Below are 61,611 nucleotides of genomic sequence, written 5' to 3' on the forward strand. Positions count from 1 at the left end.
TCGTATTCCCATCTGTACACTTTGCACAATGCCTTCAGTGTTTAAATCTCTCTTTTTGTCCAAAAATGTATATTTACTGTCTGCAGAAAGGGTTATACTAGTCTTGTTGAAGATATCTAAGAGGTCATTACCTGCATGAAATCTTAGGGCAATGCAAGTGTTTATCTTCTGCATGGCACACAGATCTTTATTTCTCCTATTCATGGCCATAGCATACATCATAGCAATTGTGGAATTACAAGTATAAGTTCTCTGTTGATCAGCATGTAATGGAGATGCTAATGTCTGAAAAACTCTAAAAACAAATGTAAAACAGTTTTGAAATTCAGGCAGACATTTATGCAAAATATCCTCTGATTTTAAGCAAGATGGATGTTGTAATGTTCTCAGGACAGATGGACCAGGTTGAATGCTGAGAGAGCATAACTTGTCCGCAACGACTTCAGTCTCTAGCAAAATAAGTTTTTGAACTTCAGACAGTAATATTTTATTCTTGAAAATATCATCTGCGGAATAACACTGATCCTGGTGGTTTTTCTTGCAAAAGAGTTCTTGTTTAGCTCTTACTGAGTTTATATGTGCCATATCAACTGGTGATGCAAAACTTCCATAGTTATGATCACATGTCAGATTTCTTTACATCTGATTCACTTTGTACATCAGTATCCAGTTCTAAAAGAAGTTTCTTTTTCTTCTTACAGTTGACTTTCCTGGCAGGTATATTCTCTTTATTGCTGACATCACTGACATTCTCTTTTTTCGAAGAACTAGGAGTCTGAGAAAATGCCATTCGTTTTGTTGAATATGTTGAAGTTGATTTTCTATTAATGGCTTCATTCAATTTATTCTGAAATTCTACTCAATTTTCTAAATGTCTCTTACATGTTAAGCATATCTTACACTCATGAATTGAGAACTGTGCATTGGAATCCATGTTTAAACATTTTCTTATGTCTTTCAAAATTGGGTTATTATCTGGGAGATCTACAGACTGTGGACAAAAGTATCGGAACCATTTACGTTGCGTTAGACAAAAATGCAAGTGTTCGCATTATTTACCGAGGGCGTTTTCAGTGTAAACACGATTTGATGGTACACCTTGGGTATTTTTAAAATGATGACGTTTTCATGTTTATATTAGCTACATATATAATACGGCCATTTTCGGTATCGAATCAAACGGGAGTATATTCCGTATACCATGGACGTCGTAAATCATTCCGATACTTTTGTCCACAGTCTGTGCATTAGTTACTATATTCCTCAACTTACCTGATGGGGAACGTAAAAATATGAAGCACTGCGGTTCTGTTCTGAGAGAATTACTTCCTTCACATCTGAAAATTGTCTTGAGAGGGGTGTTGGTGTTGGCCATCATGTATGAGTCAGTCTGAAATACATGTATATATTCTTGTTAAATTGGTTTGTTTTTCATCAAAATATTAGGATAATGCAGAATTAAAGCAGTTGTAAATCTGCTATTAATGTCTCTTATGCAACTGCATGTATCATAATCATTTTATCTTTTGGAAATTTGCCTTTCACTGTCTACTTCTAATATGTTACAAGCAATAACGAAACTAGTTTTAGAGGAAATTCGAAATGAAATCCCCCAATCGACAGTTCAGATTGAAAATGAAGAGATTGCTAACTTTTTTCATATCAGCAACTTGCTTGTACATTACAAAATTATCAGATGAAAGATGTTAACTATCACTATCATCGTCAAAATTTTGTTTACTGCTTTGTTGTTTCATCGCATTCTTCTCCTTCGCGAGCTTTGGTGAGAATCAATCAAACGCGCCACAAAATCACTCATCCGGAACACCTCGGGCCTTTCTCAGAGTGTCTGTGAATCCGGATGCGGGATCAATCTGCCTCAAACCTCTAGCCAGGTAAATAAAGATACTGTACATAGGTGTAAACGTTTGGAAGGTTTTAAGAGAACTGAACGTATATGATTCTATCAGCAGTTTTTATAAAACTGAGATGTTTTTCATTTACCTGGTTTATTTTTTTGTGGAAACAGTGCGGCATGTACTGTACCGGGGTACCTATAGTGTTGTTCTGTTAACTTTATATTAAGGAAATAATGTGAGTTATTAATAGTTAGGCCAACATTTTTTTTATTTTTAGGTTAACAAACCCGCCGCTCGGTTTTCTGAGTTTTTAGAAAAAAAATAAAATTACAAAAATCTTTTTTTTGGTTCGGGATCGAGAATCGAGATCGATTTCTCAACAACTATAAAATTGTACAATTTCTTCCAACACTACCTTATATGGATAGCATTATTTAACACGTGACAGTATTTCCGTGAAACGGATTCTCAAATCCAATGAATGAGTTGCAATGCATGACGGTCTACAAACAACGTGTTTACGATTCAACAAACGCACGTGGTTTTTGTCTGTTTTATTCACAATATTTAATTGCTTGCTGGTGTTGTTTAGCAGTTTTCCCCCATAGTGGCTCCCCCCCCCCCCGGAAAACCTACTATATAGTAGCCTTCCCCCCCCCCGGGGGGAAAAGCTACTATATAGTAGCTTTTCCCTCATAGTAGGGTTTCTCCCTCACGTTTTTGGTTCAGATTTTATAAAAAATATTTATGGAAATCCAGTAAGGTTTAAAATCAATGTTTCTACACTCCCAGGTTGCATACATGTATACTGCATTCATCTGTACAGGTTAAGTTTCGTTTTGCCTATTTATTATTTTTATAAACAATGCTGCAAGTTGAACATGTGTGTAATGGAATAACACATAGAACTTAATTTAGGTAATTTATTGGAAAAAGTTTTACAAATTAAACACTTATATGCATAATTCTGTGTTCTGAAATTGTATTAAACGAGAATATTTTAAGAATTTCTTGATAAATCTATCAGACTGTTTGTCTGTTTGTGAAAGTTTCATCCAGGCTAAACCTCTGTTGTAGAGAAATTTTGTTTCCGATGTTTTAGAGCCCGATTTTTAAAATCCTATTGTAATAATAATAGTGCATATTCTTTAGGGTCCAATGTCTCATTCTTTAGGGTCCAATGTCTCATAAACTAGAGATGACCATATCACCATATGTTTATAGTGGCAGTGGTTTACCACTTGAAGATGACTCTGAAAATTTCAGCCCTCAGGGTAGGGGCCCTTGATGTTTCAGGGCCCGATGTTTAAAACCCCATTATAATGATTGAATAGTGTTCTATAAGTGGGGACCCGAATAAAAAATTCTAGAGATGACCAATAAACCATATTTTCACAGTGATAGCGGTATACCACTAGTAGATGACACCGAAAATTTAAGCCCCCATGCAGGGTAGGAGCCTTTGTTGTTTTCGAGCCCGATGTTTGAAATCCAATTATAAAGAATATGTATTTTTTAGGGCCCCATATCTCAAAAACTATAGATGACCACATGAACATATTTTTATGGTCATTTAAAAGTAAAAACATCATTTAAAAATACACAATCGCTCATATATTTCTTTATCAAATTGATTGAAAATTACGTTTAATTCATCTGCTTTTTTTTTTACGAACAATTTTTTTTTAAAGTACGCGGGTAAAATTCATTATTAATTCTTCAAAACATTTAATTAATTCATTAGATGACTAATGATATAATAAATAATTAGATAAATAAATCAATGAACTTTTATTCATAAAAGGAGAAACCGAAAATCAAAAATAAATAACCAACCTAAGCGCATATACGACTTTTTTACTTGTTAGTTGATTAGAAGAACAAGCTTATATTTAAAAAAGTCGGCTAATCACAATATATGTGTTGGTTGTTTTTTGTTTTTGTTTTTGTTTTTTTTAATTACCATTGTTTAATTGTTCGAAGAAATAATATGGTACACAAGTAAATCTTTATTGCAAAAATATGAAACAAATAGTATAAATTTTTGAGGTAATTGAATCGTATATCTTGATTTATATGGCATCTTTTACAAAATTGTATATTTTTAAATCACTTTGCAAACTTAAAAGTGGAAAAATTAGCAAATAGTGAGTGACAATATAAACATAAAGTTATAGTTCAGGCTCCATTTCACATTTTCTAAAGTAACCAGCAAAGATACCGACATTGTTCTGGTTGTGAAGACATTTCATTGTTTTTTAAAATGTTTACATCATAATATCTCGCGTTTCGTAGAAATGTGCTTAAAAATATGAATATGCGTAACTTTAAAACGAAATAGTAAACACTAAATTTACACATGCTTTTAATACATAATTAAAATACCCCTTACCCATGATTTAGAACACCATCAATTAAAGTAAAACTAAAACATTTCAATTTCTCATCATATCATTGCATCCTGTCTCCCGTCTGATATTTAGAAGAAGAAATATATAATTGTTTTCAATTCTAACGGTATTAATTCAAAATTGATAGCCTTTTGGACGAAGGGAGTAATACATTTCCACTTTTTAGCTCACCTGAGCTGAAAGCTCAAGTGAGCTATTCTGATCACATTTTGTCTGTCGTCCGTCTGTCCGTCTGTCTGTCTGTCCGTAAACTTTTCACATTTTCAACATCTTCTCAAGAACTACTGGGCCAATTTCAACCAAACTTGGCACATATCATCCTTAGGCAAAGGGGATTCAAAGTTGTGAAAATTAAGGGCCACACTCGTTTTCAAGGGGAGATAATTAGAAATTAATGAAACATTTCGAGAAATTTTCAAAAATCTTCTCAAGAACCAGAAAGCCAGGAAAGCTTAAACTTGTGTGGAAGCATCCTCAGGTAGTGTAGATTCAAAGTTGTGAAATTCATGACCCCCGGGGGTAGGGTGGGGCCACAATCGGGGGTCAAAGTTTTACATAGGAATATATAGAGTAAATCTTTGAAAATCTTCTTCTCAGAAACTAATCAGCCAGGAAAGCTGATACTTGTGTGGAAGCATCCTCAGGTAGTGTAGATTCAAAGTTGTGAAAATCATGACCCCCTGGGGTTGGTTGGGGCCACAATGGGGTGGTCGAAGTTTTACATAGGAATATATAGAGTAAATCTTTAAAAATCTTCTTCTCAGAAACTAATCAGCCAGGAAAGCTGACACTTGTGTGGAAGCATCTTCAGGTAGTGTAGATTCAAAGTTGTGAAATTCATGACCCCCAGGGGTAGGGTGGGGCCACAATAGGGGGGGGGGTCGAAGTTTTACATAGGAATTTATATATAGAATAAATCTTTAAAAATCTTCTTCTCAGAAACTAATCAGCCAGGAAAGCTGAAACTTGTGTGGAAGCATCCTCAGGTAGTGTAGATTCAAAGTTGTGAAATTCATGATCCCTGGGGGTAGGGTGGGGCCACAATGGGGGGTCGAAGTTTTACATAGGAATATATAGAGAAAATCTTTAAAACTCCTCTTCTCAGAAACTAATCTGCCCGGAAAGCTGAAACTTGTGTGGAAGTATCCTCAGGTAGTGTAGATTCAAAGTTGTGAAAATCATGACCCCATGGGGTTGGGTGGGGCCACTATGGGGTGGTCGAAGTTTTAGATAGGAATATATAGTGTAAATCTTTAAAAATCTTCTTCTCAGAAACTAATCAGCCAGGAAAGCTGACACTTTTGTGGAAGCATCCTCAGGTAGTGTAGATACAAAGTTGTGAAAATCATGACCCCTAGGGGTAGGGTGGGGCCACAATTGGGGGTCGAAGTTTTAAATAGGAATTTTAATACAGAGTAAAACTTTAAAATCTTCTTCTCAGAAACTAATCAGCCAGGAAAGCTGAAACTAATGTGGAAGCATCCTCAGGTAGTGCAGATTCAAAGTTGTGTAAATCATGATCCCTGGGGGTAGGGTGGGGCACAATGGAGGGTCAAAGTTTTACATAGGAATATATAGTGTAAATCTTTAAAAATCTTCTTCTCAGAAACTAATCAGCCAGGAAAGCTGAAACTTGTGTGGAAGTATCCCCAGGCAGTGTAGATTCAAAGTTGTGAAAATCATGATCCCTGGGGGTAGGGTGGGGCCACAATGGGGGGACTTTGAATATATTCTAATGTAAAACTTCGACCCCCCATTGTGGCCCCACCCTACCCCCGGGGGTCATGAATTTCACAAATTTGAATCTATACTACCTGAGGATGCTTCCACACAAGTTTCAGCTTTCCTGGCTGTTTAGTTTTTGAGAAGAAGATTTTTAAAGATTTACTCTATATATTCTTATGTAAAACTTCGACCCCCCCCCCTTTGTGGCCCCACCCTAGCCCCGGGGGTCATGAATTTCACAACTTTGAATCTACATTACCTGAGGATGCTTCCACACAAGTTTCAGCTTTCCTGGCTGTTTAGTTTCTGAGAAGAAGATTTTTAAAGATTTACTCTATATATTCCTATGTAAAACTTCGAACCCCCCCCCCCCATTGTGGCCCCACCAGGCCCCGGGGGTCATGAATTTCACCACTTTGAATCTACACTACCTGAGGATGCTTCCACACAAGTTTCAGCTTTCCTGGCTGTTTAGTTTTTGAGAAGAAGATTTTTAAAGATTTACTCTATATATTCCTATGTAAAACTACGACCCCCCATTGTGGCCCCACCCTACCCCCGGGGGTCATGAATTTCACAACTTTGAGTCTACACTACCTGAGGATGCTTCCACACAAGTTTCAGCTTTCCTGGCTGTTTAGTTTTTGAGAAGAAGATTTTTAAAGATTTACTCTATATATTCCTATGTAAAACTTCGACCCCCCATTGTGGCCCCACCCTACCCCCGGGGGTCATAAATTTCACAACTTTGAATCTACACTACCTGAGGATGCTTTCACACAAGTTTGAGCTTTCCTGGCTGTTTAGTTTCTGAGAAGATGATTTTTAAAGATTTACTCTATATATTCCTATGTAAAACTTCGACCCCCCATTGTGGCCCCACCCTACCCCCGGGGGTCATGAATTTCACAACTTTGAATCTACACTACCTGAGGATGCTTCCACACAAGTTTCAGCTTTCCTGGCTTTCTGGTTCTTGAGTAGAAGATTTTTGAAAATATCTTGAAATTTTTCATTAATTTCTAATTATCTCCCCTTGAAAACGGGTGTGGCCCTTAATTTTCACAACTTTGAATCCCCTAAGCCTAAGGATGATTTTTGCCAAGTTTGGTTGAAATTGGCCTAGTAGTTCTTGAGAAGATGTTGAAAATGTGAAAAGTTTACGGACAGACGGACAGACAGACAGACGGACGGACAGACGGACAGACGGACGACAGACAGAATGTGATCAGAATAGCTCACTTGAGCTTTCAGCTCAGGTGAGCTAACCAGCTCTAAAATCCTTATCCTCCTTCAGCATCTGTAACCTATAGCTCAGATTCAGCACCTAAGCCTGTCTGGTGCATCAGTATCATAAGACACACCATCAATGCAAGTTTGGTGAAGTACAGACGAGGAGTAACTTAGATATTGCTATCAAAGAGCACCTGCAACAAAAACTTTAACCTGCTCCAAAAACCTTAACCTCCTCCAGCATCCGAAACCTATAGCTCAGATTCAGCACTCAAGCCTGTCTGGTGCATCAGTATCATAAGACACACCATCTATGCAAGTTTGGTGAAGTACGGACCTGCAGTAACTTAGATATTGCTATCAAAGGGCACCTGCAACAAAAACTTTAACCTGGTCCAACAACCTTAACCTCCTCCTGCATCTGAAATTTAGGACTCAGATTCAGCATCCAAGTCTTTCAGGTCCATAAGTAGGTCCAGATGCATCCTCCATGCAAGTTTGGTGAAGATAGGACAAGTAATAGCTTAGATACAGGACCTGCAACAAAAACTTTAACCAGGTCCGGACGCCGACGCCGACACCGACGCCGACGCCGAGGGTATAGCATAAGCTATGTTATAAACATAAGAATATCCAGCGGGAAAAATGGATTTTATTTATACAGGATCTACATGTATTATTGTACATTATCCAGATTGTTTGTATTATGACTCCATTAAGCTGACTTTATCATACCCATTGTTCCTCAGGTGAGCGATGTGGCCCATGGGCCTCTTGTTAAAGTTTTTGTTGCAGGTGCCCTCTCATGATTATATCTTAGTTACTACGTGTCCTAACTTCACCAGACTTCCATGGATGGTGCGTCTTATGATACTGATGCACCAGACAGTCTTGAATGCTGAATCTGAGCCATAGGTTTCGAATGCTGGAGGAGGTTAAGGTTTTTAGAGCTGGTTAAAGTTTTTAAAACAGGTGCCCTCTAATGATTATATCTTAGTTATTACTTGTCTTAACTTCACCAGACTTTCATGGATGGTGCGTCTTATGATACTGATGCACCTGACAGGCTTGAATGCTGAGTCTGAGCCATAGGTTTCAGATGCTTGATATGGTTAAGTTTTTTGGAACAGGTCACATGTTTAATAGATAATAGTACTATTTCAAACTTGCATAGTTGATTAAACTGTAATATTAATGAATCACAGAGGAAGCTTCAGATGCAGAGCTTGATCTCCATTATCAAGGATGCTAAAAAATGTATCTTAGTTATTACAGGTCCTGACTTCACCAAACTTGAATGAATGGTGTGTCTTATGATACAGATGCACCTGACATGCATGGATGTTGAATCTGAGCCATAGGTTGCGGATGCTAGAGCAGGTTAAGGTTTTAATTGCTAGTGCCCTCTGATGATGATATCTTAGTTATTACTGGTCTGAACTTCACCAAACTTGCATGGATATGTGTCTTATGTATACTGATGCACCTGACAGGCTTGAATGCTGAATCTGAGCCATAGGTTTCGGATGCTGGATGAGGTTTAGTTTTTTTTTGGAACAGGTCACATGTTTTATAGATGATAGCTTGCATAGTTGATTTAACTATATTATAAATGAAACGCAGAGGTTGCTTCAGATGCAGAGCCTGATCTCCAATATCAAGGATGCTAAAGAAATCTCCTACCTTACTCAAACCTGCTCGATAGATAGATGTGTTTGTTGATAAATGATATAACATGATTCCTATGATATAGTATTGTATGGTATGAAACAATATTGTTTAATATGATATAATATAATATAATATGTAATATTAAAAAAAGTTATATGATACAATATGATATTGTATCAATTTTTTTTTATATTTTATGTTATGATATTGTATCATAATATTGTTATGTATAGTATTGTATATTATGATACAATATTGAATAATATTATATTGTATTATTAATTTATTATTTTATCACATGATACTATTGCATAAGATATTTCAAAATATAATATTGTATCCTATGATACAATATTGTATATTCTATAATATTGTATCATACGATATTGTATTATATGATATTAGTTTCTGTTATATAGAATTATATCACATGAAATTGTATATTATGATACTTTGATATTATATAATATCGTATCATACGATATTGTATACTATGATATTGGTTTATAATATGATATATCATCACATCACATGAAATTATACTGTATGACATTGTGTACAATATGTATAATATATTCGCGTCGGGCAATATTTCGTCCCTCGGGGGCTAATATAATCAATGTTGCCCTCAACCCCAGTCAATATTTGTTTTGTTATATGAAGAAACAAACCAAAATTTAAGAAAGTAATTGAAAACAGATCGCCGTAATTTTCTCAGCTCAACAAAGAATTCACGAATTCAATTTTGTGCAAAGTTCATTTCCAAAATATCCTCAGCATAAAACGGTCACTGGTGATATTCCGCCGACCGGAAGAATTAAAATACAGATGTTCTACCTGATTTTACTTCACAGTTATATCCGTTATGATAGCAAACCGTTGCATTGCGCGTCCGTTGTTTACTTGCCTTGACTGACTGTCTATTATGACGTCACATTGTTTTGGAGTCTCGAAGAGTTATTTACGTCATCGTTTACGAATCAACAAATCAGAGGCAATTATTTGAAATAGAGGGAATGTTCTCTAGATATTATTCCTAGCCAGTCAATATCAAAAAAATATTGACCGGTCAATATTTTTCGGACGAGCTAATATTACAGTTATTGACTATTTGTATATATAGAGTTATATTGTGAGAATATACTACTGAATATCACAATATATATTGTTATATTCAGTAGTATTTTCTCACTATTTAACTCTATATTGACGAATAGTCAATAATTGTAATATTAGCTCGTCCGAAAAATATCGACCGGTCAATATTTTTTTGATATTGACCGGCTAGGAATAATATCTAGAGAACATTCCCTGTATTTCAAATAATCGCCTCTGATTTGTTGATTCGTAAACGATGACGTTAATAATTCTTCGCGACTCCAAAACAAGGTGACGTCATAATAGACAGTCAGTCAAGGCAAGTACACAACGGACGCGCAATGCGACGGTTTGCTATCATAACGGATATAAGGATTTGCGAATTACTGTTAAGTAAAATCAGGTAGAACATCTGTATGTTAATTCTTACGGTTGGCGGAATATCACCAGTGGTCGTTTGATGCTGAGGATATTTTGGAAATGAACTTTGCACAAAATTGAATTCGTGAATTCCTTGTTGAGCTGAGAAAATTACGGCGATCTGTTTTCAATTAATTTCTTAAATTTTGGTTTGTTTCTTCATATAACAAAACAAATGTTGACTGTGTTTTCGGGCAACATTGATTATATTAGCCCCCTTGGGACGAGAATATTGCCCTCCGCTTCGCGTCGGGCAATATTTCGTCCCTCGGGGGCTAATATAATCAATGTTGCCCTCAACCCCAGTCAATATTTGTATAATATTGTTTTATATATTATGATATTGTATTATGTGATCAAATAAATTAATGTATAACACAGTACAATGTTATATCATACGTTACAATATCATATCTCATCATTGTTTATTATGGTATTTTATTGTATTATATGATATATGTTGTAAATATGAAAGGATGCAATATTTAATTTTATATTATTGTATTGATTAACATAGGAACATATGATTATCATACAATTTTTTTACAGATTATATACGATATTGTGTCAAAATGTAATCCATGAATATCTAAGATCATAAAGTATGATTTTCATTTAATATGATAAAGGTGGTCTCATAAAGGTGAAGTCTCATAAGGGTGATGTCTCGTCTCGGTGAGCTTTGTAATCTGTGATTACCTATGTTTTAAATTGAAATACCATAAAAACATTTATTGGTTCTACCCTATCACATAAGGCTACACTGCAAATAAATCCTTTCCATTTATAACCGTTATTAAACTTTCCAGTTGAGATCATTCAGTTTAAACGGCAAATTCATTCGATCACAAATTTTTTCAACCAATCAAATTCAATACCAGTATTTTGGTAGGCCTCGTTTTGAGGTCACAAACTTTACCAGACTCTCCCTCGTCGTAGATTTACGGAGACAGCCGAGCGTCTGGTTAAACGAGACTAGACAAGTATTCCTTTTAAAGGAATGATCGGCAATAATGATATATTGATAGCAAGAAGCAATCAACATGATCAGTTTGATGTAAAATAATTTAAAAAGTATTGTATTTTTAAAAAATATAAAATATTTTGAATCTGTACACCATAATTTCACCATGATAAGCCGTCAACAAAGAAGATGGGGGAATAAGATGGCGCAAATGCCCATTCGGTTTAGTAGTGAAATACAATTTTGAATTTATTTTCCCCCTATTAAACCTATTCAAATATATTATAATACAACTTTGCAAAAGCAAAATTTTTAACTTTAGTCAGTTTTTAATATATTTAACAAAAAATAAGAAAACAAATGTTGTCGGAAATGTTGGTGGTATCGAACCGTTAACATAAAAACCCTTGATATATAAGGTTAGCTTATGCCAGGTACTCTAACCACTGAGCCATTTCAGACACAACAAAGTGGGCTTTTTAAATATTATGTGTGACTAAGGCCACGAACTACCGGACTTGTATTATTTTTTCAAAACGTTCAATTGTTGGGATACAAAATGATATTTTTTGAGTATAGTGGGTCATCTCTCCACGTTTTTGTTGATTGAAATCGGTTTATTTTCCAATAGACCTTAATTAGACTATGAGAAAAATATGGAGCACAGACCCACTTTATAAAAGAAAATGCCTTGAAGTTCTAAAAAATGACAGTATTTGCAGGTTTTGATACGTATACGCCTGTTTGAGTCAGCATACTCAAAGTATTGAACATACCTTTAGGCTAAAAATCAATGATTTGTTAAATATATATTGTTTTAAATGATTAAAAAAGAACCCGTCAGATTTATTGATACTTTAATTTTTCAGTAGCCTGTCCGACAGCGTATGGGCATTTTACACGCCTTATCCACCCATCTTCTTAATGTTGAAATAAATTTGAGGAGAGCCGTTCGTAAACTCCTTGTCTAGTTTAATATCTTTAACGTAATTATTAATTGTTAACGTATCTTCTTCTTCAGAATACTAAGTAGGGCTTTAAAAGAGCAATTAACACGTATACAAAGAAATTCTTATTTTAAAAATAATTTAATCCGACTGAATAACATTGAATGCCATCATAACTTGCTATTGAGTTCGCATTATAACGTAACCTTGTTTATAAATCAAGCCGTCTTCCTAGCTACTATGATGCAACATCAATAGATCGAGGTCAGTTCATGGAGCATCTTCTTATGATTGAGGTCAGTTCATCGAAGTCAACTGCATTACTGAATGAACCTTTCGATCGAAATTCTTACGCGTGAGACAAAATGTGCATTCTTGAATTAACAGGTCGAACTGTATTTTATGTATGTTTGCATCTCTTAAGGTAAATGAATTGAAATAAAACTGAGTAAAGTGTTATATAAATACTAAACCAAGCTTGAAGTTTTTATAAGAACTACTTATGCAAGCGGAATATGTGTGCGCACGTGGAAGCATTTGCCGGATGCCTCATATGGACACAATAGTGATCAGCCGATCACAAAAATTATGGTCCGGTTTAGTCTGAAATTTGTTCGCGGGGATGGGAAATGCCGAGATCTACAACTTAAAAAGATTAAACCACAGGAGTCGGCGATTTTATCAATATGTTGTAAATAAATGAGAAACAGGCAACATCTTTTAGGCCTACCAGTGAGCTTTGCGAGCGTAGTGATTTTTCTCGATTTTATTAATTCCGCTATCAAACCGACATTACACACCAGACATCAACTCCGTGGTGTTATTTTATCAGTTCCTAACATTTATTTCCCTAAAATTATCCTTCAAAATCATTTTAAATCCATTTAAATCCGCCGAGCCTCATATGGACTTTACCGACCCCACAAATTTATGTACACAGTAACAAACCAAATAAGTGTTTTCTTAAGTTTTATATGTAAATTAACAAAATATCATATAACAATTAAATTCATTTACTAAACATAGCTCAACAATGTTTAACATAAAAATCAATTTTATCAATAGAAAGATTTAGAAAAAAAATATAATTAGAAAATTCTTTTTCCCCCGACAGCAAATTTTTTTTTTTGGTTCGAGATCGAGATCGATATTGTCAACAAGTTGTCAGCAACTATTTCCTATCTAAATGGAAAATGTATTGAACTGAGGTTTGTGTTTATTATGTTATGGTTTAGTCTGAAATTTGATCACGGGGATGGAAAATGCCGAGATCTACAACTTAACAAAATCAAACCACAGGAGTCGGCGATTTTATCAATATGTTGTAAATAAATGAGAAACAGGCATTATGTGTTTCATTATGGCTAGTATGCCTTTTACTCCAACTTCTCAATCTTTCAAGGTAAATTTAGGAACAATTACATTTCCGGCGAGAAAAAGTGTGTGGGGGAGGGGGGGGGGGCTAAACCCCCTATGATGCTATGTGCCTAATGGTTAAGTCTATAACTTTGCAAAACAAGTGGGGGGGCTAGCCCCCCCCCCGGTTCCTACGCCTATGTCTGAATCTTCCGTAAAATAGTATTTTGTTAGAATACTGAAATTGAGATTCTATGTTTCGAGAAATTTCATACATTCTCATATCCATAATTTCTGGTGAGGGTATTGCACCCATGCTTCATCCTATGATTTGCTTGTAGTATTTCCCGTCAAATTCGAAGTAGAATTCCGGTCTGGTCTGTCATTATTTCTCCCATCCCATTACATTTTGTGCTGTGACCAACCCCTGGAACTGACAGGTTAACTCCTGCAAGGGGAAATGCCTGGAGTGATCTTTGAGGGCAAAGATCATTTAAGGTCAGACGCGACCTATCCTCCATTTTTTCTATTTTTTCCTATCTCCACAAAGTGAAGATTTTCCCTTCGTAATTTCATAATTATATTTTTATGTAACATTAAATATGATTCTTTATACCCGCACTTTCTAAAGAAAGTTTGGGTATATTGTTGTTACCCTGTTCCGTCCGTCCGTCCGTCTGTCCGTCCGTCTGTCACGTTTTTTAGCTGACCTGAGCTAAAAGCTCAAATGAGCTATTCTGATCACATTTTGTCCGTCGTCCATCTGTCCGTCCGTCCGTCTGTCCGTCTGTAAACTTTTTACATTTTAAACTTCTTGAATCTTCTCTAAAACCGTTCGGCCGATTTCAACCAAATTTGGCACAAAACATCCTTATGGGAAGGCGATTATAAATTGCAGAAATGAAAGACTGATCTGTATTCAAAGCGGAGAAAACCTCAAACTGTAGAAAAAGGGGGGTGCCTTTTTAAAAATCTTCTTCTCAAGAACTAACGTAGTTTGGCGTAAATCATCCTTATGGGAAGGAAAGTATATATTGCAAAAATTAAGGGCTAATTCTGTTTCAAATTTGAGTAATTTAAGAAAATAATAATAAGACAGAGAAAGTGGGGGTCAATAAGTTTAACTCCGGACTCGATATTTCATATATCGAAAACCAATCTATGTTAGAAGCAGCCATCTTGAAGTTGAACGGAGATGAATTTGGTTGTTGTGCAACAATTTACGTGCAAAGGGAATATTTGAAACATCCAAAATTTATTGGTTCCGTTTATGTGAAGTAAATTGAGGTTAAATATTTCAATGCGTTGACATTTTCATTTGTGACGGTGGTTTTAGCTCGCTTTGATTTTCGTTTAGCATGTTTAGTTAACTTGAGAGGCACCGTCGTCTTTATTTTCGAATTTGAAATTTTTACGTGTAGACCAGTTAATCAGACAGCTGATTGTTTACATGTACCTGCGCAAAATCTGATGCACTAACAACATATAATAGAATACCATTCATTATGTTGGTACATGTGTAATTCGGTAGGATCTCTTCGTAATGGTTGATTAATGCACCATATTTTATTAAGATGCTCAGCAATTTCAATCTAAAGGGAGATTATTCTCGCTGCTAGAAATACATAAGTATATATATAGGATGAAAAATAAATTGAGTTTTTTTCTTTTAGTGCATTTGCTCTGGTTTTAATTGTTTACAAATTTCTATTTACTAATCTGAGAGTCAAGCTTCGAGTTATAAGCAAGATACAAGGCTTTGCGCACAATGCTACTGTATGTTTGTACACAAAGCTGAGGTCATGCTTTAGTTCGTTTATATTTTAAATGCAGCTATGCTGAATAGGAAATACCAAGTTAAAAAATCTTAAAGTTGAATGTAAAAACTCATGTGAACAAAAACATGACTCGAACCAAGCTATAATGTATCTTTCTTATAACTCTACAATTGACGCTGAAATTTTGATTGATCAATAGAAATGTCTTGCTAAAAGGATGATATGCTGTAACTACTTTCCGGTGCCCCTTCTTCAACGATGAATTGCATAAAATCTACACAAATTTTTTATAGTTTTTCGAACACAAGTAAATAAAAACGACGTCTTTTAAACAGTTTCCATAGTCCTGACACATTTTTATTATGAGGATAAAAGCATTATCGGTGTTCTTAAAAAATTATTGCAAATATGAAAATAATGGGTGGGCCTTGGTACAATAGAGCGACATGCCTGCCAATGCCTTAAATTAAACTATAACTCTTCAACAAATGTGACCACATTTTTCAGTTAAGTTTATTCATCAATCAAGTGAGTAAGGATATGAAACGTCATATGAAATGAATTCATGCCTGGTAAACGACAATCGTTTATAATGGAGGAGGCCTTTTAAATTTTTCAATTTTAATTTGAGGAATTGAGCGCATTCATTCTGGTGCATTCAGGTCCACTTTTCTTCTTTCACATATAGGAATTTTAAAAATAAAATACAATAACTACATGTATAGTCTGTCCCAAGTTATTGCTTCCATCACTTGTTGATGATTTTTAATAAAAATACACATACCTGGAAAGAAGTACAGTTGTAATTGATGAAATGGAAAATATCGAAGATATCTTCATTGACAAATTATCCCTTTTCTCTCATAAAAGTTTACAGGACGAAAACAAATTTCTTACAGACTGAGATTTATAATGGGGAATGTTTACATCTTTTCTCCATTCGGAAATACTCGGGACACCTTGCGCAATTTTTTAATGTTATCATCCGGGCTATTTAATGGCTAATGCAATGCAAAATCCCCGTAGACTTTTTTGGGGGATGTGTATTGAAACCCAAAGCGGTGGAGGGGGCGTTTCAAAACAGATAATGTCGACATTTTTCATATTAGTTGATGAACATAGTTTGAGCACAAGGGTACATGTATTTATTATTATCGAAATATCAAGTGAAAAGTGGTGAAAGCAAAAAATCGGGACAGAGTATAGTGAGTAGTGGAGGGAGAAAATGTACCTGTATGCTCTCATGTATTTTATTCGTTTTATGAAGTGATGGGGGGGGGGGGGCTTTAATGAAGGGAACTTGAAGTTAACCTTGAACGCCAACTGAAAATTTAGGTATTTATATTGCATTAATGATCTTATTTTCGGTAAAATTGATATTCCATAAAGGTAAATATGTCAAAGATTAAATATGTGAAAAATAAGTGTAAAATCGGATATTCATTTTTGGTTAGTGTACAGAGTGGCCACATTTCACAATATATCCTATATTTACAATTGCAAATATTTTTCCTTATATGAACCTATAGAAAAGCGAAAACGTTCAATTCTGTATATTTACATTTGAAAATATGCTTCCTTATATGAACCTATAGAAAATCGAAAACGTTCAATTCTGCATGAACGTTTTCATGACGTCACAATGATAACTGCACGCGCTTATCGCTTGACGGTTGCAATATTGTAAAGGTAAAAAACACCGTCATATTAATGATTCTGAATGGTTTACCATTCTCAAACGTAAATATAAGTATTAAACAGCAATGTTAAAAAGTTCACCGGGATATGAATTTGGTTGGTACGTGGTCAAATCTTTCGAAAAGCCCTTCGGGCTTCACAGGATTTGATCACGTGACCAACCAACTTCATATCCCGGTGAACTTTTCAAATTGCTGTTTATTTCTTAAATATTTCCTATACTGCAGTAGAAAAGCAAACACGTTCAATTCTGTATGAACTTTTTCATGACGTCACAATGATCATAGCACATGCTTATCGCTTGTCGCTTGGATTATTGTAAACTTAAAATTTTTAACAGTTCTGAACGATTTGTCTTTTTTCAAATATATGTAATGAACAGCAATGTTAAAAAGTTCACCGGGACATGAAGTGAGTTAGTACGTGATCAAATCTACTGAAAAGCCCTACAGGCCTCACATGATTTGATCACGTGACCAACCCACTTCATATCCCGGTAAACTTTTTAAATTGCTGTTTATTTCTTAAACGAACGTTTTCGTGATATCACAATGATCAAATCACGTGCTTATCGCTTGTTGCTTGAATTATTGTAAATTAAAATTTCGGTAATTTTAACACTTCTGAATAATTTGTCTTTTCAAACGTAAATATAAGTAATAAACATGCAGCAATGTTTAAAAGTTCACCGGGATACGTGATCAAATCTACTGAGAAGTCCTTCGGGCTTCACAGGATTTGATCACGTGACCAACCAACTTCATATCCCGGTGAACTTTTTAAATTGCCGTTTATTTTTTTATTGAACGCCCATATAAAGCCAGTGTTGCTCAGGTGAGCGATGTGGCCCATTGGGCCTCTTGTACTTTCTCAAACTGCTCTTAAATCTTATAAACCAGCAAACTGAACTCTTGGAGTTTGATTTGGGGTATCATGTTGTTTTATAAAAAGGTTTCAAAAATTCTCTATTAGTCCTGGGGGTCAAATTAAATTGGTAAAAAATGAGGTTTTTTCACAAAAAACCTTCTTCCTCGAATTCTTCCTACTTTTTCAACAGTAGACAAATCATCGCTTGGAATATGTTTGAGGGTATCCTATAGATGCGCAATAAGGTTTAAGGCAATACGTAAACATCAAAATGAAGTCCAAATTCAATTAAAAATTATCAGAGATACCGGTAAAATTGCAGGGCCTTCTATCAGTTTTTACGAAAAGAACCTTTAATATGCATTAGAACAAGAATGGTACATGAAAAAGTCAAAAGGAAAACATCCTTGTTTGCCAGCAACATATAAGGTCTTTTAATTCGAAACACATTTTGCTGATAGATCTTATTCTTAATATGGATGGTATGGAATAAGATTGGAAAGAGTTCATTTGTAGGTTAGGATATTAGAATAACTGTTACTGTTTTGTTGAAAACAATCTGTATAGAAAAAGGTATAATGACAATTAATCAGATGAATGGAAGTGAATACATGTATACACACATTTTTGGTCTAACCTTAAATTACTTGCTTGTTTATGTGATTATATTTTAGATTTCTCAAAAGGAATTCTATGAGGACTTGTTATTATCCCAAGACAATGAAGAACAATCTCATTTACCATGTTTACAACATAACATTACTGCTTGGCATAGTAATATATTTCCCACTGGTAGGTACCATACAAATCAATTTATCATTAAATATGGGTTTTTTCTGACTGCATGTAAGAGGGTCATTTATTGATTCATGAACAAAGCCGAAGTTAATTATACCTCAACAGATTTATTTATAAAAATACATCTTTAAAAAAAAAAATAAAACACATGGTAATACTTAATGCAAAGGATACATTGCAAAAATTATGGGCTAATTCTGTTTCAAATTGAATTAATTTACGAAAATAAAAATAAAGACTGAGATAATCGTGATTAATCAGTTCATAACTTCGTGTTCGGTATTCCATATCGAAAACGAAAGTTCTTTTTTTGAAGCAGCCATGTTTGAATGTTTACTCATGACAAACGGGTCAAACTGACAAAGATGAATTTGCTTGCTGTGCAACAGTTTACGTGCGAAGGGATACTTGAAACATAGAAAACATATTTGTGCCGATTTCGTGAAGTAAATTGAGGTTAACTCGTTCAATGCATTGACATTTTCACTTGACGGTGGTTTTTGATTGTTGTGATTTTCGTTTCATTTTCGCTAATTATGATTTTTAGCTCACCGAGACGAAGTCAGGGGGAGTTTATGCTATACCCCCGGCATTGGCGTCGGCATCCGGACCTGGTTAAAGTTTTTGATGCAGGTCCTGTATCTAAGTTATTACTTGTCCTTTCTTCACCAAACTTGCATGGATGGTGCATTTTGACCTACATGTACTTATGAACTTGAATGCTGAATCTGAATCCTGAATTTCATATGCCGGATGAGGTTAAGGTTTTTGGTGCAGGTGCCCTTTAATAGCAACATCTAAGTTACAACTGGTCCTAACTTCACCAAACTTGCATGGATGGTGTGTCTTATGATACTGATGCACCAGACAAGCATGAATGCTGAATCTGAGCCAAAGGTTTTGGATGCTGAAGGAAGTTAAAGTTTTTTGAGTTGGTTAAAGTTTTAGAAGTAGTTGCCCTCTGATAATTATATCTTAGTTACTACTGGTCGTTACTTTACCAAACTTGCATGGATGGTGTGTCTTGTGATACTGATGTACCTGACAGGCTTGAATGCTGAATCTGAGCCAAAGGTGTCAGATGCTGGATAAGGTTAAATTTTTTGGAACAGGTCAAATGTTTAATAGATACTTGTACTATTTTAAACTTGCATAGTTGATTAAACTATAATATAAATGAATCGCAGAGGTAGCTTCAGATTCAAAGCCTGATCTCCAGCATCAAGGATGCTAAAAATATATCTTAGTTATTATTGGTCCCAACTTTACCAAACTTGCATGGATGGTGTGTCTTATGATACTGATGCACCTGACAGGCATGGATGCTGAATCTGAGCCAAAGGTTTTGGATGCTGGAGGAGGTTAAAGATTTTAGAGCTGGTTAAAGTTTTAGAAGCAGGTGCCCTCTGATGATTATATCTTAGTTACTACTGGTCCTTACTTTACCAAACTTGCATGGATGGTGTGCCTTGTAATACATTGCATTGATGCACCTGACAGGCTAGAGTGCTGAATCTGAGCCATAGGTTTCAGATGCTGGATGAGGTTTTGTCTTATGGAGGAACAGGTCACATGTTTTTTAGATAATAGCTTGCATAGTTGATTAAACTATAATATAAATGAGTCTTAGAGGTAGCTTCAGATGCAGAGCCTGATCACCATTATCAAGACTGCTAAAATATCTACCCTACTCAAACCTGCTTGATAGATGTGTTTGTTGTTTAATTATATAACATGATTCCTATTGTAAAGTATTGTATGATATGATACACTATTGTTTAATATCATACAATATTATATCATAATATTGTAAAAAGTTATATGATACGATATGATATTGTATCATTTTGTTTTTATGATATTACATTGTTTTATGATATTGTTATGTATAATATTGTATATTATGATACAATGTTGAATAATATGATATTGTATCATTAATATTTTATCACATGATACTATTACTTATTAGGTTAGTTACTGACTCACTACGGAAATATATTGGGTTGATCAATCTCATAGATGGCGAGGCGAAGCCGAGCTGTCTATGAGATTGATCAACACAATATATTTTCGTGGCGAGTCAGTAACTAACCTTATAAGTTTTTTGCTTTCCCGAAGACTATCAAGCGACATAGTTTTTCACAAATAGCGATGATCTTCGCAAAGCCATGTACAAGATGCCTAACATCTCGTCCAATTTAACTCATTACAACTCTTTAAAATTTTCAATCTCACCTTTTAAACACTCCTTAAAAATCTTTGCTTCACCCATGTTTACTTACAATGTTTTGTTGCTATTCAATTTTAAATGTTTTCTCCCTTTCCTCGGCAGAGATTTGACAAAATTCGACGCTGCCATTTTGTTCTGCTCCAGACAAAACAACGTGACGTCAATATTCTAAGTGCAACTACTCTAATTTTAAAGAATTTCAAACGGCAACTACTCAAAATACTTAAAGAACTTACGGCATGCGGTTTATGTATTAAATACTATGAAATGACGACACGAGTAAGCAAAGCGTCGGCCAATGACGGCCATATTGCCTAATATTATTTCTCAACTAACAAATATAGGGACATATGAGGCAATCACGTGCTATGTTTAAACCAATGAAAGTGTGACATTTCAGTCCAAGGGAAAACAATGTAACATATGATATTGCAATATATAATATTGTATCATATGATACGATATTGTATAATATCATATTGGTTTATATAATATATTATTTTATCACATGAAATTGAATTGTATGATATCGTAATATATAATAGTGTATCATATGATAAAAACTATTATTGTTATTATCTAATATTTTACTATATCACATGATATGTGATATGATATATTGTATCATATAATGCTATATTGTATCATATATTATGTTTTATGATATTGTATTATTTGATCATTATTTATTACGGTATTTTATTGTAATATATGATATATTTTGTAAATATGATAGTATGCAATGTTGTATTTATATTATTGTATTTATTAACATTGTATCTTATAATGCCGTTTGAAATGAGCATATGATTATCATACAATTTTTTACCAGATGATATACAATGTTGTGTCAAAATAATATCCATGAATAACCAAAATCATAAAGTATGATTTTCATATAATATGATAAAGGTGGTCTCACAAAGGTGACTTTTTTGTATACTGAACCCGTTTTTTTTTGCTGAATTTGTTTTCTACATGACTTTTCTTTAAAATAAACTACATTGGGGCGGGCCATTTTCAGAGGGTGGGGGTGGCCTTTATAATTTCATTATTATTTTTTTTTAATTTATAAGCCCATCTTTAGCCAAGTTTGTACAGAGACAGTGACAAAAGTATCAGAGTGCCCTAGTAATACCAGTGAATACGAGAAAAGGGCATCAGAAAAATGTTCTAAAGCATGTGGAAACTCTGAGGGAGACATTAGGTACAAATATCATTGTATGTTGGATTCCACTCATAACGAGCTATTGGAAATGTGTGCCATTCCAAAATACCTTTTTGGTAATGAACTTTTCTCTTTTTTTAGCATTAAGTTTAATACGTTTTGTTTCAGATTTTTTATACAAATTATTGTATGCACACTGTGAGAGTATTGATACAAATAGAAATACAGTATTTTAACATTTTATTCATTTGAGAAAATTTCATCGTCTATAAAATTATATTTAAAGAAAATGGAAAAATTTGGCATAAATGATGCTAAAAGATTAAATGTATTATATTTAGAAAAATTGCTTAAGGATCTTAAATATAAAATCTCCAAATTTTGTCTTTTAATTATTTCATCAAATGAATCTGTGCTCCATATTTTTGTTATGGTTTAATATAGTCATGATAACAAAAGACAACAAAATTTTGGAGTGAATTGACGCTAACTAGACCTATGTACTGTAAACGTGGTTATTTACGCGTGGGGGAAATTTACACTTAGTTATGCGATAAGCTTTGAACCGGGTAAAATACCCCGGCACGTATGACTAAAATAGTCCAATTTTAGAGTGGAAAATAATGCAAACGCATATTGTCTGACTGTAGAAAACGTGTACTTAACCACCAGCGTAAATAACCACTTTTACAGTATAAGAAAAATCATTTTGTAACATTTGAATATTTTTGGAAAATAAATAGCAGAAAGATAAATATAAAAGATACCACTGTCATGACTAGTCTAAAAAGTTATTCTTTTGTGATAAAGACTATTGCCCAGCAATTGATCGAAAGGGTCAACGAATCCAGAAAGATGAATCCAGGCCTTGCAGCACTAGTTCTTCCAGGACTTATTACAACTCTGATGAATTGTTTTTTTGTAAGTATTCAACTGTTGAGAAAAAGCATCCATACTGTAGGCATATTATATTATGTAAAACGGTGTTCATGATGATGCATTGTTCATATGTGTAGGTGATCTTACCAATTGCCTGGAATCACCTACCAGTACTACAAGTGACAGCTCTAGTGAAAAACCAGATATGACCAGAACACAGATGTCTAATGGGTAATAATAATTTAGAATATGGTGAAGAGAAAAAAAGTTTATCTTATTTGCCACAACAATATGATGGTATACAAGATATTTCAGATCGAGGTATTTTCTTACGCCTCAGGTTATTTAACATTCCGACTTGGATGACAAGATTTTAACCAAAATTGATAAAGTGTTTCCTGGTTAAATCGAGAAGCATTGTAATATAGTTGATCATTTTCCCGAATTCTCTCTTAGGCCAACATCATCTCAGGCAATTTTGCATTGGTTAACATTTTTTAACATGTTGAATATTGTATCAATTTAATTCAAGTAAAAAAGGGGGGAACTCAATATTCATTATGATTTAACGAAGTTTAACTATTCGTATTGTTGCAATGAACATGAAATACCTGCATGTCATTACATCTGAAATTTTGGGTCTTGAGTAACAGTATTTTCCATGAATTTCTTTTAATCTGATATTGATTATCTTCTTGTTGGCTGTTACAGGGAAATTTCATATCTTCATTTTGTATGGGTGGCTATAGTTGCAATAGGTCTGAATATTGGCCTTATCTTTTGGATATGGAAAAGACAACAAAGCAGGGGTAAGAATTAATTTTGTTTCCTTACTGCAATTATTTTGTAAATGTTTTGACTTATTATATTGTCCAATTATCAATCAGGAGTGCTCATTTTAAATTAAAGCGAGTGTTCTTAAGGCATCTGGGCCTCTTGTTTTATTAGCTCACCTGAGCTGAATGCTCAAGTGAGCTTTTCTGATCACTTTTTGTCTTGCGTCCATCTGTCTGTCTGTAAACTTTTTACATTTTCGACTTCTTCTCCAGAACCCCACTGGGACGATTTCAACTAAACTTGGTACAAAGCATCCTTAGGTAAAGAGGATTCAAGTTTGTTAAAATGAAGGGTCACGCCTTCTTTCAAGGGAAGATAATTAAAAAAACATTGAAAATTTGTTGGTATTTTTCATAAATCTTCTTCTTAAAAACGATTCGACCAGAAAAGCTAAAACTAATGTGGAATAATCCTCAGATAGTGTAGATTTAAGTTTGTTCACATCATGATCCCCAGGGGTAGGGTGGGGCCACAATGGGGGTAGAATTTTTTACATAGAAATATATAGAGTAAACCTTTAAAATTCTTCTTCTCTGAAACTGATCAGCCAGGAAAGCTGAAATTTGTCTGGAAGCAACCTCAGGTAGTGTAGATTCAAGGTTGTTCAAATCATGATCCCCAGGGGTAGGGTGGGGCCACAATGGGTGGTTTAATTTTTACATAGGAATATATTGAGTAAATCCATCCCTCTTGTGGGACCACAATTTGGGTTTTAAAAACTTTCACAGGAATATTAAGAGTAGATCTTTAATCAAAGTACTGAAATACTGACGGGAGTTGATTCTTATAGATTATTTCACATGTCAAACTCAGCAATATCTTATTTGGCATAAAGTAGTTTTTAATATGTGTTTAAATAACGCACATTCTTATCACATGGATTGTGTAATATTCAAAGATAGAATTATTCCATCAAACTTCTTATCAGTTTCTGAGAAGTTGTATGGATCCCAGCAATATTGAACCGTAGTCTCGTTAAACCAGACGCTTGGCTATCTCCGTTTATCTCCGAAAAGCAAGAGAGACTCTCTGCTCGTTGGAGATGCACGAAGACAGCCGGCAGGTTGAATACTCTGGCTTAGGAATAAATACGACCAAAAGAAATATCTTAATTGTTCGTACCATTTAAAATCTGACTTTTTTCAAGGTATTTATAAATATTAAGTTTCCTTGAAAAACAATGCTTCATGACACACATTACATCGAATTTATATACTAGTATTTTTTTCAAGAACTAAGTTTTGTCAGCGGTGATGATTTTTGCTTAGGTTCAAACACTGTTTTATTTCTGGTTTGACTGAGTAACTGCAAATGGGAAGTTGATAAAAATAAACTTCCAAAAATATTCTTCTCAGAGACTAATCAGCCATAAAAGCTGAAACATGTGTGGAAGCATTCTCAGGTAGTATTTATTCAAAGTTGTGAAAATCAAAGTTGTGACTTTAGGAGGTAGGGTGGGGCCACAATGGGGGTTGACATTTTACATAGGAGTAAATTTTGAAAATCTTCATCTCAGAAACTAATCAGCCAGGAAAGCTGAAACTTTTGTGGAAGCATTCGAATGTACTGTTGATTCAAAGTTGTGAAAATCATGATCCCAGGGGGTAGGGTGGGGCCACAATAGGTGGTCGAATTTTTTCAAAGGAATAATTATATAGAATAAATCTTTAAGAATCTTCTTCTCAGAAACCAATCAGCCAGGTGATTCTTTAGAAATTGTTAAGACTTTGGCCCCTAGATGATTCTTGGGCCTCACAAGGGGTTCAGCGTTTGATGTAGATTTATATCCTATATATTAACAATTGTTTAGGAAATTTTTGAGAACTGCAATCCTCATCAGGTAATGTTACAATAAAATCATTCTGTCAGAAATGTGACTTATGATAATAAACATAAGAATAGTTATGGATGGAAATGAATTTTTATTTAAACAGGATCTACATGTTTTATACTACATTGTCCAGATAATTCGTATTATGACTCAATTAAGCTGCTTTTATCATGCCTATTTTTCTTCAGGTGAGCGATGTGGCCCATGGGCCTCTTGTTTCAGAATTGTTAAAAGTGTTGAACCATTTGTAAATGTCTTGAGAATGAACATTTTTTTATGAAGAGAGAGAGGAAAGAGAGAGAGATTGCGGGTTCACTATTTGGAATCAAAGATACCATAAAGTCATTTAATATTTCATGTTAAATCATCTTCGCTAGCCAAGGGTTTTCGGTCCACTTTACTCCCTATAAACCCTTGGCCGATTTCATTACGAAAACTCAGTGACAAGCTCCGTTTTATGATTGGTTGCAGCTGCGAGTAGCCGATCCAATCACAGTGTTGGTAAATATAAACTTTAAAATAAAACACAAGTGTGATCTTTGGTAAAACATTTGGCGCTTTTAACAAGTTGAGACACAAGTTCAGAGTATATTGCCTCTCCAACGATGGTCGAACCAGATCGCTTTAAAAACCTAGTATATATATTTTACTGGGATTGAACATAGTTCTACAAACTTGTCAAGGCTCGCGTGATAGCATGGGAAGTAATCATGGCGAATGTAGAAGTTGCCTATCCCATTAGTATATACGTTCCTGCTGCTGAGTATTACTTTTAAGGGCTCAATGAGCTGTGTTTTATTTAATTTCTGTGGTCCGCAATATTCATGACAACGATACCTGCTTTTATGGCATAAAAGCTTTCATATAAATTGGCAATTTTTTCACTCCCGGAACAGGGCCTTACAAATCGCTACGAATAAAACATGCCGTGCTTTCCGTGGTTATAACTTAATTCGTATGTAATAAGATTGTTAATTATGTTCCGATATTCAGTAGTCAACATGTTTTCAAGTTGTATTAATGCCGTAGTGATTATGTATCCCTTTGTTTAATTCGATTAAAGTGTAAATATGCAATTCAAGTTGCTCGCTAGATAGCGCCACCACATCACAGAGTTTTCGTAATGAAATGCGCCAAGGGTTTGTGGGGAGTGCATAGGCGTTGGAACCGGGCACTTTTTATGCAAAGTTAAACGTAACCATTAGGCACATAGCAGAGTAGAGGGTTCATCCCCCCCCCTCCCCGACGGATTAGGAATTTCATTATCTTGGAATTTTGGAAAAGAAATATTTTGGTAGGTAAGATTTTTTTTTTTATTGGCGTAAAAGGTAAACAACCCCCCCCCCCCCCCCCCCCCCGGTTAGTATTTTGATGATTTTGGGAATAAGGTTTTTTTCTCAATATTTCTAAGGATAATTCTAGCCCCCCCCCCCCTTCAATTTGCTTCCGACGCCAGTGAACTGGACCGAATACCCCTGGCTAGTGAAGATAATGTTAAATGTATAAGCAAAAAAATGTGGATTTAGGGGGTTGGGAAGGGGGTCTAAGACCAAACCCCTCTGGAAAATTCAAATTTCTAAAATTTACATCGAAAACTACCAAAAATATGCTCCTCCCCTTTGGCAAATTCAAATATCTCTGGAAACATAACCATTCCCTGGAGAATATTTCTGACTCCACTCATGAAAAATATATTGGCAATACGTTTTTTAATAATATTTGACTATTTTAAGCCATAAAGTAGCATTTCAATAGTGTTGTGACATTGTCTTGAAAGACTGAATTTATAACAAGCATGCAATCATGTAAAAGTTGTGTTTTATAGATTTGTAATAAACTGTAAATCGATTATATCCATTGAATCAATGATTTTTTTTGGAGGAAATGTATAAAATAAATATCATATACATCTCTTTACACTCATCATTTATTTATTTATTTTTTTTAAAGGAAAGGGGTCAGTAATCTAAATCCTCTTCTGTTTGTTCAAATAAAAGGCCAAAATACACATAAATTGGGAGATAATTAAGGATTATTGAAAGCTGTTGTTATTTGTTGTTGGTATTTTTAGCTCACCTTAGCTGAAAGCTCAAGTGAGCTTTTCTGATCACATTTTGTCCTATTTCCGTCCGTCTGTCTGTCTGTAAACTTTTTACACTTTAAACTTCTCAGGAACTAACGGGCCAATTTCAACCAAACTTGGTACAAAGCAATATTGCGTAAAGGGAATTCGCATATGTTTAAATGAAGGGCCAACCCCTTTTTTTCAACAAAAGATAATTAAAATTATGAAAAAGTTGTTGGTACTTTTCAAAACCTTTGTCTCATGAACCATTTGGCGAGAAGAGCTGACACTTATGTGGAAGCATTCTTAGGTAAGGTAGATTCAAGTTTGTTCAAACCATGATCCCCGGGGTAGGATGGGACCACAATGAAACCGATCAACAAGAAAAGTTGAAAACGTATGGAAGCAATCTCATGTAGAGTAGATTCAAGTTTGTTTCAGATCATGATCCCCAGGGGTAGCGGTAGGCCACAAAGGGGGTCGAATTTTCACATTGTATTATATAAAGTAAATCTCTAAAATCCCAAACCCATCAGTCTGAAAAGCAGTAATTATTTTTAGAAATCTCATGTAGGGTAGATTCAAGTTTGTTCAAATCATGATTCACCGGGTAGAGTGGGGCCACTATGGGGGGGGGGTGTAAATTTTTTACGTAAGAATATATGGAGAACAATATTAAAACTCTTTTTTCTCAAAAACTAATCAATTTTACGATACATAGTTTGAGTGATAGGTGAATGATGTGAATCAAAGTAGGATAGAAATCATGATCTCCAGGGGTAGGGAGGAACCGCAATTGGGGGTCAACATTTTACTTAAGAATATGTAGAGAAAAATCTTTAAAAACCTTCTTCTCAGATTTTACGATATATAGTGTTGCTCAGGTGAACGATGTGGCCCATGAGCCTCTTGTTTAAAATTATTCCTCTAACAAATTATGGGGCCAGAGGCCCAGAGAAGCTGTGACTTGTGTTGAAGCATTCTCAGGTAGTGAAAATTCAAGTTTTTTTTTAAACCATGATCCCTGGTGAGGAAATTGGGCCCAGTGGGGGGGGGGGCAAACTGTATCAGTCTTTTAATTTTGAAATCATGCTTGCATACTCAATTTGGCATCGTTGTTCAGTATTAACATGTATCTGATGATATACTGTATTAAAATCAGGATTCCATTGATTTAATATATATTTGTTTGTTTGTTTGCAGAATCTTCCGATTGTCCTCAAATTCCAACACCTGAGGAGAATAGAGGATCAGTTGGACCTCTGCTTGAAAAAGGTGTATTAATTGTATCAATTTTCTACTACATATTCATGTAGATAGTGTAAAACAATTTATACCAGAATTTAGTTGCCAGTGATTGATGATCAGATATCCATCTAAAACAAACATATTACTGTGTCTTCACTTAACTTTTAACTCCATTTAATTTATGCAGTGAAGATGGGTCCATTAAAGTTTAAATGATCTTACTAATTAATATCACAGTACCGGTATGTATATTATTGCTCCAATCTTTTAATATTTAACGATATTTACAATGCATGTAAAGCTCAAAATACTGTACATGTTTGTTTATATATATATATATACGTTGTACATATTGTATACACAATAATTACATTTACATGTAATACATACACGAAAAGTCAATTTGAAAATTACAAATTTTTTAAATATTACTTTAGAACAAAAGATTTCTTCTGTTTTTCAAAACAAATAGACAAAGTTACTTTGTTATTTTTTCAACTTGGATCTGATTGAGAAATATGGGAATTTGCATATGAAAAAAAGACAACCCTGATATACACACATATATTCACAGTAAAAATCATGCCTCGCGTTTATAGTCTATTTTCTAGAATCTATGTACTTGTAGTCAAATATGAAATGTAGAATTTTTTGATTTTAAACTTTATATTCAATAATTGGTGGATAAAATGAGTTCTATAGATATAAATGTGACAATAGAAAATATAGTTTTTTTCTGCTGTTGCAACATTAACATGCTTAGTAGCGATTTTCCCTAAGGATTAATTGTCGATCAACGTCTGACCTATTAATTGCATTATTAGTGAAACAGACTATACTACATGTATTATATGCAGAATCCTCCTTGAAAATGGCTCGATATACTAAGTTTTTATACACAACAGACACACGTTCTTTTTACCAAAAAGCATAGTATTGCACATGAAACATGGCTTTGATTTTATCAAACAACCCAGTGTTTTATATTTTTAATCACGTGTAGAGTGGTTGAGCACGAACGGTAACTCTGCTCTTACTATCATCGTTTAGTTTAAATAACCGTTAGATGATGAAATAAGACATATATCTTAATAGATATTTGTGTTTTAACATAAATCAAAGTTGAATAATGATACGAAAAACTACCAGTACTTACGTAATATGAGAATATTATCCGAACACTTATGCTTTCGCTCGAAATTTCACAGGAACTAGACAAATCTCGGGGAAGTCTCGTGAACTTTCATTTGAGCGCCTCTTGATTTATTACATACTTAGCATCGTTAAAGGAAACATTTCGAACACATTTGCAGGGGTGGCCATGTGAAAATAATTGTTTAAGTAGTTGCACTGAATAGAGTATAGTTAGTTAGAAATATACTTGGATGAATGTTAGGCAGCTTTGCATAGGTGAGCAATGTGGCCCAGGGGTCTCTTGTAAAGCTTTGTAATTTAAAAGAGATAAAGCCTGTATTTAAAGTAAGGCGATTCATTGTGATTCATTTTTTTTAGAAATATTTGAGAAAGATTTTTCTAATTTTTCTTTGGTATTCTTTCATTGCAAACAGTTTATCAATAATAGTGATCCTTATGATTCATTTCAAACAAAACACTGATGAGAACTTTTATTTTTGAGAAGCCAAAAGTTTTTTCTTTGTTTTTGTTGAAATCGCAGTAGAGAGGTGTTGTTGTTTTTTTTAGAAATGAATAGAAATGCGAAATATTTTGTTTTTGGTAGGGGGGGGGGGCTTCTTATCAGCATTAGATATTATATCCCTGATTCCAATGGGAAAAATAGTACATAATTATGAAATGATAAAAAAGAAAGAACATACCTTTATTGTAAAACAGTATGGAGGGTGTAGAAAGCTGTGGGGGTTACCACTAACCATTACTTAGAATATATACAGGTGAATCTCGATAACTCGAACTTCAGGGGACCATGATCATGATTAAGAATATGTAGAGAAAAATCTTTAAAAACCTCAGATTTTACGATGTATAGTGTTGCTCAGGTGAACGATGTGGCCCATGGGCCTCTTGTTTAAAATTATTCCTCTAACAAATCATGGGGCCAGAGAAGCTGTGACTTGTGTTGAAGCATTCTCAAGTAGTGGAGATTCAAGTTTTTTTTAAACCATGATCCCTGGTGCATCAGTCTTTTAATTTTGAAATCATGCTTGCATACTCAATTTGGCATCTTTGTTCAGTATTTACATGTATCTGATGATATACTGTATTAAAATCAGGATTCCATTGATTTAATATATATTTGTTTGTTTGCAGAATCTTCCGATTGTCCTCAAATTCCAATACCTGAGGAGAATGGAAGATCAGATGGATCTCTGCTTACAAAAGGTGTATAAATTGTATCAATTGTCTACTACATGTTTATGTATATAGTGTAAAACAATTTATACCAGAATTTAGTTGCCAGTGATTGATGATCAGATATCCATCTTAAACAAACATATTTCCGTGTCTTCACTTAACTTTTTACTCCATTTAAGTTATGCAGTGAAGATGGGTCCATTAAATTTAAATGATCTCACTAAGTAATATCACAGTACCGGTATGTATATTATTGCACCAATCTTTTAATATTCAACCATATTAATAATGCATGTAAAGCTCAAAATACTGTTCATGTTTGTATATATACGTTGTACATATTGTATACACAAAAATAGTACATAATTATGAAATGATAAAAAAGAAGGAACGTACCATTATTGTAAAAGTTTATGGAGGGGGGGGGGTGTAGAAAGCTGTGCGGGTTACCACTAACTATTACTTAGAATATATACATGTATACATTTAAGAAAATGAAAAACGTTTCTGTATGATGATCTGTCATTCACTGATGAGCTAATATACTTCTCCACCCTTAAACTTTGATTACTGTAAAATTTTACTTTTATTTGCATGAAATAAAATTCTTTCTTAATACATTTTTCATGTTCATGCGAGGGTTTATACAAAGACATATGTGGCTGTTTATCATATATTTTCATGAAAGTCATATCTTATAGATTATATGTCACTTAATCACAATTATATGTATACTTTGTCACATAATAATCCATTTAGACAATAGTAATGATTGGAATATGAAGTATTGGGACATGTCAGTTGGATAAAAGCATTTCTGTGATGTGTGTGGGTGGGTGGGTGGATGTGTGTGTGTGTGTGTGTGAGGGGGGGGGGGGTAGCTCGGTAAGTTATGCGTTCAAATCTATCTAACGTCTTTCAACTGCTTTAAAACTATTTGACTTGCTGATACGATTAAATATCTGTCAATAAACACGACTTAAGATATTTGCTAATGAAAGTTCATTTTTTTTATTTTAATGTAACAAGTTTCTAAATAAATTATTGTTATCTTCTTTTATATAAGTTGTTCGAAATGCCTTTTTTTAAATTACATAAATCTACGTTGTTTTTAAATGTAACATTGTCCTCATTGCATTCTTGAAGATATTCATTTTTATAGAAATATCATTGTTATATTTTTTATTACTTGCTTTTGTGCTATTTTTGGAGAAATTTTACTTTTATATCAGGTCATGATGGTGTTATTACCGACCGAGAGTGAACCATTTTTAATGTGGTACGAAAATTGTATATGTATGCTGTTATTTGTTTTGTTAGATGTATGAAATATCATTATTCATTAAAACAAAAACTATTGTATATGGGTTTTTGTATGATTCCTTACATTTATTGAGTCGGCTAGCGAAGGGAAAAGACCCTTGCTCGCTCACTGAAATCGGTCGCTCTACAATAAAACATTTAGTGGAAAAAGCGACAGTATTCTCTGGCTGATGTGCATGCGTAGGGAATATTGTCGCATGGTGTTCCAGTTGATTTTAAACTCAAAATATTTTCAATAACTACAATGCTTTACAATTATGCAACCAGTCTTAGAAATGGTATATTATTTATATTATGACCTTAGACTAATACTTGGCTCCCGAAAGGGGTTTGAAGTATATTGATAAAATTTTTAAAACCTGAAATAAAATGATACAATGAGCTGTTGTTCTGGACAGCAGGCTTCATGGGATTTGATCACGTGACTAACTTGTATTTATATCCCGATATACATCCAAAAATGAGCCCTTATTTCTTATATATTTATATAAACTTTTCAAGAGTTTTAAACATAAATTTGAGTAAGTATTCGATTAAATCAAACTTTTTCAAAATCGAAAAAAGTGGTATTACGTCTACATTACATGTATCTTATAAGTGGTAATTTAAGACATATCGTTCGTGTATTTTCGCCGATATGTCGACCTTTAATATATTTCACAGAAGTTAATTAGACAGTCCATTACGCCTGTATTGTCTGTATGATCTATGTTTTTTTCATATTTTACCTTATTAGTGGTGTTATTTGATCGTTGTTGGTTTTTTCTTAAGATTTAAAAAATTAAATGATTTTTTTCTCCTTTCCTTATCAATACCGCTCTAGATCTGAAGAGGATAAAAGCATCGCTACATTTTTTCGGCTTTATTTTGGCTATTGGTACTTTGCGGAACGGAACCAGTTAAGAGGCCCCAAAAGGGGAAACAAGATTTTTTTTAAACGTCATTATTTCAATTTAACTTATCGTAAATGGAAGATTGTTTTACAAATTTTGCTGTTTTAATGAACTGTGTTTTACATAAAATATGCTACTCATTGCTCTATTAGTCAATACACGCTTCTTTCCCGGGAAAACCTAAAGTCACTAGTTGTTTTATGATGTTTGATTGACACTGTAAATATAAAGTTGAGGTTTAAACCAAACTCAATTAATCTGTGTGTGTAACGTCGATGAAAATTACTTAAGTAATTTCTTCTGAATAGATTTCTTCTGATTCCGTTCCGTTCCGCAAAATACCATTACCCGTGTGGATATTGGTATTTAACGGAACGGAACGGAATCTTTCAAACTTTTTAATTAAAGGAAAACATCATAACAACTACTAGCTGTTTGTTTATTTCTATGTTCTTTTGAGATAAATGAAGCAAATCATTTCATCAATTCAAACATCTTGCATATGTGCATGTCACTCCTGTGTTGTGTACAGCTATAGCTTTTATTTCATCTATGATACTACATTACTTACACGGATGATATTACTAGTTTGTTCATCAAGCTAGCAATAACGCAATGTGTATCCCAGATTACGTAGAATTCTAAAATATAACGAGCACATTCGCATGGAAAAAGTTTAATATTCATCACTTACCTTCCGTCTAAACAATTTTCTTCTGGTTCCGTTCCGTTCCGCAAAATACCATTACCCGTGTGGATATTGGTATTTAACGGAACGGAACGGAATCTTTCAAACTTTTTAAATATTGGAAAATATCATAACAAGCACGGCATTTATTCAATATATATGTAACGAACATGTATTTGTTACGGGAGTTTACGGGAGATTTAACGAGTTTGTTTATCAAATTAACAATACACAATGTTTACATCCAGTAGAATTTTATATTATATCAAACATATTCTGAGGGATAACATTATTTCCGAAAATAATTGATGGCTTTATTTGTAATACATTAAAAAAGATATTAAAATAAGAATGTGGATTCCATACTTATTAATAATTTTCTCATGATTCCGTTCCGTTTCGCAAAATACCAATACCCGTGTGGATATTGGTATTTAACGGAACAGAACGGAATCTTTTACATTTTTTAAAGCCATCTCAGGGCTTTGTTCGTACGATCAGTTTTATAATGGAGATTAACTGCCACTGATCATGGCTAGATATACATTTACATGCTTTATATGTTAAAAATATAATATGCACATTTAATGGATTGCATGTCACTGAATTTTCATATCCATGATACAGCAAGAGACAGATTATCATAATGTAGATTAAATGTGCTTAATCATGTGTCTCTGTATTCCGCTTGTAAGTTTGTGTTACTAATCAGTGCAGTCTAATTGCAACTTCTCGGGCCTTCCCGGCAGGCTCGGAAAAAACATGAATGCATTAACATTACCGGATGTTACAATTTTATACAAAATGGAGTTGCTTCCCATTTAAATAAGGATAGATTAAACAGCCTTGTGTGTCGTTTTCCGTGGTATAGTTTAGGATATATCGTTGGCTTTAACGAAGTCTATGTCAGATCTCAACAGATCATAGATTGTGTTGTATTTATATCAAGTTTTATAAAAATGGATGTTGCCATGTACGCCTATCTAATACTTTCAATTGTGTCAATTTCAACTGTTACCCTCCAAAACAGGACTATTTATTTTATTATACTGAATGTTTTAATTTTAGAGAACATTTTACTTCTTCTACATAGAAATGACGAGAATTATACGGCAAACCATACGCGTATGTAACAATTTGTTGTGTTACCCGTTGCCAAGGGAGTTGCTAATGCTGAGGGTAATATAACGGATTATCAACTGCGTCTAAACCAATCAGATATCAGTATTTTTTTTTTATTCGAACTTTCATGTACAAGTTTTTCACATCATCTTATATATTTAGTTTTACAGTGCATACACATCACATATTCACTTCATTTGAGATTTAGAATATAAGTATAATATAGACACAGTCACATACCGAAGATAAAAAAGCACATGTACAGACAAGTGTATACACCGACAGACAGACGTATATATGCACAAACAATCTCGAAAACTTGCTTTCAGAAATTAACATAGAAGTATAATAAAACAAAATATTCGGAAACGTATTTATTGGCCAATAAAACTGCTCACAGATTTCTCTCATCGACGGTAGAAACTAAAATATACATATAAAGACAAATGAATTCAAAGCACAAATCACACACCAACGCTAGATCAACATACAGACTTGAATCACAACAACAACTGATTACCCTTATGGCACGTCATACTATTAATTATTAGGTTAGTTACTGACTCACTACGCCTCGCCATCTATGAGATTGATCAACCCAATATATTTCCGTAGTGAGTCAGTAACTAACCTAATAAGTGTTTTGTTTTCCCAAGGACTATCAAGCGACATGTTTATTCACAAATAGCGATGATCTACGCAAAGCCATGTACAAGATGTCTAACATCTCGTGCAATTTAACTCAATTAAACTCTTCAAAATTTTCAATATCACCTTTCAAATACTCTTTAAAAATCTTTGCTTCATCCATGTTTACTTACATTGTTTTGTTCCTATTCAATTTTAAATGTTTTCTCCCTTTCCTCTGCAGAGATTTGATCAAATATCGACGCTGCCATTTTGTTCTCCTCCAGACAAAACAATGTGACCTCAATATTCTAAGGGTAACTACTCTAATGTTAATGAATTTCAAAGGGCAACTACCCCAAATACATTAAGAACTTACGGCATGCGGTTTATGTATTGAATTCAATGAAATGTCGAAATGAGCAACGAAGCGTCGGCCAATGACGGCCATATTGCCTAATACTAGTATTATTTCTCACCGAACAAATATAGAGATATGTGCACGTGCTATGTTTAACCAATGAAAGTGTGACATTTCAGTCCAAGGGAAAACAATTATATATGTGCGAACTTTAAAACAGAGATTTCATATCATTAACGTATTCTCGTGCAAAATGTGACGTTAAGTAAGCATTAAAGATTTTAATTGACAGATAACTGCAATGCGATAAGAATATGTAATAAACAAAATACAAATAAAAATAACAGGTATTGGTTTCCATAGAAAAACAATTCAATAAACCTTTCACATAGAATTAAGTAATGCAACATATCTTAAATATATTCTATAAATAAATTCATTCATTGAATAGAAACTAATGAGTTAAAACCGTAATCAATTGACTTTATTAAACTGACTACGTAATTATCAAGTTCAAAATGTAATGTTTGTCGACGAAATGGCGCACCATACTTGAAGCACATGGTAAACTAAATCCATCGGTTACAAGAATATGCAAAACTAAGCATGGTTGACAATAAAGACAGAGGTAATTACATCACAAGAAGATTAATAATACATAATTATAACAGTCAAAACACTTACACAGTGGAATTCAAGGCTTACAAAAAACTGTAGTAATCGAGCGTTTAGAAATATGGCGCAGTACTCCACCCATAAACATACAAGTCGTATACAAAATCTTTCGTACAAAATACATGTAGTAATCAAAATAAGATAGGCCTATGCACAAGACATAACAGAAATAAAAGTTAACGTTGTATTCAAGATAAGCACACAAGATATTTATAATTTTTATTAATGAAATGGTTTGTAAGCTTGCTTCTTATATCCCAAAAAAGAAAAAAGAAAAAAAATTCCATTATTTTTTTTTTAAGATTCCGTTCCGTTAAATACCAATATCCACACGGGTAATGGTATTTTGCGGAACGGAACGGAACCAGAGGAAAATTATTTATAAGTATGGTAACAAGATTTGTTAAATCATCATTCATTCAAATTTATTTCAAATAAGACTATTTATATAAAAGTATTTTTATCGATATTATCCCTACGCTGCGAATGATCTTGGTATAATATGAATTCTACTTGATATAAGCATTGTGTTTTTGCTAGCTTAATTAACCAACTAGTTAGTTCTGCCGTGACAATGATATAAAATGGATAAAAAAAAATAAAAACAGAGTTGTTGTTGTATGCAGCACACGCACACAAACGCTGAAATTAATAATCAGCAAATACACAAGATGACTGAATTGATTTGATTGATAGACTCAATCATCTTTAAAGAATCTGATAAAAATTTCAAGGAACGGTGAGTAGTTGTTATGATATTTTCCATTATTCAAAAAGTTTGAATGATTCCGTTCCGTTCCGTTAAATACCAATATCCACACGGGTAATGGTATTTTGCGGAACGGAACGGAACCAGAAGAAAATTGTTCAGACGGAAGGTAAGTGATGAATATTAAACTTTTTCCTTGCGAATGTGCTCGTTATATTTTAGAATTCTACGTAATCTGGGATACACATTGCGTTATTGCTAACTTGATGAACAAACTAGTAATATCATCCGTGTAAGTAATGTAGTATCATAGATGAAATAAAAGTTATAGCTGTACACAACACAGGAGTGATATGCACATATGCAAGATGTTTGAATTGATGAAATGATTTGCTTCATTTATCTCAAAAGAACATAGAAATAAACAAACAGCTAGTAGTTGTTATGATGTTTTCCTTTATTTAAAAAGTTTGAAAGATTCCGTTCCGTTCCGTTAAATACCAATATCCACACGGGTAATGGTATTTTGCGGAACGGAATGGAATCAGAAGAAATCTATTCAGAAGAAAGATTACTTAAGTAAATTTCATCGACGTTACACACACAGATTAATTAAGTTTGGTTTAAACCTCAACTTTATATTTACAGTGTTAATCAAACATCATAAAACAACTAGTGACTTTAGGTTTTCTCGGGAAAGAAGCGTGTATTGACTTATAGAGCAATGAGTAGCATATTTTATGTAATACTCAGTTCATTAAAACAGCAAAATTTGTAAAACAATCTTCCATTTACGATAAGTTAAATTGAAAAAAAAATCTTGTTTCCCCTTTTGGGGCCTCTTAACTGGTTCCGTTCCGTTCCGCAAAGTACCAATAGCCTTTATTTTTGTACACCTCTTCTGCGGACATTCATTGTTATTCATTATCATTTTAAAGGAGTTTTTTTTTTTTTGCAGTTGTTTTATTTGTAATTCAATAAACTTGATTCTTTAAAACAATATCACTAATGGAAAAGCTATGAGTTTCGAGGCAAATTCATTCATTATCCAATTGACAATTTTGACAATTTCTTTATTCTCTGAACTGCATAAATTACAGTGTTGAGAAAAATCACAAAAAAATGAACAATAATATATATAATACATACATTGCATGCATTGGAGTGACAATACAAAAGTAAAAAAAAAAAAGGAAAAAAGTATGATTAGCAATTAACCTAGAGAGCTAACTCTCTCAATTATAACTTTAATGAATTTACACAGATTAATCAACATTTTTTTTATTATTAGTATTAAAGAGTTGTTGAAATTTGTAAACATTTGGTTGTGTGTAGAAGAATGAAGGTATGTATAAAACTCTTATCTTTAATTGTTATATCTGTACAATGAAATAAATAATGAAATTCATCTCCTATCTCAATACAGTTTCTTATGGTACATATACGGTTTTCACGAGGTATATGGTACCATCTACGTCGTTCTATAGGCAAGTTAGCATCACTTGTTCTAAAAGTACAAAAAGATTTCTGATATATGGAAGGAAGATCTAATAAGTATTTTTCCAAGGATAATGTGGTTTTAAAAATTCTATAATTAATACCTTTTGATGAATTATACATTTCACTGTTCCATGACTGCTTGAATTGGTCTAGAAGTATATGAAAAACAGTTTTCTTAAGCCACTGGATATTTACATTTTGTTGATACAAAATAAAAGATAGACCGCAATCATTCAATATTTTAACAATAAATTTAAACCAGGGTCTGTTCATTTTACCCATTGCATATTGTGGTTTTGACGAAACTTTATTATTTTGTGAAAAGACAAGTTTACTCCAAAATGCTATCATACGGACTTTAACATTAATTATTATAGAGTATCGTCCATGTTCCCCATAAACCATATAATTTGGTGTTGAAATCTTTAGGTTTAAGATATGTTTACAAAATTTCAGATGTAACTTTTCAACCAGTGCTGTATTACCAAATCCCCAAACTTCACATTCATATAGTAAAATAGGTTTCACAATTTTTGTCAAATATATCTAATTAACAATCGATTGACATATTGTGTTTTCTACATTTGGCTACACTATACATAGCTCTAGTAGCTTTTTCACAAAGTTCTTTCACATTGAGATTAAATGATCCATTTTTACAAAAATGTACTTCAAGGTATATAAAATTATCTACAATTTCTAAACTAATGTCTCCATACTTAATAAATGAATAATCTACACGTGATCTACCTTTATTAAAAATGACAATTTTTGTTTTATCACTATTAACTTTGAGATTCCGGCTTTTACAATATCTTTGAAAAACATCCATTTGATGTTGAAGATCATCAGGAGATTCTGATAATAATATTGCATCATCTTCATATAGTAATACAAAAAGTCTTAGATATATATGATATTTGTTTTCAAATTGATATGATAGTGATGTCAAACCCTCTACATCATTTGTTGATAAAAATTCTTCTTTATCGTTAAGATAGAGTGCAAATAAAAAAGGTGACAAATTTTCACCTTCTCTAACACCCACTGTACATGGAAACATATCAGAGGTTAAAACCTTGGCAGTTACACAAGATTTAATTCCCTTATACATGTACATATTTGTAATAACATTAAAACACTTGCCATCAATATTGTTCAACAAAATTTCGTTCCATAGACCAACAGGCCAAACAGAATCAAAAGCCTTTCAAAATCTATAAAAGCACAAAATAATTTTATTTTAAATGTCTATGATAATTCTATCAAAGAATATAACGAAAAAATGTTATCAATAGTCGAGTAATCTTTACGAAACCCAGCTTGATTTTCTAAAATAAGTTCTGATTTCACTGTGTCAGGCCCTACTTGTGTATACAAGTTTTTTTTTCAACCAGAGAATCCCTAATAGTGCCTAGAAGCCTAACTATATTAATCTGTAGACAGCTTTATATATACACAGGTGAGAGAATGCACAGCTTGTACTTTTCCTGCCTTTCCTGTTTAACATGAAGTTATGTTGATGTATATTTTTTTACATACAAATGAAATAAAATTAAAAAGCTACACAAGCAAAGTGTTGTTTTATAATATAATTATATATATATCTCAAAAACCTAACAAATAAGTTGCATAAAGCATAGGATTCACATAATTCTGTGACTTGTCTGAGGTTTAAGTAGAGTAGAGTTCATAACCCTCAGTTGCATTACATTATTTTATAAGAAGGGGGAGGGGCGATAAATAACACACGAGGGGTATTTCTACAGAATACAGAAACATGAATTACATAATGAAAAACAGACCAATAAGCAGTAATAACCAATAACATAATATTGAAAGCATAGCAATGATGTATTTTTTCAAGTCAAGTTTGTACACATTGGCCGCACCCGAATAAATGATTCGGAATACCCCCAAAAAACCTACTTTCGCTTTGGATACTATAGATTACTCTCCTGCCGTTGCTCCACATTTTCGCCGTTCAAATAGTAAGTAATTAATGTAAACTATTACATACATACTATGATTTGAAAAATATAGTTTTTTTTTCTAACTTAAAGTTTATTAATCATATACATGTATATATTTTGTATGTCTTTTGATGACGTATTTACCTGGTCAGGTGGTTTCGGATCAATATTAAAAACAAGAAACGGTGTGACAAAACACATCAACAGTTCGTACATTACGACGAAATTTTAACCCGAACCACACAGCAGGAACTGATACCACGCAAATTATTCCATATCAGACCCTGAATTTCAAAGGTTTGTTTATGATTTACTTGACTGTATTTTCAGTGATAAGCTAATTAATTGACATTTGCTTCTTTCGATTTATAAATTCAATTTTTGGGACTTTTTTTTGGGGGGGGGGGGGGGGTATTGATGCATTGATGCATGCATTTGTTGGAACTTTATCATCTATCAATCACCTATCTTTATTTATAAACTAAGGCATTTTGCCAACAACAAAAAAATTACACACTCTTGCGGATCCAAGTACATGTAAGTGGGATTTTGCATCAAAATATATATTTGCAATGAAATAATATTGGATAATTGCGTAAAGAGTGAATTCATTCACTGGGAACTTACTTCGAGTAGACATAAAAATTAAGATTTGACAAATGTTGAATAATTAAAGTAGGGCAATTCGTATGGTGGCATATTTCTGCTCCCCCCTACATGCAATAATTAATAGTTCGATTCTAAATCGTTTGAAAAAAAAAATCACGACCCTTAAATATTTTGGTTGATTATGTATATTAACTAACATTCCGTAAACGAATTTGATGCTGAAGATTAAAGTAGTTTTCACACGAAGGAAAATTTAACCCATAAAAATAATCTAAGCATTATTTAAAATTATTTAAGCATACAAAATCATAAAAATGAAAATAACAAAACTGATCTTTAAAATTATATTTTATTTATACATTTATTTTTTAAATAATGTTGGACCTATTTCTCACTTTCCACAATTTTTAATGCAAAAAATCAAATTCTTTCGATTCACAAATGAAAAAAAAAAATGCAAGCAACAGTCAAAAGAAATAAGCATTCTTTAAAATTTCAGAAGAAACAAACTGAAAATGTGCCTTGTCTATGACAAAACGCCAACAACAACACTTTTTCTCTCAAATGTGTTTCCATAATGTTTATTTACAGATGGATAAAAAGTCTACGCGACAGTTAAAAGAAGTAAGCTCTGTCGTGTTTTCCAAAATAGGACAAGAATGCGCATTGTCAATGCAAAGACGCTATTGATGTCAATATCTATCTATCTATCTATCTATCTATCTATCTATCTATCTATCTATCTATCTATCTATCTATCTATCTATCTATTAAGTATATCAACCACTCTTACCATCTATCCATCATTTTACCACACATTATTGTTTTATTCGAAATCGTTTCAAAATGTCCATTTTTTGACAGATTAAAAGAATATGGATTCAAGGGTTGAGAGAAGTAAGCAATGTTATTTTTTTTATTGACACGAGGATGTGTCTTGTCTATCTATTGATCTCTTTATTTGTCTCTGTTTATTTGTTAGTATCTATCTATCTATCTATCTATCTATCTATCTATCTATCTATCTATCTATCTATCTATCTATCTATCTGTCTATCTATCTATCTGTCTATCTATCTATCATCTTCTCAAAATGTTCATTGCTAACAAATCCTATTTTACAGATAAAACGACTAGGAGACGGAAAGGCAATTGAAGTAAGCATTGTTCAATTAGGCAAATGAAACAAGTCTGTGTCTATATCTATGCATATAGCATACTGATAACAACATGTTATTGAAATGTTTTCTTTTTGAAAACTTTTCAGAAACGTTATTATATTTTTATCTTATAGGAAAAAGAAAATTGGAACGGAAAGTCTGAGGAAGTAAGCATTTTACCAATTTTCATCTATCTATCTATCTATCTATCTATCTATCTATCTATCTATTCGGTCATTGCCCAAAATATAGCCTCATGCATTTATCTGACGTTCGTATGGTTTGTGACCTTATCTTTTTTGCTTCATTTACGTCAGAGCGTCATGGTTTCAACTGCAGATCTGCAGGTATAAGACGAAATTTGTCGAGTAAAGCTAAATTGTTTGTGGCGCAAAATGTGATACCATGTTGCGTGAGAAACAAAATACGCGATAACTGTCTTGAAATAATCTTGAATGTTTGGGCTCGGGTTGAAAACGAAAACGACCAGACGCTTTTAATTTAATTCCTCGTTTGCCCAATTTAAAATTCTTTAATGGGCAAATAGCACAATATATAACATTTTCAGATTTACAGTCCATCGATAAATTGACACTTTTTTCCATCTGTGAAATCAGATTGTTCAAGAATTAAAAACACATTATTTTTATACATATGTACAACATATTGATATTTGTATGAATAAACATGTGTTATATACCAGATAAACGAGTGTATGTAAAATTCATATAAAAGCGAGATTTAGAAATAAAATTTAAGTAAAACAACTAATTTCAGTTTTGTATACAATATATCATGTTCAAAGAGTAAGTACCAGCAATTTGTTCAGACACAAGGGATGGTAGAAGGTTGGTTAGAGGAGGAAACACAAAGAATATTTGGTCATCAAAGTCACATATTGCAAAAGGCATAATACCGTATACAATTCTAAAAATTCTTTATCTGCTCCATCCTGCGTTTCACATGATTTCTTGCAGAAGCTATTATATGAGAATTTCCACTTCATTCCTACTAAACTTGAGTTCTTATTTAAAAGGCGGATAATAAAGTTTAAAACCTTTACATTTCAAATCATTAGCTATATGAATTAAACCTTTGTCAAGCATGACTGCATCAAGTATATGTAGATGTATCAAACCACAATTTCTAGTAATTTCAGCATCAGAAGCTGATCCTGGTCAGAGTTTTGAAATAAAAAATACAACCCTTTATATACTAATTTTAACTTCAACCAATGTTTTGAATGTGTTGTGTGATTCGTAATTAGAAAAAGCCAGGGACTTGTTTTTAAAGAAGATGGATTTTGAATCTAGTTTAACATATGTCCTGATCTTCTAGGTTCTATATGTGCTGAATCAACGAATTTACTTGTAGATACCTACTTATTTATAATAAAACAGTTTCAGCAGTTTAGTCCACTAACTGGGACACCTAAAGATTTTCACATTTTATGTCCATTCATATAAAAATCATCCAGGAGATAGTCTAATAAAGTAAACATTCTTCTAAATGTAAACCAACTCACTGTAATCAATAAATAAAAAGAGGAGGAGGTGGTGAGCCTCATACTGTTAAAGAAGTTACTTATAAACACTTTATACATGTATAATCAATAAATAAGCATTTATGTTTCTCAAACTTCAGAATGATTATTGTTGTCAATTTACGAGTCCATTATATTTTCACAGTGTTAGTTAGCAACTAAATGCTATATGTACACTGTAGAACTCACGAATAGTGAATCGATAACCCTGTTTTGTCTTTATTATTAGTGAAAATGTCTGCATGTTCTGGGCCCCTACAAATTCTCTTGTGTGCATACCTTCATACGAGTATCTTTTTCTGTTTTTGAGGCAAGAAAATGCTCAATAATTTATTTCTTATTTGGAAAGCTGGCCGCCGTCTGAAACTATCTCAGCACAAAAGTACAACTACTTGATTTCCAGTTTTTTTTTACTTATCAAGCGCATCTGCTTACGTCCTGTACTTCAGGAAGATTATGTAAAGTTATATGCTTTCTTAATGGCCCAACCCTACCACTAAAATTGTTGGTGACACAAAAATAGTATTTTCCCATGTTTTTTTTTTTCATTTCTAAACCAAATCAAAAGATTATACACCATCCTATAGAAACGAGTATTCTTGCAAAAAATTAAACGAAAATAAAGAATATGATTTAAGGATATAATTAAATATTAAGAAAACTATATATACACTAGAAAGAATTGCTAACGCACGACTTATTATTTCTTTGGTTGTTATAAATCTGAACGCAACAAAGTTTGTTTAGTATATCATTATAATAGTTTATTATAATATAGAAAATGAAACATCATTTGTTACAAACTTATTGACCAGTTGCTTTGTGTACTGTTTATGAAACATTGGTCCCCCCCCCCTTAGTGTGATTCCCATATCAATATCGATTGTGGCCTCCATTTGCTCGATTAACTGGTAAGCATCTCTGTCTCATAGAATTGATGTTATTATGTAATTTAAAAAATATTTGTGGTACATTGTTCCACTCATTCAAAATTCCCCTTTGTAGTTGCACAAGGTTTTGTTGAGCAGAAAGTCGACGAATTCATCTAAACATCTCGTCCCACAAATTTTCAAATGGGTTAAGATCTAGAAAACACGGCGGTCAGTCTAAAACCCTGATGTTGTTCCTCTGCAGCATCTCTCTTGTCGTCCTTTCAGTATGGCACGGAGCACCATCCTGCATAAACACCATTCCACGATTGGCTTGCAAATGTGGTATCACACAAGGCCTGATGATCAAATCCTGATATCTTTTTTTTTTTTTTTTTTTTTTTATTTGAAGTTGAACAATCAAATGCATTTGTATACAATAAAGTGATAACAGCTTTGAGAACATTTACTTCAAAACAAAATTTTTCCTTGGAAGAGAGAGAGAGAGAAAGAGAGAGAGAGAGAGAGAGAGAGAGAGAATTGGTTGTTGAACATGAGTAAGTAATTGATTTATTTTTTTATATCATCTCTATACAGTCAGAGTCTGCTATAATTGTTCAGTTGATATATGTGTTTTAATATTTATAAGTTATTCATGAATTGATAGTGCTTCATTAAGACATCTTTTCCTATAGATATAGGATTTCATAACCAAGAAGATAGAATAAATGTCTGTAGAAATAGGGTCAGGGTGTAGCCCGAATATAAAAATTAAAGGATCTCTTTGGATTGTAATTCTCTTTGATTGACAGAATTCAAAAAATTGCTGAAAGAGTTCTTGAACATTAGGACACTCACGTAGTACATGAAAAATTGTCTCATCATGTTGTTTACAAAAGTTACACAACTTACTACATTCCTTTCCTATTTTAAATAGATATTTATTAGTTGTTAGAATGTGGTGATTAATTCTAAATTGCAGCCATTGTAATTTGGTACTTTTAATGTTGACAAAAGGTAACTGGTATATGGTTTTCCACTGTAAGTCTGACAACATAAAAAATAATCCCCATTTTGATTCATTGAAAGATGTAACATTTTCCATGTTTAGAATATCATGCATGATCTTGGATCCTTTTCGAGGTGAGCAAAATAATCTAATATGGAAAGGTATAAAAGGTCTTGGGTTAACATCTTCTTTTGAGATTCCATGATAATGTAAACTAGTTAAAATATATTTCTGTAAACCAAGATAAGTAAGGAAGTTTGACTTGACATCAAACTTACTTTGAAGGTCCTGTAAACTTAAAAAGGACCCATTTTCATCCAGCAAATCATTGATATAAACAATATTCTTATTGAACCAATCAATAAAGAAAATTGATTTCCCCCCATTGTAATGTTCTTATTGTACCATATGGGTTGTGTAATAAATTCATGCCATGTAAGTAATTTGTAAATCATTTGTAAATAATTTGTAAATAAGTAAATCCTGATATCTTTGAGCATTCAGATTTTGATTCACGAATACTGCCTGAGTCTTTGAGTGAAAGAAATTCCCGCCCAAATCATCACAGAACCTCCTCCAAACTGCCCCCTTTCTTTAACACATGGTGCACCATACCTTTCCCCTCTCCTGTGATAAACTCTCATCCGAACGCCGTAAATTGAACCTTGTCTTATCGGTAAATAGGACATTTGCCCAATCAACCCGTGTAAATCTTAGATGTCGTCTTTCCCACTGCATGCGGATCTGCCGATGTCGTTGAGTCAATACAACACAAACAAATGACCGTCTTGCCCGCAAACCAACCTCTCTAAGCCGCATGCTTACATTGCACACATTGTTTTTGTTAGATAAGCATGTTGCATCATGCTTGAGCCAATATAACCGACAATCGTTAAATTATTAACATTTTTTCAAACCTCTTTAAAGGAGCACCCTGCAGCGACCATACTAACTGCCCTGCCACGCTCTTCTCTATCTATATGTCTATTCATCTATAAATCCATCATTTTATTCAACATCGTCTTTAATTCATTTTTCCCTAAAAGCTAAAATTCTCTTGTTTTAGAAAAGAGAAAAACAGAGTGGACAATCAAAGAAAGTAAGCATTTTTCAAATTTTCAAAAAAAATATTTCTATAATAAGAATATGCATAGTCTATGAAAAATGAAATTGATTACAATATCTATCTATTTTTCTATCTATTTTTCTATCTATCTATCTATCTATCTATCTATCTATCTATCTATCTATCTATCTATCTATCTATCTATCTATCTATCTATCTATCTATCTATTATTTATCTTACTGTTATTTTCTTAATAATGCTTTTTATCTAAATGTTTTATTCTTGTATTATTTTAGAAAGCAAAAAATCAGACTGGACAATCTGAGAAAGTAAGCATTATTTCTTTTTTTAATTTTCTTTTAAATTGATAGTTTGTGCGAAGATGGGACTTATTAAGTACAACATCTCTTTCTCTCTCTTTCTCTCTCTCTCTTGCTATATATCTATCTATCTATTTATCTATCTATCTATCTATCTATCTATTTATCTATCTATCTATCTATCTATCTATCTATCTATGTATATATCTATCTTTTTTCTCATGAAACAAGAATGTGCATATATTTGCGAAGATGCCTTTGATATATATATATATATATATATATATATATATATATATATATATATATATATATATATTTATATATATATATATATATATATATATATATATATATATAGACTAGAGGCCCTTCATGGAGTCATTATAAAAGATAACTGAACAATGTGATATAAAACATGTTGATCAATCTATCTTTCTATCTATCTATCTAATTTCCGAGAAATAATCTTTTATTCAAACCTACTCTAAAACATTATAATTCTTTTTATTTTAGAAAGCAAAAAAACAGACGGGACAATCTGCGAAACTAAGAATTATTTATTAAACATTTTTTTTTAAAATAAAGCAAGAATGTTCATAATCTTTTGTTCATAATCATAATGATGCCCTAATTTCATATATATATATATATATATATATATATATATATATATATATATATATATATATATATATATATATATATATATATATATACATATATATATATATATATATATATATAAAAGCACTAAAAATAACCAACGACACGAACAATAAAGTAAAATATTGTCAAATTTTCGGGACAACCCGTCCCTTCTTCAGATAGAGTGTTGTTGGTTTGCTAGTGCTTCTTATATATATATATATATATATATATATATATATATATATATATATATATATATATATATATATATATATATTTTCTCATATTTTTAAACGTAATACTTCCAATACTTAAGAAAGCAAAAAATCAGACTGGAGAATCTGAAAAGGTAAGCGTTATTTTTTTTAAACATAAATGTGCAAAGTTCATGCAAAGATGCTATTAAGTACAATATCTATCTATCTATCTATCTATCTGTCTATCTATCTATCTGAATGTTATTAAAGGTCATATGAAACGATTTTTAACACTATGATTTTCTTTCATAAATATAAAGCTTAATAAAAATGATTGTTAAAATACGTGTAGTAAGATGTTTTGCCTTTGCATTACTGAGAAATAACGGTGAAAACTCAGCACCCGAAAAAAATTGTTCCCCGCTTATCGTTCTCGTTTTTGTGGATTTATGACGTCACACAGACCCACTGATGTAAACAATGCATTAGAACTATACTCTGTCCCAAGATATTTTGGATTCACGTTTGGCTTAATTGTTTGATATTTATAAATACCTCATGATTTAAACGATGTTCATTCAAAAGTATCAAAAATTTCCAAGATTTCTCAGTCAAAACGCCCCTGTTAGCTTATCAGGTTTCAATACAATGCTAAAAAATATGATGTCTACGGAGATTTTGTATTGCAGCAAGCTCGGATGATAACGTTGAAATATTGCGCGATGTATTCCGAGTGTATTCCGAATGGAGAAAAGATGTAAATATTCCCCATTATAAATCTCCGTAAGGAATCTGTTATCGCTCCTGTGAATTTTTGCGAGTGAAAGATGATAATGTGTCAATGAAATTATCTTGGAAAATATCCCTTTCAACTATTTCAGTTGCACTTCTTTCACAGGTAAGTGTATTTTTATAAAAAAAAATCGTCCAAATGTGCAGCATAATTATCTTGGGACAGACTATAGTGTAATTTTACAGTAGTTTATCGATTTAATTTTAGCTATTTTTGCATATATGAACGTGTCTTTATTTTCAGATGAGATTATCTGATTTTGTAGTACAGATGACTCTCCAGGTAGTTTTAATTGGTCGTTAATGCATAAAACTATCAGCTTTTTACCAGAGTAATATAATGATGAATATCCCGTACTGCAATGAAAATTTAACAAAAGAAAATGCTTCACCATTAATAATCTTAAACCTTTTAAAACAGAAACATCCTTTTCTCCTGCGATACGTAAAATGCTTGAATTTAGAGAATTTAAGCATTTTATTTCATTTAATTCATTTTGTCACATATGAACTGAAAAGTATAATGCAGACCAATGAAAATGTTGGGGATATTGTGTAGTTTTTATTTAAAAGCGGCTGTAAAATGCCGCAAAAGTATTCTTAAATTTTATTTGATAATTAGATCTTATTAATCAGGCTTAATTATAAATTTCAGACTTATGGATATGTAGCAATATCTTTAAATAATACGTGGTGTACACGTGTTTTAACGTTCTATAAAGATAGATCGGAAACATGGCATAAGGATTTATAAATGTACCGGTAAAATAAATTGGTTGTTTGATAAAAGTAATTGCGAACAAATGTGTAGATAATCAAAAGATTTTATTAATAAAAAGCATCAATATAATAAAAGAACGAAAGACGAAATTGTGGAGAAAAGGGAGATAGAAGGGATCTCTGAGTAAACACCACATATGCATGTACACATTGTAAAATCAAAACATAGCACATACTAGTACACGTTTCAAAATCAACACATTAGGTGAAATTTCTCTTCGACTAAAATAATTAAATTGAATGATAACATATTTTTCAATTTGAAAGCGAATGAGGCAGCATATTGCCTATTGCCTATATGCTGTTTAGAAAAAAAGCATTATGAATTGCGTGAACGTGCTAATGGGTAAAAAGCGATCAGTCATCTTTGATTTTGACAATTTCATTACAACTAATTGAAACAAAGCATATATATACATGCATATATTTGCATGTAGATCTATGACGAAAACCACTCATTCTCGAATCTCTAAACTGCTATCATATGAAAAAATAAACGCATACGATGTAATTTCTTGAGACAATATATACTGCCATGGTTGATTTTTGTATATATAATTATATGAGTTTTTATATAAAATAGTATTTTTTTTCTTTTAATTTACTTCTAAATGACATGGATATTTGTGTTCACTACAAAGATTTATAAGGCAATTGGGTCTTACTGACGTCATTAGCAAGGGAGGTAATCCGCGTAAGTCGATGTTCATTTTCCCGATTGAGTGATTTTGATCGACTGTGGCGCTGATATTTTGCATAGAATATAAAAAAAACCAATGCCAGTCTTATCAAATTGGCACTTATGAACTCATTTCCGTATATAACTCAATACGCTCAGATATCGTTTCATATGACCTTTAATTGATAACAAAAAGTAGAGAGTTTGGATTAGACTGTATGATAAATTAAACATCTGAAATTATTACCAGGAAACAAGAATGTGAATAATCTTTACTTAGATACCTTTGATAACAAAAAATAGAAATATATGTTAATTTTTTCTATCTATCGATCGATCTATCGATCTATCTATCGATCGATCTATCTATCTATCTATCTATCTATCTATCTATCTATCTATCTATCTATCTATCTAATAAATATTTTTATAACTATCATTTACTAAAATTCCTATTTTTTAGAAAGCAAAAAATCAGAGTGGACAGTCTGAGAAGGTAAGCATGATTCATTTTTTATCATAATAGAATTTTTTTGAAACAATAATGTGCAAAGTCCATGCATAGATGCTGTTGAGTACAACATCTATCTATCTATCTATCTATCTATCTATCTATCTATCTATCTATCTATCTATCCATCTTTTTATCTTTGAATTCTATCTTTTCTCTATTTTTTTCCAAATAATAACTTTTTATTTTTAGACTATTCTTAAACGTTCTAATTCTTTCATATAGAAAGCGAGAAATCAGGCGAGACAATCTGAGGAAGTATGCATCATTCATTTTTCTTTTTCATATCTTTTTTTTAATGAAAAAAGGATGTGCATAGTCTATGCAAGGATGCTATTGAGTAAAACATCCATCGATCTATCGATCTATTTATCTATCTATCTATCTATCTATCTATCTATCTATCTATCTATCTATCTATTATCATATTTAAAATAATGATTTTTTATTCCAAACTTTTCTTAAACGTTATATTACTGTTAGTTTAGAAAGCAGAGAAACAGACGGGACAATCTGAGAAAGTAAGCATTATTGATGATTCTCATATAATTTTTTTTAATAAAACAAGGTTGTGAATAATGTAAGCAAAGATGTTATTGCGTAAAAACTATGTAATTATCTATTAGATAGTATCTTTTTATTGATTTTTTCCATCTTTTTTGTCAAATTTTAACGCAAATAAGTAAACATGTCAATTGAGTATATATTTAATTGAAATCAATGAAATCAATTCTTTTTTATTGACGTGGAATATAAGCGGGTCAATCAGAAAGTACGAAGACTTTTGTCATATCAATGTTACTTAACGTCATATCATTACTAAATTTGGTAGGCATAATCCAGCAATGGTTTCAAACAATATGCAAGAAAAAAAGTCAATAACTTTGTTTAGTTCTAAGAATTATTTAGGATCTTATCCTGTAAAAATGAGGTCACGGCGCACGGTCAAATATTCTGTTATGTCAATAATAAATAACATAATGATGAAACTAATATTTCTGTAGATTGGACTTAAAACCAAATAATTTTGAAACTTGAAATTAAGTATAGTCATGGTATTCTATGAACTAAATAACGACGGGAAATGTTGTTTTGTTGAACATATCTTAGTCACTTAAGATATATAGTCCTTTTTAGAATTGACTAAAAACATTGACGTCGCCGGACCTCACGGAGCAACGAGATGTACAAACAGAAAGAATTTAACTTGGGGGGAAAATCCGATACAAACTGTGAAAATGCTCAGTGGTGCTAAAAAATAATTAAACAATAATTTGCAAGGTGGTGTTTAACTGATCCTTATTTTGAGCTAAGAGATACACGGTTAAAAAATGAAAACTTACTTATGATTCTCGAATAAATGTGTGTAAATGAGATGTTAAATGGTACAGCGCCATTTAATTTTGTAAAATGAAAGGCGCAAGAGACTAAGAGTGATATAAAGGTGGGATATATTTATAAACTGTGCGTGTTTAATTTTGACGTCATGTTTTGAACGTTACCGTGCGCCGTGTTGACAACACATGTTGTTTTTAACAAGAGGTAACAAGATGGCGTTTTATCAAATGGACTAAAACGTCACACATCAGTAGAATAAGTGTTGTACAGATTAATCTGTTAGGTTTTACTTTCATGAAACATATATGATAGACAGCCATATTTTCTTCGTATTTTTCGTATATTTAACTGGAGAAGCTCAGAGGACGAAAACTAATTTCTTACGGAGATTTACAATGGAAAATGTTAAAATTTGGAAGAACTCAGGAAATCTCATACTGTTTTTATTTCACCTCAGACACTTACAATGTAGGTGACCTATTGCAATTGGTCTTCGTCCGTTGTCATGCGTCATTGTGACATGCATTGTGTGTCGTCTGTGAATAAGTTAACAATTTAACTTCATCTTAAAAATTACATGGCCAGTTGTTAAAATTTTTGATTTTAAGTACATTTAGGATCATTTTTTAAAAGAACAATTTGAATTGTAAAATGTATGACCTTACCATCATTGTGCCTCATGGACAGGGCAATAAAGGTAATTTACACTAGTTGCGCTGAAATTACCCCCCTCCCCCCCCCCCCCCCCCCCGCGTATGGTAGAAACAAGTATTAATTTTGAGAACAAATTAATAATTTTTTATCTTTAACACTCTATAAAAATGTATTTTCAGTAAGTTACCAATTAAACAAAAAGCTCAAACAAAAAGGCAAGTGTTTCGAAATATCGTCGTTTCCTTGTCGTAAACTGTTTTGTTATACTTTCATGTTAAATACTGAAATCTGATTGGTTAAGACGCAGTTAATAATATTTTATATTACCCTCAGCGTTAGCAACGCACTTAGCAACGGGTAACATTAAAAAATGTTACATGCGCGAAAATTATGCGCGTACGGTTCGCTGTAGAATTCACGTTATTCCTATATAAAAGCAGTAAAATTTTCTTAAAAATTTTAAAAAAGACATTCAGTATAACAAAATAAATAGTGCCTGTTTGGGAGGATAACAGTTGAAATTGACACCCCTCGAAAACCATTGTCAACCTCCGCTTCGCGTCGGTTGACAATGGTTTTCTCGGGGTGTCAATTTCAACTGTTACCCTCCCAAACAGGCACTATTTATATAATGACATCTCACATGCGCAATGCATGAACTAGAGTCGATACTGCCAACCAAAGTGTTTTTTTAAAGAAAGCGAATTTATTCTCGCACATATTAATACTCACTTTAAGAAAGTATTACGCATTTTGTAGGAACTAGACTTTTTCATGTGAACGTGTAACAAGACAATATATTGAATCCGTGCAACATAAACGGATATTGTAACAATTCTTCAGAAAAGTGGTTTACTTAAGGAATAGACCATTTGTTTGAAAATTATATTTTTGCAATTGTTTAAGTTGTAACGATTATGAATTCGTAAAATGGTTGTACATTAAAGACAAGGGGTCAATGTTGTAGGATAGATCATCAGAATACTGAACATTTTGTTTAACTAACTTCCTTTACCATAATGTTATCTAGGCAATTCATTTAATTCCAGGTCATTCATGATAATGAAAGAAGGGAGTTTGGTTCAAGCAATAAGGAAAAACCTGTCAAAAACCATTGGCGTTAAAGGAACTATACAGATTTTTGCCCTCGTCACGGTGTCAAGTTATTGAAAAGTGCGTACATTTAGTTGGAGAATTTTAAATTCTTAAATTACAAAAAAAATGCAGCATGTTATCTAAGAATAGATAAATTATACACAGTCATGTACCAATTCTCATTTTTTTTTCATGCATTGATGCACGGTTCTATAATGCAAGAATAGATATACTATAATACATGTGTATATGTGCACTTCAATTTTAAATAATAAGTAATATTTGTTGTTTAACTTAGTTTATGGCCTTCAATCCTTAAAACAGAGCTTTAAGGATTCCAACAAGAAATAAATAAAATATTGAAGAACTGTAAGTCAGGCTCTTTCAATGTGTATTTATGCAAATTGTGTCGTAAAGACTGGCAATAGCTCTCTCTCTCTCTCTCTCTCTCTCTCTCTCTCTCTCTCTCTCTCTCTCTCTCTCTCTCTCTTGCTTTAATGTCTGAGTGAGCAAAGCGTCAGGAAGCGACACATTCTTTTATGCGACTAATAACAAAAATAACTCCGTCTAGTACAAAAAAATCAACAGTGCATTGATTTTTGGGAGTTGATTTATAATCAACTCTCCTATGCAGTCACTCTGGCAAACCGAAACCTGAAACAGTGTTTAGACGTAAGCACAAATCATCACCGCTGACAAGATTTAGTTCTTGAGAATAATCCATAGATGTAATGTATCTTTAAGCATTGTGTTTTAAGACATTTATTTATGAACGTCTTGAAAATAGTCAGATGTTAAATAGTACGACAAATTTAGATATTTTTCGCCGTCTTATGTATTTATACGCTAGAGTTCAATTTAGTCTCGTTCAGGTATCGGCTGTCTCCGTAAATCTCCGACAAGCAGAGAGTCATTCTATATTTAGAGGTTAGATACTAAAAACATTGCAATAGTTACATTTTTGAATGTTAAGAAATGTTATATTTTTTAGGTATTTACAAAACACGAAAAAACATTCCACAATTCTTTATAAATACCTATATTATCCCTATCATAATTTTGATATTTGATAAGTATATGTTTTGTGGTCTTCTATTGAAAATTGGACTAAAATGTGGGTGTATATAGCCACCTTAAGGATGGCCTTAAAGTACATGCATTTAAAATCCTAAAATACAAAATAAAAGCTTTTGATACATAATTATGTCAGTGGTTATTTTAAATTTTACTTTAGATTTTATCAAGCGAATTCTTTAATGCATACATTTTATTTAGAAATTAATTACAGATAAATTTATTTACAGAGATGCGCTGCGTACAGTCTTCGTCCATTACCATTGAGAATGGTGGGGAATGAATCGAACATTCAGACTAGGTACAACAATTTAAGGGCACTTTTGTTGAGAACTTATTTGATATTTTCTAATCATCCATCATAATTGATATCATTTGTCTTTCTATTTGTAAACTTATCACAAATTAGATTTTGTCTTTAGTACCATTGGGCTTATATATCAAAATTAGCACACAGTATACTTGAGCGATTTTCTTTAAATTGTACACAAAGGGTGACCCCCCCCCCCCCCCCCCAATAGAGTGAGAAACAGACAGAATAGATAACTAGAGTTGGTGTCTAAAACATTCTTATAAAAAAAATTGTATATTTTAAGATTCAAATTTGATCATTTAAACCTGAAAACTCATATCCCTTTTATAATTAGTTGGTTAGATTTTGATGCCAATTAAAGGTCAAGGTCAAAGCAGACATTAGTGTAAATACTTTTTACTATCTTTTTAAGCTCACCCAAACCAAAGGTTCAAGTGAGCTGTTGCCCGCCATCCATCTGTAAACTTTTCAAATGTTTTACTGCTAACTACAGGGAAAAAAAATTAACTAAACTTGGTACAATCTATAAAGCATCTTTATGAAAAGGGAATGTTAAACTGTTTAAATAAAAGGTCTAACCCTTTTCAAAGGGGAGATAATTACTAAACAGTGAAAGTAGGTATAGTTATTGCACCAGAATTACCAATATTTAACAGAAGCATGTAAGTTTTTATAGTGTCGATTCTAAATTGTTAAAATGATGACCCTATAACTACAACTCCCTATATTATCCTTAAGATTCTTTAATATCAATGGAAGAACCATTGTAACAGCCACTACCATGAAATATGACTTTTGCTAATAAAGTTGAACTTGACTGGAGTAGTGTTAAACATTTTTGACTTCATTTAATAATTTTACCTTTGACCTCCTTATCCATGTTATGGAATTTTAAATGTTGCAGCTCATCTCACAGTTTACAATCAAAATAGATGTGGAATGATTGGTAAAAATATTGAAAAGTTCAAACCATTTATATATCTCAACAAATCATGCAATTTTAATACTTTGAATAGATATACTGTAACAATGGAAATTAAGATGCATCATATTTCATGATAAGCATTTAAATATTTATGTTATTCTGTTCATAACTTTTCTGAAATATTTTAATGATTAATATGGTTTGCATTGCTTTCAGCATTCATCACAGGAGAGCCAACATCTGTCTCAAACTTCAAACTAGAGCGAGGAAAATTCTCTAGGATTAGGGACAATGAACAGCATCGGTCCATTGAAATACCAACTGCAAAAAGCTGCAAAGTAGAAATTACATACAGAAGAAAGCATCATGAATGGTACATAGTATCCTGGGATTGGTTGCTCCTGGACAATTAGAAGACCTACTTAAACTCATGGTGGAGCCTGTAACAAACACCAAACATCAAGAAACTGAAAGCACAAAAAAAATACATGTACTGACTAAAATCTACAATGATTCCACATATAAGGCTGTGAAAGATCAGACTCTATGTATCATGGTTGGACTTACAACAAAAGAACAGAACAGAATCCCAGGACTTTCAAACTATCATATTGACAACGTTCGAGCAGTTACACCAGACCAAATATTTCAGAAGGTAAACCAACCTCCAAAGAAAAGACTAAAAAAAGGACCAAACTAAACTAGAGCACTGTCTCTCATTTTTCTTCAGCTCCTCTTCTCACCAACTGGTGCCTTATGGTACAAGAGATTTGGAGCTTGACTCTGGTGAAAAAGTCGTAATTCCAGATGTGGTTCGCACTGCTTGCCATTCTTCTATAATTGAAATGTAGGAAAAACATTGCAAAGACATTGACTTCTCACCACTGTCAAAGACTACACTATTTCGCATCCTACATGCATGTTCTGCTTCCAAACGGCGCAACCTTCATGGCTTAGTCAACATTACAGCAGATGGACTTGCTGCTTTCAAGTCTTTGTGTAACATCTTGAAGAATCTAGAACTCAAAAGAACCATAGACAAAGATATGAAATCTACCTTGACACAACTTCTCACAGATGGTCAAAATTATCTGAAGAGAACCTTCCATGTCTCTCCAGACGCAGCTTGTTCTGACTATTGTATATTGTGGGCTTGCATTGATCCTAAATATGTCAAATTTCAGTTCGTATGCAACAATGAGCACACAGATAGCTGTCAAGAGTGTGAAAAATTATTAGTCATGCTTGATCAGATGTGCTCTTTTAATCTAGATGTTACAGAGGTAAGAAACAACATCCAAGCATGGGAAGTCCACATCGTAAGAACAATCAACCAAGAATGCAGCAGAGTAGATATTCTAGACACTTTGAAAACATCTCAAATGACTTTTACATCGAGAGAAGCAGTCAGACTGGTTTGGTCAAAAAGGGATCTCCTGGCATGTCACTGTTGGCATCACTAAAGATAATAATGGATCTCTAAAGGTTACAATCAATATTTATATACATTTGCAAATATGTTTCCTTTTTGGAACCTAGAGAATAACGAAAACGTTCAATTCTGTATGAACTTTTTCGTCACAATGATCATAGCACATTTATCGCTTGGATTATTGTAAACTTAAAATGTTGGTAATTTTGACAGTTTTGGGCAAATAATTAGTCTTTTTCAAACGTAAATATAAGTAATAAACAGCAATGTTAAAAAGTTCACCAGGATATGAAGTTGGTTGGTGCGTGATCAAATCTACCCAGAAGCCATTTGGGCTTCACAGGATTTCATCATGTGACCAACCAACTTCATATCCCGGTGAACTTTTTAGATTGCTGTTTTATTTCTTAAATAAAATGAAGAAAATACTGTATAGAAATTATAACGAAAGCATTGATTTAATCAACAAGTGAGTTTTTATCTAGTAAAATATCAAATATGATAAAAATCTGGCCAGATGAGTAGTAGAAAAATTTGAACTCTAAGGAAGTAAGAGTTTATTGTGCACGTATTAAAATAAATGTTCTAATTTTTTTCAGCATAGTACTTGGGTGCACATTCTGGAAAGTGGTAAACAGGACTAGTTTGATGTAGCAGCAATCCTGGAACATACTCTTTCAACTACGGCTCAGCAGTATCCGAATACAAAAGAGGCATTCCTAAGATCTGAAAATGCTGGATTTCTCTGGAGTTCAATTCCTAGCATATCTGAGAGAATAGGTGAATGAGGAATTTTGTTAATGTGTTACATATTATGAGAAACACAGCATTTACATTAAATTTTTGATGTTTTTATTCTGTAAACTGCTATCAGGTGTGCAATTTTCTTGTAACATTTACAAGAATCGTTGTTAAAAGAAACAACTTTAGTGAGGAACAAGCAGGAAAATCATATTGCGAGGCCAACATTGCTCATCCTAGGAAGAAAATGAGATTGTATGTAGTAGATGGCAATGACATCAAGTTCTCAGCTGACATGATACAAGTGGAGGAGTTGCAGGATGCCAGGCAGCAGTTGTTGATGTTGATTACACCCATCAATTGTTATTTGGCCACAAATGGAGGGATGTACGTTTCGTCACTGATCTTGTAATGGATTCTTCCTCGATGACCACTCACCGTGCGTTTGACATTGGCCAGGGAAATGTTACTGACGCATCATAAATGGTCTTCTTACCACAGAGTTCATGCAACGGGTCTTTGAATACTTTCAAACTTCACGACACCAGAAAAGCAGGAACGACAAATACAAACTCCAAGTACTGTAAATGACCCTGTTCAGTGCTTCCCTTGTTCCGAATAAGGCTGTTAACAAAGTTGTTGCACCTTTGAAGAATATGAGGAACATGTGTATTTTGAGAGGCACACGTTTGAATTTTATCAAAATTCAAACATGTCTATATTTGACAAAGTTAAACTGAGGTGGGCAGAAAAATGTAACATACATAAAAGTGAAGAGCAGATCATCGTGCCAACAGCTTGTCTGACAGTGGTGGAAAAGGTGCTAGCATAAGAGGATGGGCTCTTAAGAAGGAAAAGAAACAAGTTCGGATCAAACAGCAAGTGCGCAATTATCTGAACGATGTATTCAAGACTGGGGCGGTTGGGAAGAAAGCTAATCCAGCAGAGGTTGCTTTGAACACGCATTTTTGCAGCCCAGGACTGTTTAAAGCCAAGTCAAATCATTTCCTATCTCTCCAGGCTCACATCTCAATCGAAGGATTCCTTGAAACAGGGGAGCAGAGAAATAGCAGAAGAAGAGGATGATTAATACCTGGAACACGTTATCAAGGAAATCAAAGACACTGTGAATGCTCTTTGATCAGGAAAGAGCAACCTTTCTTCAGCTATGTACATGTAATGTAAGATATTTTATAACAGATTCATAATTCCAAATGCAAATGAGTGTAAACCTACTCTATATCTAGAATTTCGAACAAAATAGTTTTATGACTACAATATGTGTATTATATATAAGACAAATCAAGATGAATGTTGTTTCAAAATTTATGACTACAATATGTGTATTATATATAAGACAAATCAAGATGAGTGTTGTTTCAAAATTTTCTCAAGGTTGCATAATATTATAAGTTCTGTAATTATAAAATTCTTTCTTTGTATTTAAATTCAAATAACCAGTATTTATTTTGAATTGTGTGTAACTAATACCGATATTCCATTCAATTTTTTACCCTTGCAATATATATGATGACTTTAACTTCTTATTGTAGAAAGGTTATCAATATTCAGGAACACATTATTGCCCTTCTCATTGTTATGCAACAAAATGAAATCTTGTTTTTACAGTTACTGTATTGTTGAAATGTTTGTGAATTTATTTGTGCAATTGAATTTTATCTCTATTTTCTAAAATGAAAAATTGCAATTACATTTTATGTAGGTATGATGCAAGCAATAACCAAAGTGCATGATGGAGATTACATATCATCCCCCTGCCCTCTTGATCAAATTACAGCTTGGTATCTGCTGTTTTCTAATATATATTTTTTTGGAGACAATAAAATGCACAAAATAAAAGGTACCGGTATATCTCTTTTGTATTTTTATCTCACATATGCACTTAAAAAATTACATGTTCACTTTTATTTAAACTTGTACAGTTTTGTCATTTTATGTGTTGTCATAAGTCAAGTGCTTAAAGGTGAATTTCCAAGGCTATTGTTCTACAATTAAATGATTTTTACAAGTTCTTCATATAATCCTCATAAATTTGTCAACTTTATAGATATAAACTGATTTAAAAAAAATAATAATAACACTTCATTTAGTTATTTCCTTTTTTTTCTTATGAAGGGATTTCAAACATCAATTCATTCTGTTTATGATAGTAATATTATTAGAAAAAAATGGGCAATTTTCTTTTTGAGAAATATATTTATGTGAGACAAGATACTTTCTAAAATAACAAAAGAACATTTTCATTTTGTTTTGTGAACTTATATTGCCAAAAAGATATAGTGAAAAAGGTTTGCAAAGGTGAATTTTGAAATATTGTGGTTTTGTTGCCATGGATACCACCTTAAATTGGTAATATCACACGTATCTAAATCTGGTATTTTATTTTTCATATGATGACTTTTATAACTATTTATAATAGGGAACAAAAGCTGATCGGAAGTTTTCAATATTTTGACATAAGATCAAATTTTTAGTCTTCGGTTTTGTCTATTTTTTGCAAAATGCATCCTTTTTATTTGCATTTCAAGAAAACTGTGCTTAAT

General features: G+C 32.8%; 2 protein-coding genes across 2 annotated transcripts; both read left to right on the forward strand.

The window, feature by feature from the left end:
- Positions 1-22,119: 22,119 nt before the first annotated feature.
- LOC128185476 (uncharacterized) lies at positions 22,120-31,796 on the forward strand (the record flags this gene model as incomplete). Its single annotated transcript, XM_052855065.1, has 6 exons — positions 22,120-22,342; positions 23,037-23,147; positions 23,243-23,336; positions 23,817-23,914; positions 29,042-29,113; positions 31,373-31,796. Coding segments are annotated over 6 exons (678 nt in total), but the record flags the coding sequence as incomplete, so codon positions are not given.
- A 9,417-nt stretch (positions 31,797-41,213) lies between these two features.
- Positions 41,214-60,431, forward strand: LOC128184287 (uncharacterized). The gene is made up of 17 exons (XM_052853718.1): positions 41,214-41,306; positions 41,441-41,585; positions 42,489-42,521; positions 42,762-42,794; positions 43,022-43,054; positions 43,192-43,224; positions 47,545-47,577; positions 47,842-47,874; positions 48,382-48,414; positions 48,833-48,865; positions 51,428-51,460; positions 51,701-51,733; positions 51,964-51,996; positions 54,517-54,640; positions 55,867-55,937; positions 57,091-58,359; positions 58,906-60,431. Exons 3-14 carry the CDS (start codon positions 42,489-42,491, stop codon positions 54,589-54,591), a joined length of 438 nt encoding a protein of 145 aa, XP_052709678.1. The 5' UTR covers positions 41,214-41,306; positions 41,441-41,585; the 3' UTR covers positions 54,592-54,640; positions 55,867-55,937; positions 57,091-58,359; positions 58,906-60,431.
- The last annotated feature ends 1,180 nt before the right edge of the window (positions 60,432-61,611 follow it).

The sequence above is a fragment of the Crassostrea angulata genome, chromosome 5 (genome assembly GCF_025612915.1).
Source record: "Crassostrea angulata isolate pt1a10 chromosome 5, ASM2561291v2, whole genome shotgun sequence".
NCBI classification, from domain to species: Eukaryota; Metazoa; Mollusca; class Bivalvia; order Ostreida; family Ostreidae; genus Magallana; species Magallana angulata.

Bases quoted from the DNA above. Each gene is read 5' to 3' on its own strand.
- LOC128184287 (XM_052853718.1), top strand. From the start codon at position 42,489: ATGGATAAAAAGTCTACGCGACAGTTAAAAGAA. The intron at 42,522-42,761 runs GTAAGCTCTGTC...ATTTTTTGACAG, and splicing joins CTACGCGACAGTTAAAAGAA to ATTAAAAGAATATGGATTCA. The intron at 47,578-47,841 runs GTAAGCATTTTT...GTATTATTTTAG, and splicing joins AGAGTGGACAATCAAAGAAA to AAAGCAAAAAATCAGACTGG.